A 52337-nucleotide genomic window follows, 5' to 3' on the forward strand; every position below is an offset into this window, starting at 1 on the left:
TCCTAACAGCACAGCATTTAACTCAGTCTACATTTTCCATGCATTTCAGTAGTGATTTGTGCAATTAACATCAAAAGTTATAAAAGTATTTGTGCAATTTAGAGAGCGTGCAAGAGTTTACCAATTGTTTAAGGTATTCAAAAACGACAAACTGCGTAACATTGGGGACCTTGGACAAAGCACTGCATTTGTGCAATTGAAACCAAACATCGCCGCCCCATTTCAGCAACAGAGACAGTTGGCGACAGTTTGTTTAAAATGCAGTGTTTTGATTTTCTATATAGTACGAAGACCTTTACTCAAAATTGCTAAATTATGTGTTGACAGTAGGAAAACTACCATTGTACCCATTACCCTACTGCACCCAAACTGTGACGCAATGGCGTAACGCCTTTGAGTGACGTAAGACGCAATGTTAGTGTTCTTCCTCCAGCAGCGTGCAAGCTAGCCCCATAGGTTAGCCTGTGCATGTATGAAGGTTCAGCCTAATTCAGAAGTACAGACCGTGTTTACTCATATTTTGGCGATAGTTTCATATTCAGCGGCATCATGAGCACTCTATGGATGGGCAACGTGAGTTTATTTTGACTTTCTTAAAGCCATAAATCAGTGAAGTGCTACTACAGAGCTAATCCAGCTAGCTCAGCAGTAGCGTAGATGCGCAATTTGAAAGGATTGAAACTTAAAATTTCACATACAAAGTTACAGTTTCATGTCTCATTAAACTCACAAATTCTAGTTATTATTTATCATTTAACAGTGACGCATTAAGAGGCTATAGTTGTTTCAAATGAAGCCAAAGTCTCATCGATGCAGTGCTGTTAACAGGTGTTCCGGTTTTAAAAGTTACCGTGTTAATTGCTGACTTTAGACAGCTCGAATGTGTTCGGCTGTAATTTTTTGCATTTTAAATGATTAATTCTTCTTTTGACTCTATTATATACTAGTGTTGTCTGATTTTCATTAGGATCAAATCAAAGTTCAAGCCTCATGCTGTTTTTTGTTTGTTTGTTTTTATAACATACGTCTGCGGTTGGTGTTGATCAAAGCACCAGAATTGGGCAACATTTCATCTAAAATATAGAAATACCATGGCACGATTTGATTGAAATATTAGCTTTCTGCAAGATGTAATCTAGATAGCCATAATAAATTGGTAACATTTTAATCTAAATAGCCCCAAAATGTTAATAACATTTTGTCTGCATAGCTCAAATGTTGGCAACATTTCATCTGAATAGCCAAAATACATTTACAGCATTTCATCTACATGCCCAAATTGCTGAAATATGCTGGTAACATTTTATTTAAATTGTAATTATCAATATGAACATTTCTGCTGCATGTTAAGTTTAATTTACAGTGCAGTTTCTTTTGTAGGTTAAAAAAAAGATTTAACGTTTTTTAGAGCTTCAGTATTTATTCAATAATCAGTCATTAAGAAATGAAAATTGTATCACTTTAAAACTTAGGATGTAATTAAAGCATAACACTTTGGTTAAATAATTGATGACTACAATGTGCTTTCCCAATCTTTTCCCTTATTAATTTGTCATTAAAAGAGAAATCAAGCCTCAGCCTTGTATTGATCATTCCATGTATTAATGAATTGGTAAATTTATGTCTCTGAGCAGCTGGAGACGTACATGGATGAGAAGTTTGTCATCAGAGCATTCTCTACCATGGGTGAGCAGGTGGTCAGCGTGCGGATCATACGTCACAAGATGACAGGGTAAGTGTTAACTCTGCAGGTGTGTTAGTGTGCCAGATACTCATTCTGACATTAAACAGTGTGCCGTCACCCAGGGGGGCTCTGGGGTACTGCTTCGTGGAGATGACAGATGAGGCCACAGCAGAGAGGTGTCTACGAAAAATCAATGGGAAAGCTTTACCAGGGGCCAATCCGGTAAGAATATGGTCATTATTTACATCAGAAGTGATTGAATATGTTTTGTTTTGTTTTGTTTTTTACCAAAGTCTCGCTCTTTCAGCCAACAAGGTTCAAGTTAAACCGAGCCACATTTGGGAAACAAGACAGCGGGTGAGTGTTGGAAAAATCACACATAAACATGATATTAATGGTTAAAATAGATGTCATGTGACTGTTTGGCTCTTCCCCATACAGTCAGATGTACTCTCTGTTTGTGGGAGATCTTACTACAGAGGTGGATGATGGGATGCTCTATGAGTTCTTCTACAACCGCTACCCATCCTGTCGAGGAGGCAAAGTGGTGCTGGACAGCATGGGCAACTCCAAGTGAGTATCAGTACATCATCACCATATAGTGTAAGGAGGCTGGAATACTCTGCAAACTTTCCAGATCAGAGGTATGACTTATTAAATGATAATTAACTTAAAATGCTCGTTTTTTACTTATTCATTACTTTTATCAACATACCAGTTAAATCAGTTGGAGGGTGTCAGCTTATCCATGTGTGGAGACAGTTGTTCATGGTGAGGAGGATCTGCTTGCTGCCTCAAGTTGTCATTTCTTGTTTCGTTATTATAATTCATTAAATTGAATGCAGTGTTTCAGCCTGAACGTTAGACGAGTAGAATGGACAAAAGTTGTGCAAGTGTGGACATCCTTTTCTCACACATCACACAAGTGTGCTTTGATGGTCCGAAATTCTGCAGAGCAGGCAACAACATGCAGGGCTCTACAGCCTTTTTCACAACTTGTGAATCTGGTATGTCTTCAAACTACAACATCCGGATATTGAATATGTTCTTAAAACAGTAAATTATATCTTAAATGGCACAGTTCATATTTGCTTGTTTGAGGACAAGGGTTGTCAAGGATTGACAAGAAGAGTGAAAATCACAATGACTTACAGCAAAAAAGTCTAGTGCAAGTTTTGGTCCCAACTCAGCTGTTGAAAACGACTGTTAAAACTCAAATGATTTCACTATCTGCTGCCCAACCTCTGCCAAAAATAAAAAGTCCTAGGCCCCATTATTGTGTTTTTTTAATCACCAAAAATTGTGACGAACTTCTGCACACACTTTTAGTTTTACAAAGTTCTGGGTACTGTTCCATACTGAAAGCCTGCTTCATACTAACAAAAATTCTGACAAACAGAAAAAGCTGTAACAGACAGCAATAATCTTGAAACTGAGAAATCCTAAATGGATTGTGAGGGGAAAATTGAAGTGATTCTATTAATGAAGTAGCAGCTAAATTTGATCCTGCTGGTTTGATATTTTGCATTAATCTGCCATGATTTCTGTCCCCGTGTGTCTGCAGGGGTTGTGGATTCGTTCAGTTCCCTGACGAGCGGCTGCAGAAGCGAGCGTTGGAGGAGTGTCAGGGTGCAACAGGTCTGGGAGGGAAACCTCTGAGGCTCAGTCTTGCTGCCAACAAGTGAGTCTGATAAACTCTTTCACACTGCTGATGTAATATTAATAAATGATTATGTCATAGGGTGTGCAATTTAACCATTTAAGTACATCAGTGCCCTCTGTAATGTTATTTTATCCCTGAAGTTAAAGTCATGTTTACACAATGACTTCAGCTGGAAATGGTCATCTTTTGGGTTTTTGTTTACACAACAACAGTGTTTTGGCGCTGGAGAACACAGAGTTTTGAATAGTGATACTATTGGCAAGATGACAGTATCAGCAGATATTACAGTTACACTGATATTTACAGCTGGCAGTTCCAAGCGGAACCAGTGGACCTACCTCAGCTGATTATTTCATTTCCCAAGTGGGCTCTTAAGACTGGAGTTTTACCTCTAAACTACTGCAAATTAGATTTTTTTTTTTTACTCAAGAAAATTGGGTTTTTGTTTAATTTCATGCCTTTATATGATTGCGTTAGGGAACTGCCATGCATACATTCTGTGTAATTAGAAGAACTGATTTCACATAAAAAAAGATGTAGAATTTTTGGCTTTAATGTGTTTTGAAATATCTGATGTTGTACTCCACCAAAAACCCAGTATGAAACATCACATGGTGTCTCTGAAAACAGAGACATGCTCATTACAGTTCGAGTCAATATCCATGTTTGAGTTGTCAGCCTACAACAATGGTTGCCTCCTGTGTTCTGTTTAGCCACATTTTCTCTAAATGTATTCTCCTTGTAGTTTAGACTCACTTGGAGTAACAAGTCCAACTCATCATCTTTCCACACAAATGCTGGTGTGTTAACCATTTTGTATGTCTACATGTCACTATCTGTAGAAGGAAGAGGATGTAAGCATGCGCTTGTTGTTTCATTTCAAAGTCAAAGCAACACCTACAGCCCTGGAATGAATGCTACAGAGTATTTATTTGCTTAGTGCCGCTAATATCCTTCTTCAAACCAAAACTGATGAGTTATAACAAAAGAATATCAGCATACCTCATCTCTCTATCGTTATTAGACCACATATATACCAACAATCATTCCCTTCTGTGGACTGTCCTTTGCAGGCAACTTTTGGAAAAGCACTCCTCGCCAGTTCTACTCTTTTCCAAAAGTTGCCAACTATGCTACTATTTGGCAAAAATGGAGGGAAAAGATCCCAAACATCCCCAGCTTTACAAACATTCCTTCTTATGCCTTTGAAGATGATGTCATCCTTTGAAGAAGCTTATAAAACAATCTATCCATTCCTTTGAAGATGTTTTCAACATTAAAGCTTATAAAACACTCCATACTTACCTTTGAGGATGATGTCATCCTTTAACACTTATTAAAAACAATCCATCCTTGCTTTTAAAGTTAATGTCATCCTTTAACAGGTATAAATCATTCCATCCTTGCCTTTTGTTTAAATCCCACCTCATTGTCTGTCCACACGGATGTTGGTGTGTTAGCCCACACTGCCACCTGCTGTCCTGGCATGATTGCTTCAGCATTTGTAGTTGTATTTTTTAATCTGTTTCCATGGCGGTTGTTCTTAAAACATTGTTGTCAATTTGAGGAACATAAAAGCAAAAAAGTGATTGTTGTTGTTGGCTAAGAGCACAGTGTATCTGAGCGTTGTCTCCTCTTCTTCTGAGTTTAAGGAACCGCCAGCAGCAGTCAGAAAACAAATCGTGGTCGTCCAGCTCTTCATACAACTATGACCAGTACAACCAGTACAACCAATATAACCAGTACAGCCAATACCAACAGGCCTACCCCGGATACTACAGCTCCTGGGGATATGACCAGAACGGCTACGGCTACAACTACCCACAGTACGATTATACACAGTATCCGCCACCAACGGTAAGACCCTCTATGTTAACACCTGTCAGACTAGGGATGTCACAATGGTAGAAAAGGATATTTTCATGCAATTCTAATAAAATTGAAACCTGATTGATACCACCACAACAAAAAATGAGCTCTAGATACCCTGTACTGAGTGATTTCTTGATTTCATAGTCAAAATTTACTGGCCAACTCCTGCACGTTGGATGACTTGTATAAAAAGGTTAAGGTTTGGGTTGTGTAGTTGTTTAGTTTTAAGGAAAATGGAAGAGTCAGTGCACAAAATAATATAAATGATAACATCTTTTCTTCTGGTTAGAGCAGAAGCAAACAGGATTCAGCAAGAAACCTTCATCAGACTTTCACAAAACAACCATTTTGAAGAGATTGGCACAATGAAAATATAAAATGCAAAACTGAGCACATTTTTTGCACTAACTATTTACAAGAGAAAATCTGGATGCAACTACTCAAGTTTACAAGCTGTCAGCCAGTCAGGCATTTTCTTTTAACTCTTTTTTGTTGTTCTTTGAAATCTGCTCATTTTTTTCTGCTGTTAAACTTTTGTTTTTAATCCATGTGGTATCAATACAAAACCAATGTATCATAAACCTGACAAGCTTGTGTTAGAAAGTACCTGATAACAGAATACCTGAACTCTGTCCTTTGTTTTTAGGAAACTGAAACTGAAGCTGAAGCTGAAGCTGTGCAGGATGACGGACTTGAAGGTCAGTGATCAGGTTTCTCTTTGTACCAAATCTTTTAATAATAAGCTGTAGTAGGAGAGGAAGAATTTCACTTCTTTACTAAAGACACTGAGAAACTTTTTTTTCCTATTTGTTGATTAGAGTCCAAAATGTGCTAAAAAGGTCCCAGGTTTAAGAATGCTAAGGATGGTTTCACAGCATGGACCTTGCCCCAGTCCAAGTGCTCTTGACCCTATAGTCCAGTTCCACTTGATCAGTCTGGACGCAAGCATACAAGTCTGCCTGTATAGGCGGTTTCAAGTTCATGTGTACTCAAGCACAATACTCAGGCAATGTGGACGCAACCTACTGGTCATAGGGTAGAGCTTTGAAATCAACTCTAAACGTCTCCTGTCTCAAAAACCATATCTGTGCTGCACTGGCCCATTTCATTGTCTGAGCTGCACGGTGGATGTGGAAGTAGGAGGAGGGTCATTGTTGGCATCTCTGAAATAATAAAAACATCATAGTAGCAGGATAGACTCCATTGACCATGGAGAATAAACTGTTGTTGACCTGAGTGGTTGTCTCTTCTTCTTTCTTCTTCTTGGTAGATTAACAAACCAACAACAGTACTTTAATCTCTAATCTTTCCCTTATGTTGATTGTCCTTTGTTTGCAACTTTTGGAAAAGTGGATGGAAACAGCAAGTTCCAACATCCCCAGCTTCATCAACATTCTGTCCTCTGTCTTTGATGATGTCCTCCTTGAAAGCTTATAAAACATTCCTACCTTCAGAACCAACTACATTCAAACCTCCACCTACTCCATCAGACAGTGTACACACACAAGTGTGCTCTAACAGAACGATGTAACTAATGTGAAAGCAGACCAGAGAGGGATAGGGAAGGGAAAAGTTGTGTCTAATGTTAAAATGATCTTAAAGAGCAACTTGCAGGTTGGACACCCAGGTGAATAAGGTTGTAGAAAAATCATTTGGAAATACTTCCCATGAACCTTTGTACATAATTGTAACTCCTGGAGTCATTTTTTGTGCATTTGCTTTGACTTCACCATTAAAAACAGACGACCAGATTTGGCTTAACCAGATGTGGCTTTAACAAAGGTAGAACTGCTGGTGTTGGTCTTATTTAACACCCATAAAAATGGTTCTAAATGCTGGGATAAACAATGTGCAGGAAAAAATGTATTTATATACCTATGGTGGACCATGGGCTTTCATTTATACACCTGTTAAGCATCACACTGGTAAAATAAAGTGCAAAAATCTTTGCACACTGAGTTCTGCATGCAATATTTGGTTCCCTAATATAATAAAAAAAACAACAACCTTGCACATGGATTTTAATGAGTTTGTTCTTCTATGCATGACAAAAAATCACAGTATGTGGCGAATTATAAAAGTTGATGTTGAAAAAGACAGTTCTTACTGGTTCCACTGAAAACTGACACATTTTCCTCAAAACGTGTTTTTGCTCTAAAACAAGAAACGAAAGTATTTAAAAAAATCAGCAGTTAATATTTTCAAGGTTTAGTTGCATAAATATATTTAATCTGCTATTTCCTCTTTAAACATTCTCAAATATTTGTATCAGTTAGTCGCTTTTATAGATTTAAACTTTTTGTTTTCTGCGGCCCTTCTCTCTTTCTGTTTAGATCCTAGCCCAGAGCTGGATGTCCTGGAGGCAAACAGGCAGTTCATGGAGCACAGTGAGGAGCTGTATGACGCCCTCATTGACTGTCACTGGCAGCCACCTGAGTTTTCAGCAGAGCAGGACTTTCTAGCCTCCAGTTTGCCTGAGGCCATCGTTTGCTGAGGACGAGGTTATCAGACTTTGAAATCACAGACAGATGATCAGCTGACGGCAGTGTTTGCTGGATGGATTATTTTTGTAAGGACGCTCACGAAGAACGTTACAGCGATGGATTTAACCCTGCTGAAACATCAAATAGTATTTATGGTTTATTCAAGGATGTTTGATTTCTCAACACTTTTCAGCACCTACACCTTTTAATGAAACCATCTCTGATTTAGTTTGGATATGGACAGAAGCTTTAAAAAAGGTGGATCTGCAGTCTGATTTTTTAACCACAAGAGAAAGTGCTGACTTAATTCCACATATATGTCAGCAAAGTCTCAGTGTTTCAGATGTATTTCTGCAATTTCAGCAGTGCTCAAGTGATTCCCTGTAATTTTGGTAATAAAAAACAAGAAATGATCAAATAATTGCTGTCAAGGATTTTTATTTTTGTTGCTGTTATCAAACTGATTTAAATTCAGTAGAATCATCTAAGTATTATTATCAGGGAATGACAGATATTATTTTTGTTGGGATGATGTTAAGTAGTTATCCATTAACTGATATTTGGAGTCAATATGTATTTATTATGAAAAACAAAATGTATTAAATGTGACAAAGTAAAATTTTCTGATCAAAGAGGAAGGGATGTCTTACGCTTTCTGTGGTTACTCATGTGAAATCTAGCCAAAAGAGAATGTTGTGGGCAAGACATGAGCTGACACCCAAGAGGGGAAGACAGGCCAGGTGGGATACATGATCCCTCCAGCCTGTTCTTTCTCTACCCTCTAAAGGAATTTCATTTTGGTTTCATGACCGTAGGAGAGGACTGGAACTAAGATTGGTGGTAAATTTAAAGCTGAAAGAAAGATGTGCAAAGTAATGAAATGAGAAGCACCCTCATTCCTCGGCCCTCAGTCCAACTGGAAGAAGTTTCTTACCTGCCATTGTAAAAATCGTTCCAAGGCCTTTAAACTGGTTGAAGGATCGAGGACTGAGATCTGAGAACTGATGAGTGGAGATACATGAGAGCAGGTTTCCCTGAACTATTTTACAGAAAGACGAGACACCTTGTTGGATAACCCTCACTGATTGCACGCAGCAGCACGGGTGCACTAACATCACTGATGCTTGTATTTTTCTAACAACTCACTCAAATATTTTTTTTCTTTATTGTGTTTTGCTACTCTGGGTTAAACTGTTGGCTGCGTTTCTCAACCCTGCCCTATGATTGGCGGCAGTATTATTACATTTGGTCTGTATCCACAAGATTCAAGAGAAAAGATGAAAAACAGACGAAATGAACACGAGTACAGACAGAAAGGTCTGCCCGTGTCCGTATGTGGTTCAAAAATAGAGAACAAATGAGCCTTAAGAGCTTTGGGATGGTCTTTAAGATGCAGAAACTACTTTGGTTGAACCGAAAGATCAAGGACTGATGAAATAACTTCAGACGCAGCTATTAGATTCAGTTCAATTCAATTGACATGGAAAACATCAATTTCATTGCCCTAGTAACAGCAGAAAAAGTATTGTAATTGGAATGAAAATCTTGGTTTAACTTTAAATTATGGTTAAAATGTAGAAATTCATTTTTTTTTGTCAATATGCAGGCAGTCCATGGTGGTTTGGTGATTGAGGTTCTTCTTTGGTAACAACAGCTCATGTAATGTGCTGCAACATTACCACACTGTTTCTCTTTAACCTGCAGATGTGGAAGTTTCTGTTAGTCATGCGAATTAGTACATCCTGTTTGCTGGTGAAAAGTGGAAAGAACTTGTATCTGATGACCTTGTATAAAGGACAGGTGGTTAGAAAGCACAGCTCTGTTTCCACCTCCTGTTGGCTGCAGTGGGTGCACAGTCTGTCGTCTTTGGGGATCCAGCTTCATCCTCTCTTGATGGTGAGGTTTTGTTCACTGAGTCTGTGCATGGTCAAACATTTCCTCAGCCATGCATCAGTCACAGTGCTTAAGTATTCTGCAACTTCACATTCCCTGTTAAGGGATAAATAACATTCCAGTTTGCTTTGTTTTTGGTTGAATCTTGCCAATAATTATATCAAACATTTCAGAGGGGCAATCTAGAAATTATGTTGTTCATTTTTGGCTGTTGTTACTACTATGACTTTGTCCTTTTTGTGACGAAAGACAGCAGAAATTGAGTAAAAAAAAACTGTTAGACTTTTACCATAAAAGTACTTTTTAAAATTGTATTCATGCTTTATTGCAACTATAAAAACACATTTCATACAACTCCTAAATGGCCTTTCAATTTAGTCCAATCATTGCATCTGGCACATTCCCTAAAGGATCAATTGAACATATTTTGGAGGGTAAGGGTCTAAAACCAGTCTTAATCCATCAGTGTACTCTCACTGTCTGATAACTGTACACCTGGTGGAAAAGTTAAACCACCAGCCGTTCTACTTCTGTTTTTCAAAGCAGTACAAAAGTAGGTGACACACACATTTCCACTGAATAATTTTTTGTTCATTATCTTTATTAATAGTGATTCAAATACATTCATTTACAGTGAATCATGCCATCCTGTGTTTTCTACAAACGATAAAACCAGCACAGAACGGTGTTAACACTCCTCTGAAGGAAAAACGTCCAATTATAAACCTTGTTTACACGTTAGCTTAGCTTTTTCACTCCATCATAGATGTACACGATTGCATCTTTACTGGCCTGTTTCTGAAAAAAACAATTGATTTCTTATCACATTTTTAAATCCAAACATTCAATAGTTATCCTGTTGTCTCTGCTATTATTCATTAATATTTTATCGTGATCATATAAGGCAGAGAATTTATGACAGAGTTCATAATGAGAAAGGTAGGATTCAAGACAAATATCAGACAATGTTTTGCTTCCATTATTCAAATACCAACCCCATGGAGTGTAGTCCCCATGACTGAACAAAGTGTTTGATAATGCAGATTTTAAAAAAATCATAATTTTAAAAAGAGAAACCTCAGGAGGGTTAAATAGGGATATTTGGTGTTTTAGTAGCCAACAGTGCTAAAATTGAGAACAAACACTGAGGACTGCAGTGAGACTTTTGTAAACAACGGGGGCAGGACATGAAGACTGAATAAAGCATTTCATTAGGTACAAAAATTACGAGGCAAAAAAAGGTTTAAATGATTTAATGGGAACTTAACTGTGCAATTTCCACATATTTTCATCTGTGCAGCATGCCTTCCTTGCTGCACACTGCACAATAAATCGCCCAATTTTAGTCCGTCTTTATATTTCCACAGCACATCACTATCTGTCTCCAGGGCGTACTAGAAGTGCTACCCTGGTCACCATGGTAGGCACAAAAGGCGCCATCAAAAGTTGACAGGACAGACATTCGAATGAGACATCAACACCATGGGGGCGAACAATCAGCTCAAGGTTACATAGGGTCACCAAAGTGGCCGGGATAACCTGACAGGCAACCCCACATGGGTTCAGGGTCTGATAAATATACATAACTCCGGAGGTCAGCGTTCCTTGGCACGCAATAGCGTTAGTGGGCGAAACTGTGTGCCATCGGTTGGAGCAAAACCCTGGCATGCTGCGATCTGGTCATATTTGAAAAACTGCAGGTTGGACTGGCTTAGTGGCTGTAATACTATAGGATGGCTTTAAGACAAGTTTAAATAAAATAAACTCCGTAAAGGTTGGTTCTTAACCCAAAAAAGACAGTTACAACAGTCAGACGTGTTTCAGGGAATTGAGGATTCAGATGTTTGAGCACCAGGTTACATTTGAAATCTAAAGAAGACAAAGTGAGCACGCCATACAAGTAAAGTGAATATTCCATACACACATACAAATGCCAGTGTATTTACCGCTAATGGATTTTTAATCAGAAATGAGAAAACCAAGATGAAGAAACAAAATGTTTCACAATGACTATTTAATATTATGAAACACAAACATTAAAACTGCCCACAGTGCTCATTTCAAAATAAGAATGAAAAAAAAAACAGAAAACAAAACACTGGCAATTTTTTTTTATTAAGAAATGAACAAATTGAAATGTTTTTCATCTTAGTGTTTTTATGTTCCAATAAAAAAAAGGGGATCAAAGAACAAAACACTGGTGAAATAACATCCTTTTCTCACAGCACCTGCACCAGGTCATACAAATAGGGAAAAAAAGAATGTTAAAGCCCCTGTGATTTATTCTTTGATTTTCTTTTTTGATCATAAAAAAATGATTTCTTTCTGTTTGGAAAACAAAAAACCCAATTTCATTTTGTTTTCTTTTTTATTCTCACCTTAAACTGAACGGCTTGAAAAGCCATGGGCAGTTTGGTTTTCTTTATTTGAACAGAAACTAGGAAACAGCTTGTTTCTTGATTTTGTATTTCTCATCTGAAATTAAAGATCTGTTGGCCTTGAAGTACACAGACTGACAAAGACTTTCTTGCTGCCTGTGGTTGTCTCATAAAAATTTCTCTCAGCTACTTTATTTTCTATTCATATTTATAGTGGAAGAATAAATAAACATTTCTACTAACACTGATCCATCCCATACCATAATATATTTATACTGATCTGAACATTGGACACTGTAGTCGTGTCATGTAAGGAGTAAAAAGAACAGGCAGACCGTGTTCATGTAGATCTTTGATAGTTGTTGATCTAAGTGGTTGAAGAATTTCATAAATTTGGGTCCTGATTTCCCCTTAAGGTAGTGTTGTGTCCTTTGGCTAGTCCAGTTAAGAAACACTGTTTGGGCCCAGCAGAGAGCCGCGGCTAAGGTTCTCCTACATTATACTGTCCGAAGTGGTACACGGGGCTGTGTCTCTCATCAGCCTTTAAGATAAACGTTTTTCACACATTTCTATTATTTCAAACCAGTAGAACGGCATCCTCCATGTTTGTTATCACAGAAAAATGGCGGCTGAATAAATATGGTAACCTGACATCTGTTTTTACATCCTGACATGACACCACAGCAGCCTGTGTTTTTGCATTATGGGACTGCCTCGATTGGCTCCACCTGGGGCTCAGTGGGTGGAGTCGAGATGTCCTCCACCTGGTCAGAGTCTGGTTCAGTCACAACAACCTCAACCTGCTGACAGAGAAGAGGAAATATTTTATCTTCACTCATATTGAATTTGCTCAACAAAGGGGGCATAATAAAAGGGTCACATTAAACAAAAGAGTATAATGGCCACGTTTACGAAACAAAAATCAAAGATTTCTGAATATTCTGATTCCATGGATGACAGTAGGAAGTGGACATCAATAGTTATTTAAGCCTTTGGCTAGAAGGAAACAGAGCTAGAAAAATTGATGCTTACATCCATCCAGCCGTCCGTCCATCCATCCATTGTCCATGCATCCATCTATCCATTAATTAATTCATCTCGACCTGGTATGATACATCCTTCATTATCCATCCATCCATCCATCCATCCATCCATCCATCCATCCAGCCATCTATCCATAAACTCATCCATCTGTCTGTCATCCATGAATTCAGACATCTATCCCTGTAATCATTCATCCTTTCCTCATCCATCCAACCATCCATCCATTAGGGGTGGGAATCACTAGTGGCCCCACGATACGATATTATCACGAAACATGCTGCCATGTTTGTTGTACTAACTTTCTCCTGCTCAATGACTGTCACCTCTGCCGACCTCCCTGGACAAACAATTGTCCAAACTATTTATTTTATTTTTCCATTATCCCAGACGTCATTTCATATTAGCAATTAATTGAAAAAATCGATACTTGGTGGAAGAGATGATACAATATATCACCAGACAAAATATCATGATACTATGCTGTATTGAGTTTTTCTCCCACCCCGTCCATCCATGCGTCCATAAACTCATCCATCCATCCATTCATCCATTAATTCAGACCAGTGTCAATTTTGTTGACTAATTATTTTCTTTATAGTTTTCGTTAATAGCCTTTTTCCCCTGACGAAAATGAGACAGTAACTAATAAAAACAAGTGCACATGGACAAAAACTAAAACTAAATTAACTGACATTTTAGTCAACAAATAAAAACTAGATGAAAATGTTTGACAGAGACTTTATCCAATCAGACCTAATTTCGTCATGTAGAAAGTAGGGGCAAGTTAGGCATATATCCAATCACAGCTACTTTGGCTGTGTGGAAAGGTGGGATGAGATACAGGGGAGATCCAATCACAGCTGCTTTTGCTGCGTGGTGGCGGGGTAAGTTGGGAAGAGATCCAATCAGTCGACTAAATTTACTGTAAATTTCATCGACTAAAATGTTGGGAAGTTTCGTCAACTAAAACTAGACTAAAACTAAAACAATTTAGATGACAAAATTATGACTAAAACTAAAAGATATTTTTGGCAAAAGACTATAACTATAACTAAATTGTAAAGTGCTGTCAAAATTAACACTGATTCAGACATCTATCCCTGCAACCATCCATCCTTCCCTCATCCATCCATCCATCCATCCATCTATTGAATAGTGAGAACCTGTACAGGTGCAGACAGAGTGGTGGTAATGGTCAGAAATTCAGCAGGAGTGGGATATACAACAAAACAAAGTACCAGAGGAGACATCATACTTGGGACGGTTCAGCTGCAGCTGGAGCTACATGAACAGCTGGAATGGCCTGTACCACTGGGGCAGGCTGAGCGGCCTGAGGAGTGGGTACTGGTGTGACATGTGGAGGACGGCTCTGTGGATAGGTTGGTCTCTGGCTTGGAGTCTAAAGGAAACAGAGATACTTACAGTGTCTGATTAGACATAGGTTTATTCGAGCAAAGCATAGCACAGAGGGAAAAAATGTGCCAAATATTGGTAATATGTTATTCAATTTTTCAAAATAAAGACTGAAAATTACAACCATCTTAGATCTTTATTTTCCATAATATCTGTACTTTAAATGACAACAAGAGTTTTGAGAAACACTCGCAGTAGAAATGACAAATTTGTATTATCGTCTTGTCTGTTTCTATACATGCTGCCAAGAACTATGGATGATGTCTTCACATTTCAAAGGGGAAGATTTCAACACCACAACTGTAACTCTGTTTTATCAGGCCACTGTAAATCTAGGGGTTGGGGTCAGTGTCAGAAATGTGACTAAACCAAAGTCTGTGTGCTGTACTTCCCTCTAGAGGTGAAATATGAAACGTATTGGGTATCAGAGCTCACCCTTGTCCCTCCTGCAGCGAGGACGCTGAGTCCAAAAAGCATGGCGGTGATACAGATCAGCAGCTCCAGGACTAGGAAGATGACCAGCGTGCAGAGGATCCCATCGATGAGCAGCTGGAGGAGAAATCAGTGAGAAAAAAACACAATGAGGATGGAGGATCCACGGTCTGATGATGTGGCCTACTAAATGATGATCAAACACTGTAGAAATAGCCTATCAGAGCAAAGTTTATGTCACTTACTTTACACTTTTGCTCGATCAGCCCGGTGCATTTCCTGAAACAATGTTGCTGCAGTGAACAGACAAAAAAACATGGAGTCTGTTTCCTCATAACAGAAAGGAAAAATCAATAATGTGCCCCGATTATAGCTGCAGTGATTAGTTGATTGATCAAAATGAAACACACCAACATTATCAGATGAAATTGTTTCTGTCATCCTTGGGCAAACATGTCCAAGCTTTTACCTTTAAGCAAAAATATGTAGGAATTTGGACTGGCTCTCTTTGGCACCCACTACAGGTCTGTAGTTGTAACAACACTTTAGAGCTGTTCCCTCTCCCACAAAGACAATGTGCATTTGTTGGCAATCAGAGGGTGATAAGAAGCCACAGAACCATGTCCTATGACAGAGTACAGTAATATGACTGGATTTTTTTATTTTCTTAAATCTATTTTTGGAAATTTTTTTTTTTGCCTTTATAGAGAGGATAGGACTGTATTGGACCCGGAGACACAGAGAGAGAGGGGACTGACATGCAGGAAAGGAACTGTAGGTTGGATTTGAACCAACGCAGCCTGCTTCCAGGATGACAGCCTCAGTTCATGGAGTGTGCAGACATAAAACCTATACTATTGACACCCCATATAACTGGACTTTGTATAAACATGACTCTGCTAGCGTCAGCTCGTTTTTTGCTATCTGTTAGTATGTGTATTTAGCTGATACCATGATGTCTGTAGTCCGAGGCTAAATGACTATATGGGAGAAGCTACTTAGACCCTGATGATGCTGTGATCCTTGCAGAGACTGTAGATGTCCTCTCGTGGGTTCTTAACTTGCTGACTGAGGAGGCTGAAACTGTGGGAATGCACGTCTTCTGGGTCAAAACAAAGATCCCGGCATTCAGGGACACCTTGGATGTGACCGGTGATAGCGTGAAGGTTGTAGAGCAGTTCACCTACCTAGGCAACGTAATCCATCAATCCCATAACTGCAAGGCTGAAACCAACTGCAGACTTGGACTCACTCATGGGGCCATGGGTTCAAGGCGGTGTGGCCAGAGTCTTTCAGTCCTTGGTCATTCCAGTTTTATTATACATGTGAGGCCTGGACGCTGCCTGATGACCAAAGGCGCCAGCTTGACTCTTTAGTCAAGACTTCCCTTCTGTGCATTTCTGGGTATCGTTGTTGGACTGTGTGGATACTGCTGATGTCCTCAGGATAGCGAGGATGGGAAGGGTCAGCTTCTTGATACAGCAGCACCAGCTGTGCTTTTGTGGTCACCTTGAGCACTTTACACATACTGGGCACCCAGGACCTGGTGGGTTGGAGCAGGCCTTAGGGGCAGTCATATACCAATTCAGCTCTTCACCACGTCAACCTTGGCCCTGGACTGCTAGGTCCTCCTAATGGCCATTGTCCAGGCCTGCTCCAGTTCCATGTACCGTTTCTCCAGGTGCCAGCTCAGACCAACTGCCTCAGGTTGAGGCGAAACAGTTGAGAACCAGTTGTCAACAACTCAGTATCCCCAGTGATGTTTGCTGCACAGGGATTTCCTCCTAGTCCGGCGCAGAGAGTCCTAAGGGCCTTTTCCTTGATGCCTTCATAATACATAACGCTTGTCTAACAGCTGCAATGTCAGAAGTACTCTCCTACACGAGTCTTTTATTTGTAGGTGTCTACATGTGATATAGTTTAAGGGCATGGGGTACAAACCCTGGGGCCAAAGGGTCCTGAGGCAAGGGACACCAACCCCTGCGGTCACTTAACAAATAAGGACTCCAGACTGATCTTCGTTAAGTTCTTTGAGGGAGAAAGCTCATCAACAACTATTTTGTCCAAGGCTGTGTGACCTAACAATTTCTTCCTAAAACTGTAACCTTTTGTGGAGTTTTGACCATTTCTTTACTCAATGATGGTGCTCCTGGTGCCTGACAACAGGACGTTTTAAGAAGGTGTCCAAATTGAGAACTTCTGAAAACAGCAATGCCTCCATTCAATCAATAAACAGAACCCTTTGAGAATGGAGGCTTTCTGCTCTTTAGATTGCTAGTAGGTGGACTACAAAAACAGTGGCAGCCTTCTGAGTTCTGTTTGTGCTGCTTGCTCCAAGCCAACACTTTCTCTAAATTTATTCTCTTTTTTGTGTAGGGTTTGAACCCGCTTTCAAGACTTGGTATTTTCAGCTGCCCAAATGCAATTTTAATGGAAAAAAAAAAACAAAAAAACAAAAAACAACAACAACCAAAACACCAAAAAAGTTGACTGGTTTAGGGGTAAATGAAAACTGTTAATTTGGACATTTGGATTGTGAATCTGTATTGCTTTTCTGTATCATTTTTATCCTTCTAATGTTGAATTTTCCTTTATTAGTGACCATTTTTTAAACTTCTGCTCATACATTTTCAACCAGGAATAAGAAAGCCTCCTTTTATCCCATCATACTTTTTACACATTAACCAAATTGCTTTCATTTTTTAGGATTTGTTGTAGAACCATAATCAACAGGCCAAAATGTACACAAACGGTTAACCTACTCTTTAGAAATTCTGGTGTTTAGTAAAATGGCAGTTTCCTGCAGTAACTCCACTGAGATGTGAAATGATCTCAAAAACCCTAGGATATTATTTTCTTGTAATATGTGGTAAAATATTTAAACACTGCAGCTAACCACATACAGAATGATTATTTGAAAAACATAGGAACTCTTTTTTGCTCCTGCAAACATTGTTTCAGTCTTGCACCAGACAAGACTCTTATGGTGCACCTCCACCAGGTTTGGTTTGGTACAGTACACTATCATTTACATTTTCAAAAGTTGTGAAAGGTACCAAATTAACTGATCTGCACCTTCCTATTTCCTAGAATCCTTTTGTTGAGGGTGCAAGTGTACCTGTCTGACCACAAAGGAGAAAAACTTAAATAAGATCAGAATTTACCAAACAGAACTGGACAGCTTAGTGGAAGTGCACCTGTAGTCTCTTATGAAAACAGTTTGATTAATTTGATGATTATTTTATCCAGTGAGCTTAAGTTTCACTAACTATCCGGGTTGGTTTGTAAAGATGTAATTCAGTAATCTGATGTGGCTATAACATCCTAAAAACCTCTTTCTCTATCTTCTCTGATTTGGCCCTTTTTAGGAATTCCTTCAAGGTGATTAATGAAGTCTAATAATCAAAGTGATGACCATATCATGAAGACATTACCACAGCGTGCAGCTCGAGCCTGCGGCAGTGTTCACAGTGGTACGAGTCCTGGCGGTAGGGGAGGTGTTTGGACATCAGACCTAGAGCAGCTGTGGCGAATGCAGCGCTGATGAGATGAAGGATCAGGACAACTTTGACCTGAAAAGACGATAAAAGGCTACAGTATTAAAGAGTCATTGCAGCAAAAATCACACCAGCAGAGCATGTGTTTCTTTTTCTACCGAGTTAAGCAGCAAGACTGTAATCTGAAACACCCCAGCAAATCCACCTTTCAATGACTGAAGAAATTAAGGTTTTGGAGTGGCCTAGCCAAAGTCTGGGCTTAAATCTGATTGAGATGCCGTGGCATGACTTTAAACATGCTGGAAAAAACCCTCCTATATGGATGAAGTAAACCAGCTCTACAAAGAAGAGTTTTTACCTTAATAAATCATATTTAAAATCTGCCTTTTGTATCTACACTGGTTATCATTGTCTCATATTAAATTAGTTTGATGATCTGAAACATTTAAATGTGACAAATCTGCATAATCAGCAAGGGTGACTACTTTTTCAAAGCACTGTACATCCATGCCCCTGTTAAGAAATGGTGAAAACATGAAAGACTTTAGACATTTTGTGCATACTTAAAGGTTTTTGTGGTGGAAATGTAATGCATGCTAGCCCCTCAAACTTAGAGTAGTATTTGAAGGCAGCGACAATGGTGGTGCGTAGATAATCTTTACTGTACATGGCATGTTCTCAGAGTTACAACTCAAGTTTGATTTTTAAATTAATCTGCTCATGAAATCCTCCTGAGTTTCTTTCTGTTTGCTGGTGGTACCATACAACAGACCCTGGTAAAAATATGGAAAATTAAAGTTTTAAATTTAGATAATAATGTCATGAAATCTCACATTTTTAGTCAGTAAATGTCACTTTGAATATTCAGAAATGATTGCCCTTCCATGTCAGGAACCAAGTGTTAACAGTAAATGGATAAGGTCTGTGTGTTGTGAATGAACAGTTCTTTTTATTATAATGAATGGTCGTCATAGTGAAACCAAGTTCTGATGTGATCAGACTCACCCAGAGGAGGGTCGGCCTTCTGGCGCTGTGGATCAACACGGACCCAGACAATGTCACCTGGAGGGTAAAAGGCTCAGTGTTTTCTGGTATTTTGTATTTACAGGATAGAATTTAGGTCGAGTTATGTCTGAAAAAAAAATATAGGAAATGTACCTCTACGACCACTATGAGGAAGAGCGCCACATCCCCGGTGAAGTGGACCTCGTGGACCTGCAGCACCGATGCACTTAGACACAGAATCAGACCACCAATGACCACCTGGATGGCCTGATGGTGGGAAAAGAGAGAAGGTTAAACAGGAGGTATATGAGTCTGGATCCATTTTTCACGCAGTATGAATGGTTTTACAGACATACTCCCAGGGTCTTTGGCTCCATCTTCAGCAGACTCTGTAGCTGTCCCGGGGAGAGATTCCCCACCGGCGCTGGCACCGGATCTTTATCATTCTGAGACATTTTGCTGCTCAAAGACATGAAAGAAGGTAGAAGAAGAGGAACTGAACATGTACCTGTGTTATTACAACAATAAAGGCATGCTTGACTGGGTTAGACTTCTTTGTTTGGACTCTAGGTGGTGCTGTTTTGTTAATGCTATGAAACAAACATTTTGACTAGAGGATTTCATTGTTGTGTTTTTTTTAGATTACTAAATTGGGACATCAACATAAATAGTAAACATAATTACCACTAAAATAACAATGATATCTGGATTCATAATGCCCTAATAAATAAGATTAAAGTATTACAGCAGCAAATAGCAGCATCTGTTTCCTCTTTCAGCTCCATCTCAAGGTCTGATTTCTAACTCATATCTCTCTAATCATCTTCGAGCACCAACACTCCCATGAGGTTTGGCAGCATGACAACATGAGGGAGGAAAGCTGTTAAAAAAGCACTGCTAGCCTCTAATCTGCTTTGTTGTCAACTTTTGGAACTGGTGAGGGAAACCCTCGCTGCTCCCAAGTTCCACCCATTTTTTTCACAATTTGCCAGCTATGGCCTACTATTTGGCTAAATTTGTGGGGAAAAGCCCCCAACATCCCCAGCTTCATGAACATTCCATCCTCTGTCTTTGATGATGATGTCAGGCTTAACAGCCTTTGGTAAGCTTAAAGGATGACATCATCTTCAAATGATGACATTCCATCATTGCCTTTTGCATGCAGGCCAGTCTAGGCCCCCAGTGGTCATTCCAATCTAACCAGTACACTGCAAGATTTATTAGCTAAATAGTGTATCAGTGTGTCCTTTAAAAGCATATTTATGCCGCCATGGGGGTAAAAAGTTGTTAAAGAGGCCCCTTAGCGTGTGGCTAATTGGCCCCCATTTTCTTGTAGGCACATATCTATATCACACAGGAAATTACACATTCAGCAATATATATATGTAATACTGTGTATTAATGTGCAAGCACACAGAGACACACAGACATCCTTTTCCAGGAATGGTTAAAAACATAGAGTAAAGCCAATTTGAATTGATCTACTAAAAGTCAGGGAAATGGAGCTGTTTATCACCAGGTTCAATACCAGTAAAGGAAGAGTCTTTGTCAAAATCATTTGGGTGATTTAGCTGTAACACTCTCCTTCTCCATGAACCAAAGTTTGGTAACCTGTACAGCAGAGTATCATCATGTTTGGAGTAAAAAGGCAAGAGCAGCAGGCCGTTTTAACTGCAGCATCATTCACTCACACAGACTGCATCAGAAGCTGCTGAGCACAGCCAACATGTCGGCACTGAAGGACGATCCCGTTAAACCCGAACCTGCTGGAATGACTCAGCAAAATTCAATATTTCTGCCTCCTTATAGAACAAAAACATCACACTGAGGCAAGTTAAATATTCATGTCCTGACTCAATGAATATTCCAGATTCAGACGGGGACATTATGATGTCAGCCTGCAGGCAAATATATGGTGGCCCTGAAGGTCAAGTGCAAAAATATTTTCAGGGATGCAAAAACCTTTCACTGACTAAATCAATATGTGAAAAAATATTTTGAAAAATTCTCATATTCAAAAACTTTTTTCATGTTAAAAAAATCTCATGACAAAAAAATTTTCAAAACACAAAACATTTATTAACGAAGCACAAAGTGGTTCACAAAATGAAAAAAAAAAAAAAAAAAAAACATTAAATAAATTTTGGAAAGCCCACAAGAATATTTCATGAAAAATTAAGTAACCATTATATTCAAAATATTTTACGAAGCATTAAAAATATATAAAATATTTCACAAAATGCAAATATATGCAATGAAAACATTCAATGAAGACTTCAATAAATTCACAAAACATAAAAAAAAAAAAACTTTAAATAAAAAATTAAACATATATATATATATGCAATAACAGATATTTATGTTACTAGAAGTTAATAAAGGTGTAAATGCAAAAAAAAAAAAAAATTCACAAAGTGCAATTAAAAAGACAAAAAAGTATTCAAACAAAAATGTAATATGATACATAAAATTAATTATCTAAATCCAAAATTATCCCCAAAAAGCAGTAAAAGCTGAAGTCTTTCTTACAATGCAAAAAACAAACAAACAAACAAATACATAAACAAAAAACAAGAATTATATGAAAAAATGTAACACCAAAATATTTTAAAACATGAAAAAATATTTCATAAAATACAAAAAAATTAATGAAATGTAAAAATATGTATTAAAAGCAAAAATATTTGATGGGAAGCAAAATGTGACAAATATTTATTTAGCACCATGCAAAAAACAAAACATTCAACTGCACAACATTAAAAGTCCTACGTTTCGTAAAATAATAATGTCTACATTTTTTTTGCATTGAAATATATATTCTTTCGTTCTGTCAGATTTTTTGTGTCAAAGAAAACATTTTACAGTTGACCTTCAGGGCTTCCATACAGTATAAACACAAACTTTTGCTGAGTTAGTCATACCCAGGCAGATATTTACAGCTGAATTACATAAATGAAATGACTAAAATTAGTCAAGTGGTCCCTGAAGACTGCAGCAGAGAGGCGCTGATGGAGCAGAGTCCTGACTCAACACCAAAGCAAAGACAGGCCAAGCTGAGCCGAGCCAGGCTAATGCAGCCTTCATGTTAAGGCCCTTCGTCATTCTCAGGAGGGACGGGACCTCACCGAACCATCGTCCCAGACAGTAAAACACCGAACTCCTCAGCAGGGACGCCTCAATGTCAGCCCGCCCTATCCCGGGTTAAGTTAACGTCCCAGGACGAACAGCGGTGCAGACCGGATGGCCAGATGGACTTACCTGCGGCTGTGTCTCCGCTCGGTGCAGATGCTGCTGGGTGTGTTCCCGCCCTCACTGCAGTATTTTCAGAACCGGACTACTTTCTGTCTGCAGCTCTCACACTGCGGACTGCACGCGGAGCTCGTGACGTCACAACGTTGCATACGTATAAAAAGTCGAAAATTGATGAAGGGGAGACCGGGTGCAATAGTAACAGAGTAAAATCCTCCTTAATACAGGGATAACCAGTGGAGGTTGGGACCGCCAGGAGGTTGCTAGCTGCCTTAGTAAAATACAGAAAAAATCAAATAAAAAATGAAAATTGAACAATTTACAATATTGGGAAAATAAATATATATGCAAAATGAGTTCAGAAGAGACACACAGCCAACCTTTGAATTAGATTCTGGGAAACATTTTGTAAAACTGTTGAAGACTGTGGCTCTGCCAAACGCTACACAAATGGAATTGTTTTTCTCCAAGATGTTTGTTACATGTTAAAATGAAATGGTATCTTATCAACATCATTAATGCCCAATGGATGAGCTCACTCATGATTGGTAGCTTTGACATATGTGGTAGCGGAGGAATTGTTGTGACTGGATCAGAAGTCAACCAAGGAGGGAACTTCTAACAGTGTAAAAAAACAGCAGTCTTATTTCCAGTTAAACCTTGCACCAGCTCTCTACATCAAACAAAATAAATGATAAATAGGTGACATGTAGGTTTATTTATTTATTTTTTTATAGCCTTTATTTAACCAGGAAGTCCCATTGAGATTAGAAATCTCTTATACAAGAGAGACCTGGCCAAGGTAGCAGCCATACAAAGTCAAAAGTGATATAAAACAGGTACAGATACATGATACATAAATGATCAATAAAACCAAACATTTAACATTCAGGCTGTGTTTTTTCAACATTTTGAAAAAAAAGTACCCTTTGCATTAATTTCAAAGATACTGTTCATAGAGTTTGTTGACGGAATTACTTAGGTCACTATGGGACTTTGTTGAGCTGTCAATATTTTTTGTATTTACATATTTTGGCCACGTGATGGCGCCAAAAGACAAACAGGTTTCTGAAGGAACGTGACGGAAGATTGCCCTTTTATGAACGGAACACGTCAGTATATTAGAGTTTCATGTTTGTTATTTAAAAACTCATCCACCCATCAAATCTAAGCTGTATTGTTGTATTGATGACTTAGTCCAGCACATTAAATCATCCAAGTCATTTACACCTCACAGAGCCTGTTTTCTGTTGCAGATGTGATCACTCAGACACAGTTGCCACAATAGTTTTTACGCCAATAAATTACCCTGTTATACTTTTATTCACTGGTTCATCTGTTGTTGCATCCTTTTTAAATTAACCTCATCATGCCACTGGATTTTTAACATTTAGCTCTGTGGGTTTTTTCAATGTCAGAAAAGGATAATCCTTTAAATATAGCTTTTAATTTCAAGGCCTTTTAAAACAAAATCTAGGATGACAATTCAGTCATTATTTTTAATTTGAAAGCAAATGTTCCTGTTTTTAAGAGCTCTTAAATTTTAATTCAACATTTTTTACTTTTACCCTACAATCCCACTCTTCTGTCAGCGTGTTGTTGTCTCAGCTGTGTTCCACTTCATGTTGTCACAGAAAAAAAAGTTAATTATCCCAGTTCAGGTCAGAAAGACGCAGCTGGAACAACCATCAGTATGTCCTGAATACTGATGGTTGTTCCTCATATGTATGTTCATACATATATACATAAACACACATCTGAGGAATGAGTTCAATATTTAGGCCATAAAATAACATTTGTTATAGCTTAGATTAGATTTGACACTCTGAGTTGATTTGAACTTGATTTTCGTGAGATTTTTTTCTCATATTGAATCAGTACTTCAGTGTACTCACTGTCATCACATTTTGTTGGAATAAATGACAAAGACACAATGACATCTTCATATTTTTATTCCAGTTTTCACCACAGAGTTTGGACAGAAGTTCAATGTTTTAATCATATTATAATATCAATCGTACCAATCAGTGAAGAGCAGCACATGGACGATCAGTCAGACCTTCATATAAAAATTTTTATATCTCAATGATTGCTTTCACCACCCAAGACAACACAAAGAGATAAATGAAGATGAGTGGTTCAAGATTAATGAAGAATAGTGGTTCAACCCTGAAAGGGTTTTTAAGAAACAGTTGGTTCTGTCATTTAAAGATCTTTTAATACATAAAAAACAATCCTTTATGCCGTTGTGCTTGAGAACAAATTCTCTGAAATCTAAAAACATTGGCGGCATAATTCAAAACCTACAGAGAAATCTGCTTAATTTACTTTCCATGATCAGGTAACAGCTCTGTTAATGTTTGAACTGATGGATCCTTTCATTGATCAGCTCCTCATTCCTACATCCACATGGAAACTTTGCGGCTGACCACATCTTTTCATTGGCAAAGAGCAGAGATTATATTTTTAATTTGTCACATTTTGGAGACCTTTAACAAGAATAAACGCTGGCTCTTCTTTTCACAGAGAAAGTTTTTGTTCATGTTTGACCTTGTTCATCTCATAAAAGCTGATTATTAGTGGGCTGTCTGTGGTGTCATATCAAACACTGATTCTCCTATAAAAATGTTTAGAAAGTGGTGAGTTTGTACCTTTTGTGTCATTGGATAAAAGCACAAAACCATCAGTGAGTGTGTGAAAAGACACAACGTACTATCACAACAATCATCGTGTTTTAGGTCCAAAGGATTGTACAACACTTTTAAAATAAACATTATTAACATCTTCATAGGCGTACCAAGTCTTTGGCTGTTTCAACAACCCCCCTTCAGTCACCATGGTAACAGTAACAGGCTCCTCCCACCTCTCTTGTGTAACCCTGTGAGTGTAACAAATTTAATCAGAATCCTCCAAAATGAAGTCAACGCAGCCGTGTGTACAAAAGCTGCAGTTCCTCTTTAGTCCACTAGAGGCCATCTCCTGCAGTGAGTCACTCCCCATATAGCTCCATGTTAAAACGTCAAACTTCACAGCAGAAAATAAAACATGTTTAAAGACAAGTATAAAAATGATTTTGGTCTCTGTGGCTCATTTCGCTCTTGCACACACTGTGGGGGATTGATATTTTCTTAACTTGTATGAAGACAAGCTATGAGTCCAAACAGAGTGTGACATAAATGAGTGATGGTGATAAACGCACTGTTCCTACTGCTGTGACCTAAACCTGTGAGCCATGCAGAAGGAAGTAGCAGGGTGCAATTGCTGCTTTCCCTTTCTGTCAATCATAGTGTGGTGGCCCTGAAGGTAAACTGCCCTTAGATTGCATTGTTTTGAACTGGTGCTATACAAAATACAACAGATTGGCTGATTGGTTAAAAAAAAAGCAACAAAAACACTGAATCAAAAAATGTTTTTGTATGTTTTGCCATTCATAAAATAGTTTTCTTTACCATATGGAATGTTTGCTTGATGATGTTTTTCTTTCAGGAAATATTCTTGCATTTATCAAATACTTTTATGCCCTAAAAATGTTGCTGTTTATTGACGATTTCTGCTTGTGTGTCACTAAAATTATGTTTGAATTAAATCTTTTTGCACATCAAAATGTTTGTTCCTTAAAATTCTTGTTTGTGTGTCAGTGAATGTTTTTTTTTTTGGTTTCATAAAATTTTAATTTTACAATATGTTTGGTATTTTGGGAAACATTTGCTTGTGTGTCAAAATATTTTTAACATTTCATAAAATACTTTTGTATTTATAAAATGGTTTTCTGTTTGATAAAATGTTTTCAAGTCAAAGGAAATGTTTCAAAAATTATTTCCTGGTTGGTGTGTCACAATTTTTTTTTCCTTCATGAAGGAGTTTTTGCTTGTTTGGCACAAAAAAAAATGTGTTTCACTAAATGTTTTGATGATTAATGCAGTGTTTCTCAACTAGTGGGTTGGGACCCAAAAGTGGGCAGCAGAGCTCTTTTCACTGGGTAGCCAGTGTTTTCCTGAAAATAAAATTGCTCCCATAAGTCAATGAAACACTAAAAACTAGTTTTGCTCTGCCACTTTAAGTTGTCATGTTTGCACTGTATGAGGTCCAAATAGTACTTTTCTTAAATTAATAAAACCAACTGCTTGATGAATTTTGCCTGTGTCACAAATTGTTTTTATATTTCACAAAATCCCCCTTCCTTCATTTAATATTTACATGTTTGGGGAACATAATTTAGCATTTTACCTTCAGGGCCATCATACAAGACATGGATGTTGATCTAGGGTGTGCTACCAGAAGTTTTACAGGAACATTGTCTTGATTTTCTATTCCTTGTCTCCCTCACAGTGCATGAAAGCTTTTTTCATAAAGTAGAGATAAAGCAGCATTTATCAAATTCATGTTGGTGTTGAAATGTTACTTGGACTCATGATAATGACAAAAAAGACTACTCAGCTCACCGCTGTTAAGCAGTCGTTAATACAAAGTACCAGACATCCTTTTCTCCCCCTTCAGAATAAAAGCACTAGATGTCTTATTTTACAAGGGGGGAGTGAAATTTACAGAGCAGAGCCATAAATATTTAACTGATGAAGTGTAGACGATGAGTGTCAGATGCTGCCCATTGTGCAGCAATTTCTGACGCTTGTGTGCCCTTAGCGACAGAGAAGTAAAACAATAACAGGGTGACAGACTGCAGCTCTGACTGGCCAGTAGGACATCCTAAGAGAAGACGTTGTGTTTGTGTTGCACGCCATTAGGACACAGTGAGAAACTCAAACAGACAACCTCCGGCCTGGCATGCATACTCCTTTGTGGATCTGTGTGCCCTTGTCGACACTAAAAGTTGTCAACTAAACGTGGAGCTTTAAAGAAAATGAAAAGTGGATCATTTCCTGTAAATGCAGCGTTTCGCTACATCCGTGGTTGATGCAGTTGTTGGTTAGTCCAATGTCAAATTGGTGTGTTGGGTAAGTGTCCGTTTGACCCCGTTAAAGCCCCATTACAGACCAGCCCCCCCGCCTGTCCGCTGTGTGGAGCCTTCCCGTTGCGTTTACTGGGACCCCGGAGAGCCTCGTGCTCCACGGAGCTCCTGCGATCTCTGGGGGGCGTGGCTGAGTGGGGGCTGGTGCGGCTGCGGCAGCGCTGTCTGAAAGTGTAGAGCAGCATGGTGAGCAGTAGGCTGAGGCTCAGCAGCAGCAACACTGACACCACCACCAGCTCCTTCAGGTAACAGGGGCTCCGGGATCCCATCAGAGGTCCCTCTCCCCACAGCTTAGTCCCTCTAAGTCCAGATTCCTGTGTCCACGGCGGCAGGTCTGAGTCCGTCTGCGTGCTGGGGGCATCCGTGCTGGGCGCCGTGGGCTCAGTTTCTGTTCCTGGCTCTGTCCTCTGCGGCCCCTCAGACACCTGCAGTATGGGCCCCGCTCTTGGCCTCATCCCAGCCCCGGTCTGAGTGACGGGGTGGGAGCTTGGTGGAGCCGGTGGTGTGTTGCTGCTCTTCTGTTTGACGTGGTAGATAGCCACGGTTTGCTGGAAGCCGTTCTCCTCTGACAGGCACAGGTAGTGGCCAAGTGTGGTGGGCGTGGCCACAAAGCTCAGGCTGCCATCCTCCAGGTGAAGGTACAGGTCAGGGGACAGACGGCTGTTGGGACGCTCCCACTGCTGCCGGGACAGACGGGAGGATGGGGGACACTGGAGACGCACCACCTCATTCAGGGAGACGGAGACGAGTTCGCCGGCAGGACATGAGGCTGACAAGACAGATGACATCAATATTACACCATAAAAGAAGATCACATTATCATGAACGATTAAATCATCAACAAGAGAACCCCTGAACCACAGAAACCCCTGACTAGAGTGGTCATGATACCAGACTCCTCTGTGTGCTGTCACACCTGTGAATCACTGGCTTTGCTGACAGGCCGTACTCATAACAGCCTGCTTCATCACTGCGCAGGTCAGCAGTGCCATGCTTAGCCTACAAGCCTCACCTTGCATTGTGGGACTGCTCCAAGACTCTACTTAGCTAGTTAACCTACAAACACAGTGAGCCATGTGGACTTGCAGCATTTGCATTTGCGAAAAAGGGCGTTTTTGTTTAAATGGACACACTGACAGAAACAGAAGCTACCAAACTCATTGCATGAATGAGAGGGGCTTTCAACACTCTGCTGGTGTTATGGTCTAATTTGTGACCATGCTAATTGATGTTCACAAGCGTTCTTTCATTCCTTTTTAGTTTTCACTGTAAAGACATCTGATAAGTAGACAGTGCATTAGGGTTATTTAATGATAAAAAGTATATTCATTTTGGGAAAAAAAGTGTATTTTCTGTGATTATAAAGTCATAAATATATGAGATTTCTGATTTTAAAGTTATTAATTCACAAGAAAAAAAACTTGAAACTTTAGGAATTAAAAAAGGTGCAAAGTTATTTGCAAACTTACTTGCAGACAGTTTGCTGGGGCTGAATCTTGCTCTGTGTGTTAGAGACACACTGCTGCACGCCTCCTCCACGTTCCCTCGGTCCACATCTTGAACTCTGAAGATGATAAATAAAACTAAACAACGGACAGAGAAAAACTTCCACTGATTTACTCATCATCACTTGACCATCAAATGATGTGCTGGAGACACGACTGCAAGTTGGGATTATTTTCATTATCAACCCTTTCGGGATTAATCCATAAACCTTTAAATCTTGTTTCAATCTTAATCATAAAGTTTACAATGCCATTATAGGAAAAAAACAGCACAGAAAACTGCCCAACGACTAAACCTGTTGCAAGAATGAAACACTAAAAACTAGCAGTACTGTGTCAGCTGATCTTAATCATAAATGATCAATATCTGCTGCAAAAAAACATCCCTAGTGTCTGCACAGTTATGTTCCATCAATCTATCTTCTTCTGCTCATCTGGGTCCAGGTCTTTGTGGCTGTAATCTAAGCTGATTGACCCTTTATGAGACATTGTTGATAGTGGGTACTTACAGCGGGGTTTTGGCATTGGAAACGTCCACACATGCTTTGATGTTGGAATCCCAGCCACAGAACGGGTCTCTGGCTAATACACACTGAGGACACGTCCAGTACACTGAACAGTTCGCTGTAGGAACCCGGACCACGCCCTCCGACGTCCCCACGTAGATCACTGCCTGCAGATGGGGACACGGAGGATCATTAATGTAAACATAGTCATGTCTTATACATACTTTGTCTTCTGCTGGAGTAAAATCAGAGAAATGAGATAGCTTTTTAAAAGTCTCTCTGATTAAAATCAAAAATACTGATGTGTCAAAGACTGACGAGTAAAACTGGAGACACCTGAACACTGTGGAGTCTGACTAGGTAATGTCATGGTGCCCATTAACGGCATTAAGGTTTACTATATTTTGTTAAATTCATTTCAAGAAAAAAATCACAAAATCAAACCCAAAAAAAACTTCCTCTCCAAACTCTCCAGACAGGCTTGTCTAAAATATCTAGTTCAAGAAAGGTTAGAGGGACAGAGAAACTTCTGTTTGACTATTCTAAACAATTTAAATCCACTACTTTCTACAGCCTACCATTAAGAAATAAAAGATGATCGGGAAAACATTGATTCTATGTGGAGATTTGGATTTTTATGGTTAAAACATTTAATTTTTATGCTGGCTTCAGACCCCTGAAGGTTGTAATAAGACAAAAATAGGGTTGTCACAATACCCCTACATTAATCTGTAACACATAGACATCCTAGACACAATCTCAATCTCACAAAAACTAAAAAATTTTCAAAAGGCAGAAATCTCACACATCCATCTGGGAAAGCTTCAATAGGAAACGTTTGAGAAAAGGCAGAGGCTTTGAAAAAGAACTCGGAGTGTGATTGGATGAATGCTCTGTCTGTCACATCTCTACGGGCCAATCAGAGCAACAAAACACGTGCCATAGCAGCTATCGAGCTGGGGGAATAACGCAAAACATGGCAACTATAGACATGTAAGTACTCAACTGTTGTTGTTTTTGAAAAGAAAACAACTCACTGCTGGGTGTATATGGGCGTATCTATCTGCTTTGCAAGCTTACCCAAAACCATAAACTAAACAAAACAAAAAACTGTATTTGTATGTGTGGAGCCGACATAAATGCTTAAACGCTTGAAAATATAATAAACACTGTGCAGGAGTATGTTTAATGTTTTATGTAACATATGTAAAGCTAAAATAGCTTCTGTACATCTGTTAAAGTTCACAGAGTCAGAGTTACGACAGATAATGAGGATATAATGACTTCAGTTTAGCAGGAAGGAGAAGAGACTAACTTCCTCTGTCTAACATTCATGCTTCTCTGTTTTAAAGAAAAACATAAGTTAGAGGGAAGTGAGAACAACTATACAAATTTTCTGTTGGCAACAGTTAGGAGGAAACAACACAGACTAGCAGAAAAATGAAGTGTAACCGTAAGAAAAAATGAGCTAGTTTGAGTTCAAGTTAGTCTATGCTGCTTAGTTTAAAATTATTTATTTTCATTAAACTTTAATCCTCTGCTGTCACTCTGGGTTAAAGGCTGCTGCAGGACATCGATAACAGCTGTTCCATAGGGAGAAGATTTCACCACTACCGCTTGGATATAAATTAGAAAAATCAGAAACAGGGAGCGTACCTGTGCAACGGCAAGCTTGAGACTCTTGACGGGCTGTGGCTGCTCAAACACCTGGACCTCCTCAATGATATGAGCCCCGCCCTGAAGCAGCACGGCTTTGTGAAGATAGCCAGACTCTGAAACAGACAGAGAAGGAAACAGCTCAGTTATACTGGGAGAAAGAAGGACAGAGCGAGACTGTGCCAGGTGAAAAAATGCGGTGTGTTGTGTGGCACTGACGCACCCGTGAGCAGGAAGAGGATGGTGTAGTCTCGCTGGTTCATGGCCCGAACTCTCTGCACGCTCAGGTGACTGTAGGTGTGCTCCGCAGAAACCATCGTCAGACTCCGTCCTACAGGACGCACACTTTCGTCCGCCAGGAAGTTCTCTTTGACAAAACGTAGAGCGTTATCTGAGGCGTTGTGAAGGCCGCACTGCACGCATAGAAGGAGATAAAGAAATGTTATTCTGGGATGGGACTGGACAGGATCAAAAAGAGGAAAATTAATGAACATAATATGAAAAAAGAAAATACACTGAAAACAGAGCCTGAGTTTTGATAGACTGGGTAATGACGTTAAAATAAAAAGTCTTTAAACTAACAGGAGTATGAGCTCAACTAGTTAAAGCTCCTTATTATCATCCTCTGCAGACCTAAATGATCTGTCTCTCCCTGTTCCATGCTTTCCTCATATCAGCAGTTGATCATTACCTCTCCGGGGTTGGCGACCTTCTCCTGAACCCGTGTGCTCCACTGCAGTGTGTCCCGGTTCAGGACTTTGTAGTTACCAGAAAACACTGATTTGATGTCGCTGAGACGGAATGAGCACACTGCAGAGCGTCCTGAGTTTACAGACCTGTAAAGAGAGAAGAAACAACACTGAGCATACTGAATTCAAGGACCTAAATATGTAGAAGAAATGCTAAAAAGATCAAACAATACTGAGCATCCTGAGTACTTGGACCTAAAAACATAGAAGGAATGTTGGAAAGATCAAACAATGCAGATTGCCCAAAGTTCAAGAATTCTTACACTTAGAAGAAACTTTTTTTTTGCCAGTGTTACATGGGTTGAAGATAACCCACTACAGTGATTTTAGTGCTTTATATTTTTGGTGCAATTTCAGAAAAAAAAAATCCCCTCTTTCTTACTTGGACCAAAATATGGTAACTTCTGGTAAAATTATCCATCTTTGATCAACATTTAGTTTTAAGTGATTGTTTAATCAGGATTATCTTGTTTTAATGATGGTGAGATGAAAAAAACATAATTAAAATTTAAACGACGAGTCCTGATTGGGAACCCATAATACAGCTACATACAGCCCAGGATAAAATGACGTTACTAACCACTGGGAGGTGAAGATGCCGTAGAAGAGCGCGTCATCTGCAGAAGCACCCTCTACTGGTGGGAGCGTATCGATATCCTGGATGACGTTGTAAGGCAGCTCGTTGTCCGCCTGACACAGCAGCTGAGCTTTAGCAAATGTGGTCCACCGTCTCTGCAGGGTCCGCTGGCCGCCCACGTCGCTCTGATTAACGAGAGGAAAGGAAGGTGCTACATACAACCAAACAACAACCCAAAGCAATACACAATCACTGCTACTGTCGGCAACACCCACACTCACCATCTACGCATCTTCACACCTGGGGCAGAATTATCACCTCAGCTTGCTGACACCTGTGAGCTCAACATTTATTCTGGTAATGATCTCTTTTTTTTCCCATGACTTCATTTTAGTGCGCTTTTCAATATTTCAAGCCCAGCCTCATAATCAGTCATGTGGCCATTGGTGAGTAATTTCTAGTCATATTATTAATGAGCAATGTTTAGCTGCAATTCCAAATAACCATATTATTTCAAGATAGAAGAAGCAAAAATAAGGCCTGAATTTTTACATAAGTTTCAGAAAAAAAATCTTTATTCTACTTTGAGAAATGTCCCAGGATGCTCTTGGATTTTTCTCTGTGTGCGTACAAAACTTGTTCTGTGCACTCAAAACGTACTTCTGCTCTTTGATTTTTTTAATGAACCAACCAATAGGAAACAAGTGGACTAATCATGTTAGCGCTTAAGCTGGAAACAACTTCCCTCTTCATTCAGACACAAAAAAAGCAAACTACACACAGCACCACGACGTTATGGGTCTGTTTATGTCTGAATATCATCAGAGCGCTGCACTTTATGGATCAAACTGTGCAGAAGAGAGAGGATGTACATAATGAGTGTTTTTGAGCTGTCATCTGCTGTAATCTATTCTTAGTGAACTTCAGGTTCTTCTTTCTTCATCCTGATGTTTCATTTTTGTCTCCAGCTGATTCAGATTCGTTGTCCCAGAGCCGCAGACGTCTGTGAGTCTTTGGGTTTCCGCTCTCAGGGAACTTTCCTGGAAGTTTTCCATCAGAGTCAGACACGTCAAGAGGATTAGTCTGTCCTTTAGAGCCTACTAACCTTTTTATAAACCGTCTGTGAAGTTTAAAGCACGCTTTAAAAATACACCCAACCAACACGGCATCCTCAAATTTATAAAAAATACTACTTGTTAATAAAGGTCTGCATGGTATGGATTATGATGCCGGCCTTACAGTCCTTACGGACTTTACTAAAACTCTTAAAAGACTCTAAAAATACTGACATCTGAGACCCTCTCACATCTAAAGACCACTTGTCTTATGCACACCAGCTCCGGTGGTCGTGGAGGACAGTCGCGTCACTGAGAATACTAATTTACATACAACCAGACTTAGGACTTACGCAAAGACTGAAGACAGACTGCCTTAAAACGCCTCAAGTCGAGTCTTATGACCACCTTACACCTAACGACTGAGACAACAGGAGCGAGCTGCAACTTAAGCAAGACTCCCATGATTTTACTCCGACTTTGGAATTTTGTCTGCAACTTTGAAAGCCCAGGAAAAGTCGTTAGGTGTAAGGCCGCCTGTAGATGCTCTGACTGGTTGATTATCACTGTTTATTATACAGAATATTATAGATAAAAACATCAGCATCCATATCAGTAATCAGCCAAATTGTCATTTTAAACATCAGTATCTACCCTAATTTTTTACAGCTGTGCATCTCTAACTGTGACTTCAAAGATCTGCAGGATTAATTATTTTGACATGTCATCTCTTGTTTTGGCATGTTCCTCTAAGCAATATTGTATTGAAATCTGGATATTTTAAATGCATGGACATTTGATCTTGTCTTGTGAATAATCCAAGCTTCTTCAATTTCCACAAAGGTTTTGTGAATTTTTTACAAGCTTTGCACATTATTTGTGTTCCTCATCAGAGTGTCATGGCTGTGTTAAGATATATCGTAACAAAACTGGCAAATGGAGGAAAAATTCCCCTTTGTTTTAGTGCAGTTTCTTTAAATGATCCAAGTGTAAAATCTCCCTTAAAGTCCAGAAAAGTCCAGAAATGATCTCCAGAGCATCAACTATTGGCCAGGATAAGGGTTAGGGTAGGCTAAACCTACCCTAACCTATTGATGTTTTATTCACTGTTTTTTTTTTCTCACCATGCAGATCTGAGAGACTCGGGAGACGATGAACTTGTCGATGAAGTCGTATTCTCTGCCCACCTCGCTGAAGAAGAAATAAATCTTCTCCTCATCGGGGATGAAGGTAGAGCTGATGAAGGTTGGATCTAAAACAAAAGTCAGAGGGTTTTGTTGATATTCGATATTTAAGAACTCATTTTTGCCTAACTTCTCTCTAAAAAGTTGGAGCGCTGTGTAAAATGTAAATAAAAAACAGAATTTAATGATTGTCAAATCTCACAAACCCATATTTCATTTACAGTAGAACATAAACATATAACCCAGACTCTTCTACTGGAAAGCCATGTTGTTGTGATGGATGTGGTATGTGGTTTAGCATTGTCTTGCTGAAATAATTCAGGCCTTCCCTGACAGAGATGATGTCTAGATGGGAGCATATGCTGTTCTAAAAACCCTTTTCTACTTTTCAGCATTGATGGTACCTTTCCGGATGTGAAAGCTGCCCACGCCATAGGCACTCTGCAACCTCATATCATCAGAGAACCAGGCTTTTGATTCATCTGACCACAGAACAGTTTTCCATTTTGCTAAGTCCACTTTAATGAGCTTTGGCCCAGAAAAGACAGCGGCGTTGCTGGATCATGTTCAAATTATGGCTTCTTTGCTTGACACCGCTTTAACTTGCATTTGTGGATGGCACGGCCAACTGTGTAGATGGACAATGATTTCTGGAATTGTTCCTGAACCCATGCAGGGATTTCCAGTACAGCTCAGTCCTGTTTTAAATGCCTGAGGGCCCCAAGATCACCAGCATTCAGTACTGACACCCAGCCTCACCTCTTGCTCACAGAGAGTTCTCAAGATTCTCTGAATCTTTTGATTATATTACATACTCTAGATGGTGGGATATTCAAAGTCTTCACAATTTCATGCTGAGGAACATTTTTCTGAATTTGTTTCACAATTTTTAGGCACCGTTTATCAAAGATTGGTGAACTTTTACCCAACTTTACTTCTGAAAGACTCTGCCTCTCTTAAATGCTCCTTTAATACCCAGTCATGTTACTGTTACCAGTTACTGACCTGTTACCAGTTAACCTAATTACCTAAAAATGCTCTTCCTGCTTTCCATTAGAATCACTTACTTTTCCAGCCTTTTGTTGCCCTGTCCTTACTTTTTTGAGATGTGTTGCTGCCATCAAATTCAAAATGAGCTAATATTTTTCATGAAATGGTAAAATGTCTCGGTTTCAACATCTGATATGTTGTTTCTGTTCTGTTGTGAATAAAATGTGGGTTTATGAGATTTGAAAATTACTGCATTTTCACAGCGCCCCAACTTTAGTATGAAATTGTAGTTTACTTTAAATGCATACAACCGACATATCGGCTGTAAATATATGCAGAGATTTTTACATATTTTATCCAGATAATATCATGCATCTCTAGTTGGATAAAAATATGTATGATTTTTAGCATGTTGCATCATGAAGCACCACAAAATCATGTGATCCTCAAACAGAATCCATTCTTGATTTATACATGATATTAAAGACTACAGACTGACCCTCAAGCCATCCCAACGTGTCATCCAGCTTCAGGTCGACTCGGTGGCCCTCACTCAGATGTCTGGAGATGACCGGTCTGTTTCCTCTGTAGTCTGCAACTGTCCCTGTGTACAGTTCACCATCTGGGGGACAGAAACACTGTCAATGCTGGACCGGAGAGCCAAAAAAATTAGGAGAAAAAATCATAATCCGTGCAGGACTATGTTAATTCATCCATGAATGTTTGGACCAGGAAACCTTTCCAAAGCTAACAGTAGTACAGGCGCCAAGATGCTACCTCGCTGTCTCTGGTAATTTCTGGAGAAGCCTATTATGACGATATTCCATCTCTTTGTGCAGTAAAATCAAACTCTCTTTCTTATCTTCAGTTTTTTATGAATATCTCAGCAAAGCAACCCTGCTCAGACTTTTATGAGGATAGCAAATAGAGACGAGTGCGTCTAAAAATGTACAGGAGCGCAGGGCGCAACTTTTTAGTCACAAGCATTCATTAAAACTACCAATGGAAAAAAAGATGCTGGTTGTTATTAAGTCACAAGTGAGACATTTGGCCTGTGCTTATAAAAAGAGAGCTTGATCTGATATACAGATTTTGTTTTTTGCAGTTGAAGCATACATTTAAAAGTGGAGTTGCAAGAAAATCATTTTTTTTTAATCATAGGAAAACCAAAACCCTGAATGCATAAGTATATATATTTGATTAATTGTGCATCCCTACCTTGAGATACAGTGAGTAAAAACCAACATTTTTTTTGATGTCTTTGTTTCAGTCTCGTTGTCTTACCTACAATAATGGCGGTGTTGCGTTGGTAGGGATCGTAAGGACAGCGACCTCGACCTTCATCTGGTTTCAGGCTCATTGTTAGCGTCTCTGAGTTCTGCAGGGACAAAAAGAAAGAAATATTATGTGATATTGTAATATGTAACAAAGAAATCTGTTTCAGATTATGTAGAAATGAGCTGAAAATGCGCAAATTTAAGTATTTTTTTGATATCACATGTTCCTTACTATGTAGTCTCTGTTATTGATTTAATTGTAAGAATCAAAAAGTAATAAAGACTTAAAAACACTTGATGTTTAGTCACATTTTCAACCAAAGCTCCTGCACAATGTCTGAATATCACTGAAACATTGCCAACATACAGTATTTGTGAAATACAGTGTGTATCAGTTTGCCTCAACTTTTGTTAATTAAAATATATAAATTGCCCATTATTGGGTGTCTGGGTCATCTGTTTTTGTTGCTGTAGAATCAAACAAGTAACCATATAATTAAGTTTTTACTAGAATAATACTGTTATTGAATTTCTTGTACTGTAACATGAAAAGACATGATGTTTTATATCCTTGTTCATGTGAATGAACAAACGTACGATGTAGGTGCAGCGTGGGCTGAAGGCGAATGTCCCACAGGCGTAGATGTGGCTGCTGTTCAAGAACTGAAGAACCCGGATGAAGTTTGGACAGTCGGACTTAAAAAAGAAAAATAAATAAGTTATGTAACGTACAGACAAATCAAACATTCAGGAAATGGGAGACAGCAGCAGACCTTTGGATTCAGCTTAAATATTTACACAACGAACACAATGTAGGAAAATTGAGATCTGCTGTCAGAGAGAAAAAAGTAATTCACACAAATCATTAAAGGAAAAATAATGCTCCTCTGTACTCATTAAACGTTACAAGTTAGTCTTCATTTTAGTCACAGCTGGCCTCATTGCCCTGTTTTAATAACAGCACCAAGATGAGTGTAAACCATCAGGACAACACATTGGTTTTAATGGTCATCAGTCAAAAAGAACTACACTATAATCCAACATGGTGTACCTCAGGGATCTGTATTAGGTCCTTCAGAATTGAATATTCATGAGTCATATTCCTGTAAAAACTCCCACATATAGGGAAACCAAGAGCTCCTTAATATGCAAAAAAAAAAAATTAGTTAGTTTGAATAGTGAGTTTGATTAACACTGGTGTTTTGACTGATTCTGTATGATTGTATTAGCTTGTCAGGATGCACTCAGATTAAGCTCTATAGCTGTTGTCTGGCTTTATCTGTTGCAGGACAGTTTTCCTCCTCATCTGTTCAGGCTGGCACTGAAATGTGCTCCCAAACTTTCTGTTAAGTCCTTCTGGTTAAAGATATGAATCCAATGTTGACATCTGTGTTTAAATTGGGGTTCAAATGTGTAAGGTTATAATCATAATCATTTTTGCTACTGTCTTTTCAATAATAATCTATTTGAATACCTAGCCTCTCAATATTTTAATAGCCTCTAAATATTTTCATTCTTCTTCTATGTGAAGCTCCCTAAGTTCTTGAATCTGCTTTGTTTGACAATGCTCTGAAGGCAGAGCCCTGTTACTTGTGCTCCTTTTCTTACCACACTTTTCCCTTCCAGTCAGCTTTCTTCTTTCTATGAGTATGCTTTGTTACAGCCTCTGAGAACAGCCTGCCCTTTCAGCAGTGACCTTCTGTGGCTTACCCTCCTTGTGAAGGGTGTCAAGGACTGTCTTCCAGACAAAAGTCAAGTCAGCAGTCTTCCCTATGATTGCAGTTGTGTATAATGAACCAGAGTGAGGGAATAAAGGCTCAGGAAACCTGAGCTATAGCTGTGTTCATCAAGGTTAAAACAAAAAAAGTACTGAAATATTTCACTTTGTATGAGATGACTCTAGAATTTATAGAGTTTCACTTTTTGCTGTAAATCACAAGAAAAAAATTATCTTTTACATGATACTCTTTTTTTTAAGATGGACCTGTAATGCATGAATTATTAAATTTAGACCACTAGTGTAAATAATCCTTTTGTTTTTCCACAAAGCAACAGAAAACGCTCAACAGTAGTACTAATAAGGACTCAGAGTGATAGGGCGTACTTCTAAGGGTATCAATGTGCATCAAACTTAACAATCATCAGACAAACATCCCTAAACTGTACTTTTGGCTTATTTTGAGTCATTTTGCTAAGAAACAGCTTCCTGAAACTTCATCATTGTTTTTATTGATTGTCTCGAGGAATGGTTGTATTGATTATGTCATGTCCATGCTGTGCACCCGTGGTCCTGCATGTGCTCTAGCAATTGCATCATGCCAAAGGTGACCTCATCCATTCTTGCTAGGGCCAAGGGCGCATCCAAACAAGTGAAAGCCACTATATTCTGGGGGTCAGACGTGCGAAGGCTCAGTACAGGTTACCTTGAGTGTCTTAAAGGGACTATAAGTCAAAACTCTACATTACTAACATCATGATTTTGTTTGGTTGGTATCCTAAGTTTAATCTTGCCAGCATCAACACAGCTGTACAGGTGATCTACTCACCATCTTCTTTCCTTTCATGGAGCATTGTTCCAGATCTTTCTCTGATGGACTCCAGTCAAGCTGAAACAAACACATAAACATCCAATTAGAAACTTCATTTTATATCATTAAGTTTCTGCAGATCCTGATCATTATTTCAGAAGTGAAGAAATAAAGTTTGTGGACAAACAGATCCCAAAGTTCTAATTTTCTCATTTCAGTTCCTGAAATATCCTGTATGTAATCACCCTGCTCCTTAACGTGATAGCGTCCTCGTTGCTAACATCCAGCGCTAACACGGCGTCCCTGGCGCCCACGTAGAGCACGTCTCCTTCATGGCTGAGCAGCAGGGTGGTGGTGTTACTGACGTCAGGGCTGCTGAAGCCAGAGAGAAGTCTCCCAGGACTCCCTGTGAGAGCATAAGGAGTTTTAAAAACAATTACAATCAGACTGAGCACCGTGTGCACCATTTTCTCTTAGTCTTTAACTTCTGTTGACTTTAATTATTCACAACCCTGGTTCTCAACTTGTGGGTCGGGACCCAAAAGTGGGTCGTGGATGTGGTATAAAGTCTATGCTGCACTTTTATTTTGAAAGAAATGCCTCTTTTTCTTTGTTCTGACAAAACTTTTTCTTCCATCTCAAGTGCAAACTGCCACATTTCTCATCTTTAACATTTACTTACAATTGAACATTTTAAGAAATGTGGGCCATGACTTGTTGTTAAGAATGTCGGGGTGTGTCCTGATGCTAGATCTGTTGAGAAACACTCATTTTAAATCCAAAACAAGGATAGAGACAATCTGGGATGTGCACTCACCCAGGCTGAAGGAGATTCTGGGGGTTGGTCCGCTCTTGCACAAGCTCAGTCCACTCAGCAGGACGACAGAGAGAGACAGCAGGCAGAGGATCCCCATCACAGTCAGAGGACGGGGTCACTGAGGTCGATGTTCAACCACAGAGACGAGCGGGGTTGAGGGGGATCGTAGCTGGAGCCACATGATCTGTTTCCTACAGCTGACCATCACTAAATCTGGACACAGAAAACGAAGATTGATCACTTATCACTCTCTGTCTCGTATCGGGGTGTGATTGCAATTTAAATCTCATTCAAACTGTGCCAAAGTCCACTTGAATCGTGCCCAAGACCACCTCCCCAAGTTGGCCTGGGCACAGTCCATCTGCAACCACAATGACCAAAACGAACCGGACTTTGGGCTCAAGTGTACTTGGCTTCGGGACCAGGCCCTGGACCATTATTAAATAGGCATTATGGGCACAGGCCCAGGGTTACAAACATGCATGAAACATTTAGGCTATGGCAGCAACAGCCTGGACTAATTTAACCCCTGGTTAAAATAATAATAGAAATGCCAGAGTCATATCTACAGACTTTGTTTACATGTTTTCAAAAACTGCAGCCCACCACTGTCAACTCTCACAGTAGGTTTTTATTCTGTTTGACCCTTCTTGTTACTATCCTCGTCTGTAAATTGAACACTTTATGAAAAGAGGACAACTTTAATGGAAAGAAGTTGTTTTCCCCCAAATAACAGTGTAATGGCTCAGCGTCTTCATGCCGGTGCCTCTGCATCATCGAGGGGCACCATCAGAGACATTCATAGGCCTGCAGCACTATATGGGACCATTAAAGTCCCTGTTTAGTGAGTAAAAAAACTGATTTTAGGTTAGCTATATGACAGGTTACTGTGTTATGAACAGCAAGGTCAAAATTCAGCCACGAAAAACATTTATCTTCTTTTCTAAAGGTTTGTTTTTGGGCCTTTTCGTGCCTTTATTAGATAGAGGAGGACAGTGGATAGACTCAGAAACAGGGACGAGAGTGGGGGAGAGACATGCGGCAAAGGGCCTCAGGCCGGATTCGAACCCAGGCTGCCCGCGTACATGGTGCGCACCTTAACCACTCGACTACCGGCGCGCCCGAACATTTCTAAGCAAATAAAATTAAGCTTCAAAATCATGAAAAATGAGGCAGTAAAACCTGCTAAAGGATGGTGTGGGCATGAGGGTTTAATGGGCTGAAGCCACACCCACTCATGAGAAATATGATCCTCTCAAATTTTAAGAGAAATGCTTCTATTCAGAGTTTGAAATTATTAGTACTTAAGTGCATTAACAAAGCTTACAAAATCTTTGCAAAAATGTGAAAAACACATTTTTGGCGAGCCTCCATATATATTACGGCCTCTTGGATAAATTAATAAATAAGGCTTTTAAAAATGTCTGGAACCAATCATATCTTATTTGTCTGTAACTATGTTTCTTATGTTGCTTTGGCATTATTATGTATAAATTTAGAATGATGGATGATACCTATAGGTCAAAGGCAGAGCCATAGAGTGGTTGGTGGGCTTATGACCTTAATATTTTCTCAAAAACCCTGAATATTTTTCTTGGTGATGTTATTTTGGAGTGTTTTGATCGATAAATACAAAAAGAAATAGCCTGGATTGTGATGAACAAAGAACAAATGCACCTTGCTTATCACAACATGGAGGTTTCATTCTTGTAGCCAAACTGAAAAAAATCAGACCTTTATTTTTTACTTCTAAAAGCTTATACACATACTGTAGTTTAAGTAAATACTATAATATTAATATTTATACATTTTCATAAATAAATATGCATCTGTAACCACACATTTAGCTTTGTTTAACAAATAGATCTTATGGCAAAGTTCCTATGGTGGAGAATATCTACCGGTGTTGATGATCTGTAGCATGTCCGTATAAATCGTGTATAAGCTGCAGGTGGCAACAATTAGCAGTCTAATTCAAACCTTGATTGCATTCATGTGTAAGGGGGCAGTGGTGGTGGTGGTGGGGCCCTCCAAGATTTTGTGTACAGGGGCCTCTGCATTCAAAAGAACGGTGTCACCTGAAGTCTTTTCTTTGTTTTTTTTTCACAACTCAAAAGTGTATTACAAGCACTAAAGTTTGAGGCCCGAGGTGAATTTATACATATGTCTCACAGTGAGAATAAAAGTCTAATCATCTCAAGGTAAGTGTCAAACAGCATCGCAAAACTTCACATAAAATGCCTAAAATGCTTTGACATTTAGAGGAAAAACAGGCCATCATGCTAATATCAGTGATTCGAGTTTCTCTTTACTTCTTTTTTCTTAGTTTCATTTGTGAAGCCAGCCATGCTGATCTCTCCAGCTCTATTGTTTCCTGTTTGTTTGTCTGTTTTTCTACAGGATGATGATAAAATAACGAACAGATATCCGGAGCCAAAGGAGATTATTACTGCCTGGACACGCTCCAACCTAGGGACAGAGAAATGCGACTTCTCCACAAAAAAAGAATGTGGCCCAGGGCCTACTGTTTGAGATGAAACTGGGTGGTTTATGGTCATATTTAGGAGAAAGCATGTCAAATATGACCACACACACTAGAAAAGTAGAAGCAAGTAAAAGTAATGAAGCTTACAAAGAGCTTTAGGTGGAAAAATGACACACTTTTACAAGGAACACAACATCTAAAAGAGCCAACAGGATGATAATAATAGTAAGCAACAACCTGCAGGCTGTGTTAAAGCCAAAGGGTCAAGCTATTTCCAAGTGTGTTATTCCAAAGATGTTTTCTGCTTTTCACACTGGTATGTGAAAAATGTGAAATATTTCAAGGTTAGGAAATACAAATATACAGCAAAGATGGCGATCAGCGTTTCCCACTGAATGGCATTGTACTTGGCCAGTAGGGATGACCTGAAACTTTCTTTCTGTCTACTATTTTGTGTTTCTGCTAGTTTGACAGCATTCCTCAGCAGTGCGTTTTATAAAGATGCCTCAATAACATCACTCACCTTTGAAATGCTTCACTCAGTGGTCCATAATCATAGCAGCTAAGCTGCATGTGTGAAGTCTGATTAATGATAGAGTATCATAGCCACCATTCTTGAGTGCAGGAGTACAGGAAAATATTGACATTGAGAAGCTGATGACAGCAAACAACACTTGATTTAAGCGTAAGGGGGCACATCAACCGGTGTCTTTACAAGAGGGATGTACAAGCGAATATATAAAACTTGGTCCAAAGGGGGAAACTGGACTATGACTTGCTGAGGTTCTTGAAAATGTTAAACCTCTCCTCTGGAAGGCCTCGTCAGCTTCAGTTGCCCCCTTTGGACAAAGTTTTCAATTACAATGACCTGGATGAATGAGAACCTACCTCTCTTCCACACACAGATAGTGAATACACACATTTTTAAAACATTGGTAAAAAATTATTTTGGTGGCTGTAAATATACCTGGGTGGCCCACTCACGTATGGTCTATGCGTGGGAATCACTAGATATTGTAGGCAGCAGAAAACAGATTAGGATAAAAGGATGGAGTTTAAGATGAGCAAGTTGTTACTGAAAACATTAGCACAGTCCCATTTCTTATTTTTACGTCACAAGTTATCAGTAGTCAATAAGAGTAGATAATGGGTGGCGGTATGCACATAGCTGGTTTGTAAAACCACCAAGAAAAAGAAAGAAGAGGAGACAACCATGGTAAATACAGGTCATGACCTGAGAGACAAATGAGTCTATTCTGCAAAAACAGAGGCCTTCAAATCATTTTTTAAGATGCAACTAAGACCCTCTTCCTACTTCCACATCAGCTCAAAGCATACAATATTTTTTGAAGAGACAGGGAATGTTTACTGGCTCGGCAACTCTGGTCAATGACAACAACTTGCAGTCATCCAAAAAGGTGACTCATAACAGACCATCTGTTGACTAGTTTCTGATGATTTCCTTTGTGCATGGAAAAAAATGTAACCTGGCACATCAGATAGACTGTTTTATGCCTCCATTGCATATATTACATTAATCTGGGGAACGTTGCATACAAAGAGTTTGGGAAGGCAGGACTTTTAAAAAAAAACTCAGAAGATGATTGGATGAATGTTCTATCACATTCATTACAGCCCAAATGAAGCGAAAAGACAAAATTAGGTAGTGAGGCATGCACAGGTCTGGTAGTAACCTAAGCTAAGCAGTGAGGTGCTGCCGTAGTTTATGAACAGTGGAGCTAGTTGGTGGATAAAACTCAAGCCCAGGCTGGTCGGTAGAAGTGCAAACCATCTTGTCAACCAAGAGAAGTTATGTGCATTTGTTTCAATAAAGAAACTAGTCAAGATCTGATCAATCTACTGCTGTAGCTACATCTGAGCTAAACGGTACACCAGCAGCCATTGTATATACTGGCTTACAGTTCTACTAAATCCAACTATTGCAGACTCATGGCGACGCAGGTTGGGGAGAAGAGTGCGAAATATCTTTTTCATCACGAAAGACTTTTATTATGATATTTGCTGTTCTTTTAATAGAGAAACGTGATGCAGTTCTGATAAAACTGGTGCTATACTTTAGGTACATCCGAGCTAATCGCTACACCAGTGGCAGCCATTGCTACGGTCTTCAGACCTGGCAGAATCGTTTCAGACTAGCTGATGACAGACATGGAATCTGGACAATTTATCTGTTTTGGAAGGTTAGTAAAATGTGGTCAAACTGTCATGCCAATAAAGAATGCTTGGTACTTTGATGATAACATCTAACTGACACAGCTGTCTGTCCCAAATCAGGGCGCAAACTCATCACCTGAGTAACGTGCCAGAGTCCACTTGAATGTCACCTGTGACCACCTCTCCAAATGGTGCCCTAACGTGATTTGGCAAAGAACCTCGTTTGGACTTGAATCCGGGACCAGGCCCCTGGTGTGAAAGCACACTTAGCGTTTGTTACAGGCTTGAAGTGATTTTAGTTGTTTTTATTCTTCACTGGTAAACTGAGTTAAACAATCATCATCTTTTTCTCTCATGATTGACCACAAATTGATTCATCTCATTAGACAATTATCTACTACTGAAATTGTTTCATGCCCTCTTTATTTGCTAATGACTGATATCTGTCAAAAGTGACAATACGGTCCAGTGCTGATGTTGAAACAATGCATCTGTGCATCCCTACTCAGAAATCATACCACAGCACAGTGAGGGCTTGGGCTCAGTCCCAATCCCCCTGTCTATCTAGTGGTAGGGTGTCCTGATTCCTGTGAATGGAGGGGTAGGATGAGAAACTCCATCTATGGTCCTCCCCACCTCGGCCGATGCCTCTGCAGTTGACATAGAGGAACAAAGGAAATGCTCGGTCCATCACATGTCATTCTTAGACTTCGTACTACTACCCCTCTTAGGTAGGAAGATAATGTGTCCATCTTACGCGGTCAAAAGCTATTTTTAAGGGCGACTGAAGCCGGATTTAGGTGATCTGGTGGCATTTAGCGTTAAGTGGTGCTCCCATAATTTTTCAGGAGGCCTATTAAAGTTATAAACAGTAGTGTGAAGTTGGAGTTTTAATCTATTTGATGTATCCTGATTCTTGTTGAATGGAGGGGTAGGGTGAAGTGCCAGGCCTTCAGAGATTTTACAGAGGAACACACCAAACTGAGTGTAATGGGAAATCTCCTCGATGTCTTATGAGTTATCTGCAAGATTTGAAAATTGCAACAACATTCTAATATCAGAATGTAATGTTGTTTCAATACATTTTAGTCCTTTGGATTGTGAACAAGCATTTTAAAAATCCCACATACTGTTGATGACTACTGATGATGTGGAAGGAACATGAAGATGTCTCCACTACCTCTTGACTGTTTCATGGAGCAAGGGGCCACTGGAAATCAATGGGTTGTGGTAAAAGTTAGAAATGTAACTGAGCTGAAGTATTTTGTTTCCCCAAAGATGTGCATAAACAAAAGTTTAGAAATGTGTTGTTAAATGCAAAACAGAGAAACGATCTTTTATCATATTGCTGTCTGCAGCAAACATCCACATCCTGAATTATTTACTCTTATCTGCTGCAGATGACCATGCAGCTCCTCTTGAAACACATCAGATCATCACATGCAACCTGTACATGCAACGCCTCTGATTGTAAGCATACAACTTTTACCCCATGTCTATGTTTTCTGCATAATTCTTTCATGCATCAGAGAATTTCATCCATATACATTTTCTTTAAATCGTCTCAGAACAACATGCACGATCTCTTTATCAGGTGCTCTTTGTGTCTGTAGTTGCAGGTTGTAGCTGTGCACGTTCAAACAGACATGCGCAGTAGAACACGATCCGCTCCGTTTGTTCTGTTTGAAAAGTCATCTCTGGTGAAACACATGGAGTCCAAAGTTCAGCTCCCACCCTGCATGGAGCCCTGAAATAACACGGTCTACCAGTAGTGATATAACACGGTAAAAAGCTGCTCCATGCACACATAAACACACATAGAAACACACACTTTATCACACACCAGTGATGTTTAAGGAGGAGACATTTTCTGATCGAGCAACAGGAGGAAACCTGAACATTTCCATGACAAACAGCAGACTCAGCAGCTCCGTGAAACCTTACAAAGATTTAAATACTCTTACTTTTCTTGCGTTTTGACGCCTTTGTTGAAGTAAATCCTCTATGTGTTTGTTTTCTCTGTTCTCGGTAAAATCAGCGGTAAAAACGTGACTGCGAGGGGAGAAACGCTGACTGAGGTTCAGTCTTTACTATCACAACAAAGCCTCACAGCTCCTCCTCCTCCTCCTCCTCCCATCAGGAGGTGCTGCAGGCTGCTGGCTCCCCCTACAGACAGGCAGAGTCATTACAGCCTGCTCACTCAGGCGTTAACATAAACTCACTGGGATGAAGATGCTCGGAGTCAAGCGTCTCTTTTAAACCCTCTATGAATTTACGGAAGGTGAAAAGGATCGTTTTTTTGAGATGGATCTTCCATTATCATCCTCCAGAAATCTGAGATAAAAGTCAGACTTCTGAGATTAAAGTTGGAGTTCTGAGATTAAAGTTGGATTTCTGCGATTAAAGTTGGAGTTCTGAGATTAAAGTTGGAGCTCTGAGATTAAAGTTGGAGTTCTGAGATTAAAGTTGGAGTTCTGAGATTAAAGTTGGATTTCTGCGATTAAAGTTGGAGCTCTGAGATTAAAGTTGGAGTTCTGAGATTAAAGTTAGGGTTCTGAGATTAAAGAAAGAGTTCTGAGTTTAAAGTTGGAGTTCTGAGATTAAAGTTGAATTTCTGCGATTAAAGTTGGAGCTCTGAGATTAAAGTTGGATTTCTGAGATTAAAGTTAGGGTTCTGAGATTAAAGACAGAGTTCTGAGATTAAAGTTAGGGTTCTGATATTAAAGACAGAATTCTGAGATTAAAGTTGGAGTTCTGAGATTAAAGTTAGGGTTCTGAGATTAAAGACAGAGTTCTGAGATTAAAGTTGGAGTTTTGAGATTAAAGACAGAGTTCTGAGATTAAAGTTGGAGTTCTGAGATTAAAGACAGAATTCTGAGATTTAAATTGGAGTTCTGAGATTAAAGTTAGGGTTCTGAGATTAAATACAGAGTTCTGAGATTAAAGTTGGATTTCTGCGATTAAAGTTGGAGTTCTGAGATTAAAGACAGAGTTCTGAGATTAAAGACAGAGTTCTGAGATTAAAGTTGGAGTTCTGAGATTAAAGTTGGAGTTCTGAGATTAAAGTTGGAGTTCTGAGATTTAAGTTGGAGTTCTGGGATTAAAGACAGAGTTCTGAGATTAAAGTTGGAGTTCTGAGATTAAAGTTGGAGTTCTGAGATTAAAGTTGGAGTTCTGAGATTTAAGTTGGAGTTCTGGGATTAAAGACAGAGTTCTGAGATTAAAGTTGGAGTTCTGAGATTAAAGACAGAGTTCTGAGATTAGTAGCAGATGCCACCAAGAGTACCTTGCTGCAGACAAGATGGCCGACATACATCCAATCCACACCAAAGTCTCAACCAGAAGTCCGTACGTCTAAGGTTAGGCTTAGGTATTAAAACCCGAGTGGTTAGGAGCAGGGTTAGGCAGTGGGGAAGGTGATATATTTGAGATCCAGCACCAAGGGGTTAGGCCTAGGCACGAATTAGACTGACAAACACTGGCAGCTGGGTCCAACACGAAGAAGAAACTTCCGCTTGGGACTTCCGGCATGGATTGGATGTATAGCAACGCCCATGTCGGCCATCTTGACTGCAGTTGGGTCCCTCTTGATGCCACTGCCTTCCTTGAAAGTTAACAGCCAGTTAAATGCTGTTTTTTGTTCATTGTGAGGTAAAGTTTCCAAATCTATCAGCCACCTGTGGATCATTTAAAGCATCATTACACAGAGATTTGAGCCACACAACAGACTCTTTATCTTCTCTGGCACAGAGCCAGGTAGCTGTGTTCTGATCATGAGGTCAACCTAAGGTCAGGGGACAGGCTAATAGTGTGAGTGCTCCTCTATTTTTCAGTTGAACCAAATGCAGCAGGACCAAACATCTTACCTGCTGTAGAAGTTTTAATCCATATTTCATTTGTCTTTAGTCCTGGATGATTAAAAGGAGCAGACTGAGGCTGTCTCTCCACACAGAAACAGTATTATCCCTCATGTCTGTTAGCGTTGAGTTTAGTAAAGCATCCAATGATAAACACGGTCTATTCCTGCCAAGTCTGTCACTATAAAAGCCTCCATTGCTAATCATCATTGAAGACTTTTATTTTGAAGAGAGAATGTTTTTAAATTAACAACAAAGATATCTCATAAACAGGAGAGAAACTTAGTTTCACATAACTCCAAAAATAAGATACAAGGAAAACTTGAAGAGTTAAATACAGCATGAGAAAGTGAAACTGAGAGTTTTTAGCTTTTATAGATAGAAATATGATTGTTTCTCTGATGGCTGACACAGAGAGCTGACAGGTCCAGCAGAGCAGACGGATGATTCCTCCAGTCAGTTGTAGCATTTCTAAATTATTTTTCATGATTTTGATGCCTAATGTTATATATAAAATTAGAGATCTTTTATTTCACTGAAATTTGACCAGGAGGCTCATAACACAGTTGCCTGTCATACAACCAACCTAAACACAGATTTATTTTCACTTTACAAGGACTTTAAAGTCAGAGTTCTGAGATTAAAGTCAGAATTATAAGAAAAGTCTTAAATCTATTTTTCTTAATCTCAGAGTTGTGACTTTGATGTCAGAATTTTTTGAGAATTTATAGTAAAAGTTGAACCTCATTTTTTTCAGTGGCCCTAGTTCTCTTCCATATGATGCTGTGCATGAATGATCTGAAACTATGATTCTCAACTGTTGGATTGAGAACCAGAAATGGGTAACTGAGTCTTTTTTTAGTAGGTCAAAAAAAAAAAAAAAAAAAAAAAAGATAAGTTGTCGCAAGCGATTAAAAATGCTTTTATTCAGCTTGTTTAACACAATGAAGGGAAAATGTATGGAGTTTTTATTATTGAAAACTCAAGAGCTTAATTTAACATGTTGAGACTTATTGATTTTGAGCTTAGATTTTTCTCCAAGTGTTCCATTAAAACCTGCTTTTGTGCTCTTAACTGTCTCTTTGTGAAAGGACTCTCTTAATGAGATTAATGCAAAAACAGCACAGCAACAATGGGTAAAGAGAGCATGATTGGTCCATCCTCTCTCTGCCTGTTTCCTATTGGTTGCTTCATCAAAAAAATTCTAATCTAAAAAAATGTTATTGGATTAAATGTTTGATGAATAAATACACACGTCATAATCAGATCAGTGCATTTAGAAATCCTCAATCAGTATAATTTTCCATTAATCTACGGGTAATCAGATTAAGGAAATGTAAACAACTAAAAGACTACTTAATGCTCTGCTTTATTTAAGGGTCTATAAACATGATGAGGACATGGTTATGCAAATTTAGCTCTGAAGACGATATCAACATCATCAGCAACTCATGACTAATGATGATTCAAACACTTGAGCTGAATTAAATAATGTAAGAAATCAAATAACTGAATGATGAATTTATGTATAAGATATGAATAATACATGTGCTCTACTCACTACCAGAGAACCTGAGGTGTTCTTCATCTGTTAGCTAAAGCATTTTTATTTACTGCTACATTATCATAATTATCATAAACTTCTCTTAGCTTCCTCTAAATCACCTCATTCATTTGATATTTATCTTTTAATTGCAACTTACAATGTTTGAACTTTATTTTTGCTGTATGTCATCTTGTTTAAATCTTATCTTTTCTTTCATCAGATTTTATTCTATTTCAATGTCTTTTGAATGTGTTTAATGTTATAAATGTTCTGTTTTTAAACACTGTAAAGCACTTTGTTCTGTGTACGAACTTACTTTGCCTGTACGATAGGTAACCCTGATGATTTGTTGACTCTGAAGCAATGATTCCCAAAGTGTGGGCCAGACCCCCTGGTGGGACCCTGAGGTACTACAGGGGGGCCATGCAAGGTAATTCACAATGACTAAAAACCATAGAAATCAAACAAACAAAGAAACAGAAAAAAAGTCAACCACAGAAAAAAACAGATAAAGAAACAAACAAAGAACAACCAAATAAAAAAAATGGATCAAAAGGAAGCAAAGAAATTAACAATGAAACAAACAATTAAAAACAAATAAAGGAACAAACAAGGAAATAAAGACACAACGAAAGAAAGAGGGAATTTAAGAAAGAAAAAAGAAACAGAAATAGAAACAAAGAAATAAACAAACAAATAAGGACATATAGGAACAAAGGAAAAACATGCAGCAACAAAGACAAAAACTAAGAAAGAAATAAAGAGGAAAAGAAAGAACTAAATAAACTAAAATATCAATAACAAATAAGTATGAAAAAATAAACCATTTAATAAACAAAGAAACAAACAAATAAAGTAAGAGACAAACAAATGCAGAAACAAAGAAAGAAAGAAACAAACAAAGTAACAAATAAACGAAGTAAGAAAGTAAGAAACACATGAAGAAACAAAGAATTAAAAACAAAGAAAAAAATAAATGAAAAAAACAAACAATAAAAGAAATGAACAAATAAAGAAACAAAGAATAAAAGAAACAAATAAACACTAATAAATAGATAAATAAATAAATAAATAAATAAGATACTTGATTACATATAATTTATATGTCTCAGAATATCAAAAACCCAGTCTGAAGTTTGATCTTCTGTCACCTCTTTGTCATTAATTTCATCTGCTATATGCATTTATGATGCGGTGTCATGGTTTATCTGGTGTTGGATAAACTGATGACACCTCATTAAAGATTGTTCTATGCTACATTGCTTCCTGATGTTAAGAATTTATCAGTGCCTTTGGTGACATTGTTGCTACCAGGACAGAGTCTGCTGGGCCAGAAAATAAGTTTACAGGGAAAAATATTAGAAAAGAACATTTAAGTGACTTGGCAGCTGTCTGGTCAAAATATTATGGCAGTGGTTCACTGACTGTACTTTGTGAATCCACACACACTCTCTGAATAATGCTAGTGTCTTCAAAACCAAGCATTCTCTTTGAATTTCTCTGTTTAGGAAATCAAAATCTGAAGTTAACACTGTTATTCTCAGCTTGTGTTTGTAGGAGGGTTTCGGAAGATTTTCAGGATTCTGAGTAGCAGTGTACTGTAGTTTTGAAAAAGACCAAAAGTAAATGGTTACTAATAATTGATTAGTCTCCAACATCTCCTTCCTCTCGGCTCCTTCAGAGGCCTTTCCTCATCTCCTCTCTCCTCTTTCCTCGTCTCTTCCAGATGTGCTTTAGAGGACTAATGTTTCCGCATTGGAACGAGAGTAATGATGGAGGAGGGTAATGATTGGGTCAAAGGAGAAGAGAGGACACCAGGAAGTCCAAATTAGCATAATTAAAATCAGCCTG

At 38.9% G+C, this 52337-nt stretch overlaps 3 protein-coding genes across 7 annotated transcripts; 1 reads left to right on the forward strand and 2 right to left on the reverse strand.

Moving 5' to 3' along the window:
• The first annotated feature begins 410 nt into the window (after positions 1 to 410).
• LOC121524467 (tRNA selenocysteine 1-associated protein 1-like) lies at positions 411 to 8120 on the forward strand. Of its 3 annotated transcripts, none has more exons than XM_041809869.1 (9): positions 411 to 573; positions 1635 to 1732; positions 1792 to 1906; positions 1992 to 2041; positions 2126 to 2257; positions 3249 to 3365; positions 4994 to 5204; positions 5866 to 5917; positions 7553 to 8120. In XM_041809869.1, the coding sequence occupies exons 1-9, from the start codon at positions 550 to 552 to the stop codon at positions 7711 to 7713; spliced, it is 960 nt and encodes a 319-aa protein (XP_041665803.1). In that variant the 5' UTR covers positions 411 to 549; the 3' UTR covers positions 7714 to 8120. The 3 variants fall into 3 exon arrangements, with proteins under 3 accessions (XP_041665803.1, XP_041665805.1, XP_041665806.1); XM_041809871.1 differs by having other exon boundaries at positions 5000 to 5204; XM_041809872.1 differs by having other exon boundaries at positions 1807 to 1906.
• A 2123-nt stretch (positions 8121 to 10243) lies between these two features.
• Positions 10244 to 22728, reverse strand: LOC121524303. 3 transcript variants are annotated; one of them, XM_041809630.1, is made up of 9 exons: positions 22623 to 22728; positions 19721 to 19823; positions 19518 to 19631; positions 19365 to 19421; positions 18297 to 18434; positions 15108 to 15155; positions 14866 to 14979; positions 14273 to 14416; positions 10244 to 12773 (listed from the first exon to the last, which is right to left on the reverse strand). In XM_041809630.1, exons 2-9 carry the CDS (start codon positions 19817 to 19819, stop codon positions 12675 to 12677), a joined length of 813 nt encoding a protein of 270 aa, XP_041665564.1. In that variant the 5' UTR covers positions 19820 to 19823; positions 22623 to 22728; the 3' UTR covers positions 10244 to 12674. The 3 variants fall into 3 exon arrangements, with proteins under 3 accessions (XP_041665564.1, XP_041665563.1, XP_041665565.1); XM_041809629.1 differs by having other exon boundaries at positions 10244 to 12776; XM_041809631.1 differs by lacking the exon at positions 15108 to 15155 and having other exon boundaries at positions 10244 to 12776.
• A 3717-nt stretch (positions 22729 to 26445) lies between these two features.
• On the reverse strand, positions 26446 to 47174 carry sema4ab (sema domain, immunoglobulin domain (Ig), transmembrane domain (TM) and short cytoplasmic domain, (semaphorin) 4Ab). The gene is made up of 15 exons (XM_041808971.1): positions 47048 to 47174; positions 40424 to 40636; positions 39852 to 40012; positions 39625 to 39684; positions 37676 to 37774; positions 37086 to 37179; positions 36301 to 36423; positions 34752 to 34879; positions 32576 to 32757; positions 31938 to 32082; positions 31470 to 31659; positions 31247 to 31362; positions 29594 to 29757; positions 29049 to 29143; positions 26446 to 28348 (listed from the first exon to the last, which is right to left on the reverse strand). The coding sequence occupies exons 2-15, from the start codon at positions 40518 to 40520 to the stop codon at positions 27549 to 27551; spliced, it is 2454 nt and encodes an 817-aa protein (XP_041664905.1). The 5' UTR covers positions 40521 to 40636; positions 47048 to 47174; the 3' UTR covers positions 26446 to 27548.
• Between the last annotated feature and the right edge of the window lie 5163 nt (positions 47175 to 52337).

This window comes from Cheilinus undulatus, linkage group 16, assembly GCF_018320785.1.
Source record: "Cheilinus undulatus linkage group 16, ASM1832078v1, whole genome shotgun sequence".
Lineage (NCBI taxonomy): Eukaryota > Metazoa > Chordata > Actinopteri > Labriformes > Labridae > Cheilinus > Cheilinus undulatus.

Coding starts and splice junctions, on each gene's coding strand:
- sema4ab (XM_041808971.1), bottom strand. CDS start 40,520: ATGGGGATCCTCTGCCTGCTGTCTCTCTCTGTCGTCCTGCTGAGTGGA. Junction 40,013..40,423: donor CAGAATCTCCTTCAGCCTGG/GTGAGTGCACAT, acceptor ATGCTCTCACAG/GGAGTCCTGGGAGACTTCTC. Junction 37,180..37,675: donor GCCCACGCTGCACCTACATC/GTACGTTTGTTC, acceptor TTGTCCCTGCAG/AACTCAGAGACGCTAACAAT.
- LOC121524467 (XM_041809869.1), top strand. CDS start 550: ATGAGCACTCTATGGATGGGCAAC. Junction 2,258..3,248: donor GACAGCATGGGCAACTCCAA/GTGAGTATCAGT, acceptor GTGTGTCTGCAG/GGGTTGTGGATTCGTTCAGT. Junction 5,918..7,552: donor GCAGGATGACGGACTTGAAG/GTCAGTGATCAG, acceptor CTTTCTGTTTAG/ATCCTAGCCCAGAGCTGGAT.
- LOC121524303 (XM_041809629.1), bottom strand. CDS start 19,819: ATGTCTCAGAATGATAAAGATCCGGTGCCAGCGCCGGTGGGGAATCTC. Junction 18,435..19,364: donor GAAGGCCGACCCTCCTCTGG/GTGAGTCTGATC, acceptor TCGTCTTTTCAG/GTCAAAGTTGTCCTGATCCT. Junction 14,980..15,107: donor TGATCGAGCAAAAGTGTAAA/GTAAGTGACATA, acceptor TTTCTCCTCCAG/CTGCTCATCGATGGGATCCT.